The following is a 72,089-nucleotide window of genomic DNA, read 5'->3' as shown; positions in this document are numbered from 1 at the left end:
ACAAGCCTGTAGAGGAAGAAACTGTGATTTGTAGGCTGTGCCACAAGGAAGGCCACAAGTCTTTCCAATGCAAGGCGATGACCGGGGATAAACAAAGGCAAAAGCTCAAGCAAAAGCCATCAAGCGAAATCTCCAACACCTACATCAAAAAGGTGAACAAAAAGGATGCTACACCATATTTGATCAAGAAGAAAAAGAACGGAAAGGTGATAGCAATCAAGGCCAACAAGCAAGCCAACAAAGGAAAGGGGGCCAAACGCATCTGGGTGCCAAAGGAAATAATTTCAACCATGAAAAGCACCAAGAAGGTTTGGATCCCGAAAGGGAAGTAAGTAGACCGAAGGTCCTCGGGAAATTTGGAGACTTGGCAAAATTGGGATGTATATCATGGGATACATCATATTGGATCAAGTTTATTGCCAAGTGGGTTAGTGAAAAATTTGGACCCAAATTTCCCACCCATGACTAAGGTAACTAGTTTATTGTATTTCTTGTTTTTAGATATGCGTATCTATTTTATCTTGTATCTAGTTTACCTTTCTTGCCTAGTATTACATTTTGTTATGTACTTTTGTTTAAAATCATGCATACTAGGTAAATCATATGGTAGGATTGCTTGTTTTTAATTCATATACTTAAGCAAACCTACATGGCTTAAAATGATTATTTAAGCACGGCACATAGCTTTTATATCACTCCATAGTAAATGATGCATCAATTGAAAATTTTGATTTCTACAAGTGTATCATTTAACTTATATGTGCCAAAGTTTGGATTATGGATAATTTGCCCCTTTTTATATCAAATCAAAGTGCATGTCTCCTACAAGTATTCAAAACTTGTATGCACACCTTTAGGGGGAGGTTACTCTATAATCTAACACTTTGAGACTAACATCTTTTCAAGTCTATTTCATGTGATAGTCTCATTGTAAGGAAAATAAGGTCCCCGGAGAAAGACAACAATCTTCCACTGCAAAATCTCAAAGAACTCTCATGTCTCTCAAGCTCGCCATTGATCTTCAATTGGTATCTTTTGAGACTACATTCAGTATCATTTACATGTCTTCTCCAATATTTGATTAGACTATATTTCATATCATATACTTCCTTGTTGCTAAAAATGCATAAGTGGTTAACTCATATTCTGTTACCTATGCATAAGGGAAGTTAGTCTTTTCAAATCATGTCTTGCACCTCTAATTTTCACATGCTTTTTCCTAAGTAGAGGATCTCTGTCAGGGGGAGTATTTCTTCATCTCTAAAGGGGGAGAAAAACTCTTTCTAAAGGAGAATACTCATTTAGGGGGAGTAATCTTTTGAGGAACTCCTACACGTGGTATCTTTCATGATCTACAAGTGGTATCTTTCATGGCTTAATTTAATATCCTTCTAGTGATATCATTTGATACAATTCTTGTTGAGGGCAAGCTTTTATTTACTTCCTACATGCTTTTAATGTCTTCCTTTTCGGTGGTTGATGCCAAAGGGGGAGAAGTTTAGGGGCCAAAGCAATGAAAACTTTATCAAACACCAAACACCACCAATTTAAAATTTTTATATCTACAAATGACTTTTCAAGTGGTTTTGGTTATTTGGTCCAAAAATAGGAAGTAAGTGAATTATGGAGTTAGGGGGAGGCTTAAGTCCATAATATCACATTGTGGGGACAATCATGCATCTTAGCAAGTAAATTGCATATTTTCATTCAAATACTTGTATTATTTGCTTGCTTTGGTTGTGTTGTCATCAATCACCAAAAAGGGGGAGATTGTAAGGAAAATGGACCTCGGGCCATTTGGCTAATTGAGTTTTGGTGTTTGATGAACAACACAATCCGTGAACTAATAAGTTTTCTAGTGTTTGTGTTTGTAGTTCACAGGATGCGAAGAGAATTGGACCAAGGCAATGAGGATGCAACACCTCAAAAGAAGACATAAAAAGATGCATAGGAGTCCAATACTCAAGAACAAAGAAGCCCGAAGAAATCAGCGAAGAAATTCAAGACAAGGGCTGTCAGCCAGCACCAGGTGGCGCACCGGACATCGGTGTCCGGTGTGCACCGGACTGTCCGGTGAGGCACCGGACAGTCTGCGCAGAGAGGCCGCAGAAAGGCGCTCTCTGGCTGTAGCACCGGACTGTCCGGTGTGCACCGGACTGTCCGGTGTGCCAACGGGCAGAAGGCAACGGTCGGATCCAACGGTCGACTGCTACAGGCGCCAACGGTCGGCTGACGTGGCGTGCACCGGACATCTACTGTTCAGTGTCCGGTGGTGCACCGGACTGTCCGGTGCACCCGACGACAGAAAGCTGCTGCTTTCTGTTCAACGGCTAGTTGGGGGTGTGGAGGCTATAAATACCACCCCAACCGGCCATTCTCTAAGGTGAGAGCCCAAGCAACATTCCAATACACATAGTGCATATCTCCAAGTGCTCAAACACCCAAGTGCTTAATAGAATCACTCGGTGATTAGCGTAGGTGCTTTGCGAAGTGCTTAGGTTAGTTAGACCGCTTTAGCGCTTGCTCTAGGTGAATCCTAGTTAGTTGAGTGAGTTTAGATAAACCTCACAACCCCTCGGCTCTTGCGCGAGCCGTTGTAATTGTACCGAGTGGGGCGAGAGTCTTGCGAGACCGTGACAACCGCGTTTGTGTCACGGCCGCCACCGTGTACCGGAGGGAACGAGGCCCGCGGCGTTTCGGCCGGAAGCTCGATAGTGGAGACGGCGGGGAGCGTCCGAGAGGAGCCGGAAGCGGAGCACCACTTGCGCGTGGAGAAGGCCCGCGGCTCTCTACGGAGTTACTCGACCGTGGTGCTTGGCCCTCGCGTGGGCTTCCCTTTGCGTAGGGGCACCAACGAGGATTAGTCGGGACCTTGCGCGGTTCCGGATACCTCGGTAAAAATACCGTCGTCATCCACGAGAGTTTGCTTCTCTACTTAGCTCTTTACATTCCGCATTTATATTAAGTATTTAAGTTTCAATCTTGTAGTCATACTTATTTAGTGTAGATTGAAACTTAGCCTTTTGCGGTAGAGATAGCAACACTTAGACAAAACCTAGTTTGCACATTCTAGTTTTGATTACTTGCATAGGTTTTGCTCTAGGGATTTAATTTTGGCCAAGTTTAGTAAAAGTTTTAGAAGTCCTAATTCACCCCCCCCCCTCTTAGGCGTCACCCGTTTCCTACACCATGCATACTTTTTGATTGATTAAAAATGTGAATGCTTTCATCTAGAGGAAATTAGATTTTAGAAAAAAAAGAAAACCTTTTTCTCCTCCCCTCCCCCCTCCTTCCCCATTTCGGCCCAGCCGCCCCCTCCCCCTCCCCCGCCGTGGGCCGGCCTGGCGGCCCAGCCGTGCCCCCTCCCTCTTTGGGCCCAGTCGACCCAACCGTCCCCCCTCTCTTTTTTTTTCTTTTTCTCTTTTTCCAAAAATCCCCTCCCTCTCCCTGTCTCCCTCTCTCTCTCCCTCACCCTCACCCTAACCCTAGCCGCCGCCACCCCTCACCCGCGCCGCCGTCCCGCGCCCGCCCCCCTCCGGTGAGGCCCTCCCTCCTCTCTCCCTCCTCCCTCCCTCCTCCCTCTCCTCCCTCCGGCGCTCTTCCCCCCGCGCCCCGCGCCGCCCGCCTCGGCCCCCGGCTCGGCCGCTCCGGCGAGCTCGGCTCGGCCCCAGCCCCGGCCGCCCCGGCCGCCCGCGCCCCGACCCCGCCCGGCCCCGGCCGCCCGCGCCGCCTCTCCCCCGACCCCGGCCCCGCCCGCGCCCGGCCGCCTCTGCGCCCGGCCGCCCCTCGCCGCGGCCCGGCCGCCCGCCTTGGCCTAGCGCCGGCGTCCCCCGCCCCAGCCGTTCGGCTCGGCCGCCCCGGCGAGCCCCGTCCCGCGCCCGCCCCCTCCGGCGAGCTCGGCCCCCCCCCCGGTTCAACCCCCCCCGGTTCAACCGCCCCGACCCCGGTTCGGCCGCCCCGTGCCCCGGCTCAGCCGCTCCCGTCGCGCCCCGGCCCGGTCGCCCCGCCCCCGTGCCCGGCCTCGCCCGACCGTGTCCTCGCCCCGTCCGTGCCTCGCTCGAGTGGTCCGCGGCGTCCTTGCTCACCCGTGCTCGCTTGCCCTGGCATGTTTGCCCGCTCGCCCCGTCGTGCCTTGCTCGCGTCATGCCGGCCCTCGGCGCGGCCTCGAGCTCGGCCAGCGCACGGCCCCGACGCGTGCGCGACTCGTTCGCGGCACGTTAAGTGTGGCTTTGCGCGTGCGCGTGTTCGCGCAGCGTTCTGGCGTAGCTCGTCGTGCTCGCGACGCGACGCATAGCGCCCTGTCGCGCTCGCGACACGATCGTCTACCCCCTAGCCCCGTCTACCCCCCCCCCCCCCCCCGCGTATCCTATATGCGCTAATCACGTTGTTTATATTAATAAGATAGGAGTCTCAATTTGGAAATTGGTTACGTTAGTTAAATTGTATAGCTAATCGTCTATCTTATTCAATGTTAATCTACTAAAAATGGTCACGTTTACATTAGTGCATGTAGCTAATTCTTATCATTGAAGCTAAGTAGAGCTAGAGCACGTAACGTCTAGCTATTCATCAACCCGTAGTGCGTCTCGGGCATAAGCTTTAACTCTCGCGAGACCTTTCTCCGCCTCTTTCTAACCATGGTAAATTCATCATCGTATGTGATATTCTATGCATATTTACTTTATTTGTTCTCTTGTATGGTGTACTGTTTGTTTCCTAATTTGAATGGATGGATGTATGTATGCTTGCAATCGCATAGAGAACGATCCGGTTGAAGAGCCCGAGGAACTCGCAGGAGAAGCCCCTGAGCAGCAGTCGGTTGGTGGAGGCAAGTGTCCTTTGACCTATCTCTGTCCCAATCATTCTTTAATTCACCTCCTGTATTACACATTTATACTTAAGGATTGACTAGCTTTTGTTATCCATGTCCTTGTTTACCTATTTGGGTTGGATTATTATTGTTTAGCTTCATGCTATTGCTCAACTCTAATCAATGAACATGATGAGATTATATATGATACGATGTTTTCCCTTCTCTTATGATGATGTTGTACTTGTGGCCTTTAAGGGGGCTCGAGCAGTTTCTTGAGTGCCTCTCCGTAAGGACCTGTTCTATGGATGACCGCCCGAGAAAACAGTGCAACCATGAGGGTGGAGTGGGACGCCCTTAGCTGAATAATTAGAGGATCCGGGGTGTAGTTCGCTTCGCCGTCGTGCCGTCAATGGGGCTCGGTGTATGCGGCTCGCTCTGCCAAGGTTGATTTGTCCCTTGGGGAGGAGTGCGGTACATTTAGGAAACCTAACGGGCGGCTACAGCCCCGGGGAATCTTTGTAAAGGCTACGTAGTGAAACCCTGCCTATTCACCTTGGTAGTGTTTAAGGGTTTGAGCGGCCCGAGGCAAGAGGGAATCACGGCTTGTGGGTAAAGTGCACAACCTCTGCAGAGTGTTTGAAAACTGATATATCAGTCGTGCTCGTGGTTATGAGCGGCCAAGGGAGCTCCAATGATTAGTGGTACTTGATCAGAGACATTTTGGTTTACAGGTGGCAATGAGACTGATGGTTTTGGTTACGTCTATGGTGTTGGTAAGTGGTATTCTTTCCGTTTGGAAAGGGTACATCGGGCTAATAACTTGGGTTAATGTTAAAACCTGGCTTTCTACTGGTAAATAATAATCTGACCAACTAAAAGCAACTGCTTGACTTACCCCCACATAAAGCTAGTCTACTACAGCCAAACAGGATACTTGCTGAGTATGTTGATGTGTACTCACTCTTGCTCTACACACCAAACCCCCCCCCAGGTTGTCAGCATTGCAACCACTGCTCAGGCGAAGATGAAGCTGTGGAAGGAGACTTCCAGGAGTTTCAAGACTACGACGAGTTCTAGGTGTGGGTTAGCGGCAACCCCCAGTCGGCTGCCTGTGAAGGCCGCGGTTATCTACGTTTCGTTTTCGCACTTTGATTATTGTAAGGACTATGTGGACGTCTCAGACGTATGATGTAATCGACTATTTTCCCTTTTTAATGCTATTTTGAGCACTGTGTGATGATGTCCATGTTATGTAACTGCTGTGTACGTGAATAACTGATCCTGGCACGTACATGGTTCGCATTCGGTTTGCCTTCTGAAACCGGGTGTGACAATGCTTATGCTCAGGAAATAGAGAAAAATGAAAAGTTGACTAAGGAGCTTAGCATTTGCCATGACACTATCTCTAACCTTAGAACTGAGAATGCTAGTTTGTTTGCTAAGGTTGAAAAATTAAATGCTTGTGATGATTCAATTGCCAATCTTAGAAATGAAAATGCCAGTTTAGTTGCTAAGATTGATAAATTGAATGAATCTATTTCTAGCCTTAAGATTGAGAATGATAAATTAATTTCTAAGGCTAAAGATTTAACTGTTTGCAATGATGCCATTTCCAATCTTAGAAATGAGAATGTTATTTTACATGCTAAGATTGATGAATTAAATGCTTGCAAACCCTCTACATCTTCTGTTGATCATGTCACTATTTGTACTAGATGTAGAGATATTAATGTTGATGCTATCCATGATCACCTAGCTTTAATTAAACAACAAAATGATCACATAGCTCAACTTACTGCTAAAATGAATGAGCATGAGATAGAAAATGAAAAAATCAAATTTGCTAGGAGCATGCTCTATAGTGGGAGACACCCTGGCATTAAGGACGGCATTGGTTTCCAACAGGGAACCAATGTCAAGCTTAGTGCCCCTAAAAATTATCTAATTTTGTTAAGGGCAAGGCTCCCATGGCTCAAGATAACGAGGATTACATTTTATATCCTGCGGGTTACCCTGAGCACAAGATTAGGAGAATTCATGCTAAGAAATCTCATTCTAGTTCTCATCATGCTTTTATGTATAAGAATGAGACTTCTAGCTCTAGGCAATCAACACATGTTAAATTGCCTAAAAAGAAAACTCCTACTGCATCAAATGATCATAACATTTCATTTAAGACTCTTGATGCTTCATATGTTTTAACTAACAAATCAGGCAAAATAGTTGCCAAATATGTTGGGGGCAAACACAAGGGCTCCAAGACTTGTGTTTGGGTACCCAAGGTACTTGTTTCTAACGTGAAAGGACCCAAGACTGTTTGGGTACCTAAGAACAAGGTCTAAAACTGTTTTGCAGGTTTATGCATCCGGGGGCTCAAGTTGGATCATTGATAGCGGGTGCACAAACCACATGACTGGGGAGAAAAGGATGTTCTCCTCCTACGAGAAAAACCAAGATTCCCAAAGAGCTATCACATTCGGGGATGGAAATCAAGGTTTGGTCAAAGGACTTGGTAAAATTGCTATATCACCCGACCATTCTATTTCCAATGTTTTTCTTGTAGATTCTTTAGATTACAATTTGCTTTCTGTATCACAATTATGCAAAATGGGTTACAACTGTCTTTTTAGTGATACTGGTGTTACTGTCTTTAGAAGAAGTGATGATTCAGTAGCATTTAAGGGAGTGTTGGAGGGTCAGCTATACTTAGTTGATTTTAATAGAGCTGAACTTGACACTTGCTTAATTGCTAAGACTAATATGGGTTGGCTCTGGCATCGCCGACTAGCCCATGTTGGAATGAAGAATCTTCACAAGCTTCTAAAGGGAGAGCACATTTTAGGACTAACCAATGTTCATTTTGAGAAAGACAGGGTTTGTAGCGTATGCCAAGTAGGAAAGCAAGTTGGCGCTCATCATCCACACAAGAACATCATGACAACGGATAGGCCACTGGAGCTACTCCACATGGATTTATTTGGCTCGATCGCTTACATAAGCATCGGCGAGAGTAAGTACTGTCTAGTTATTGTGGATGACTATTCTCGCTTCACTTGGGTGTTCTTTTTGCAGGACAAATTACAAACCCAAGAGACCTTAAAGGGATTCTTGAGATGAGCTCAAAATGAGTTCGGCTTAAGGATCAAAAAGATAAGAAGCGATAATGGGACAGAGTTCAAGAATTCACAAATTGAAGGCTTCCTTGAGGAGGAAGGCATCAAGCATGAGTTCTCTTCTCCCTACACACCTCAACAAAATGGTGTAGTGGAGAGGAAGAATAGAACTCTACTTGACATGGCAAGGACCATGCTTGATGAGTACAAGACACCGGACCGGTTTTGGGCCGAGGCGATTAACACCGCCTGCTACTCCATCAACCGGTTATATCTTCACTGAATCCTCAAGAAGACATACTACAAACTCCTCACCGGTAAAAAGCCCAATATTTCATATTTTAGAGTCTTTGGTAGCAAATGTTTTATTCTTGTTAAAAGAGGTAGAAAATCTAAATTTGCTCCTAAGGCTGTAGAAGGCTTTTTACTAGGATATGACTCAAACACAAGGGCGTATAGAGTCTTCAACAAATCCACTGGATTAGTTGAGGTTTCTTGTGACATTGTGTTTGATGAGACTAACGGTTCTCAAGTAGAGCAAGTTGATCTTGATGAATTAGATGATGAAGAGGCTCCATGCGTCGCACTAAGGAACATGTCCATTGGAGATGTGTGTCCTAAGGAATCCAAAGAGCCTCCACAAGCACAAGATCAACCATCATCTTCTATACAAGCATCTCCACCAACCCAAGATGAGGATCAGGCTCAGGACAATGAAATTGAAGATCAAGAGGATGAGCCACCTCAAGAGGAGGACAATGATCAAGGGGGCACTACTATAGATCCTATTATATGAGACGGTTAATTTTCACTTATTAAGACGTTTCTCAAGTGTCCAAATTTGATGGAGTCGCAAAAGATGTCCCACATTTAAGATGGTTGCAAACCGTCTTAAAAAGATATTACATAAGACATTGTTAGTTTATAACCGTCCAGAAAAGGTATTTGTTTAAGTCATTTTGTCCAATAACCTGTCTTAAATTATGTTTATTTAAGACAGTTTTTCAAAACAACCGTCGAGTATATGAACATTTTAAGTCACAAGTTATTTAGTAAACTGTCTAAAATGTTCTATATTAATAAACGCTTGCAATATAAAAACCGTCTTATTTAGGTGACTGATATTGGACGTTTTGGAAATCGTCTTATTTAGAAGACCGATATTGGACATTTTTAGAACCGTCTTAATAAGATTTAAACAAATTGACTTAAATAACAATATATTCTTCAATTTATATTCATTTGAGATACCACATTATAATAATTTGAAAGAGAAATACACACACATATATTTAATAATAATATAATTAATATAATACAGATGAGTACCAATCAATATTTCATACATAAGTGTACTCTAAATCCAAAACAAAACACCGAGATAATCTTGTAATTAGCCAAATAATCTGTGCAAGTGCGGAATACAGTGTACAGCAGATTGATTTGCATCATGTCAAAACCAGATTGTCCAAGGGATACATCGGTTGCCGCTGCCGCACCCCTCCTGCCGATTTTCCATGACTCCATTCTTGCTGGCCACTTTGTCCCAAGCATGCATTTCACCAAATAGTTAGGCCTCATTTGGGAGCTAGGTAACAGCGCATCCCGGTCAGACACCACAGGTGGGGCATTACATGCAGTGTCTATCACCTGTGTGGTGCTGCCCGGCGGGGCTCCTTTACCCTGTGGCCGTTTGGGTACCCGGTAGTGGAACGAACTGCAACCTGGCCTCCCTGCTGAGAATTTGCTCAGATTAGACAGCAGGATGACAGCTTAACTTAAGGCAAGTCTGCGAAGATCAGTAGGGTCAACAGGATGAATACGCATGTTCTGCTCTTTTTGTTCATGTGCTCAAAATACATGAGCAAAGTTAGAATATGCAAATTTGGGCAATATTAGAACAATATTCAGCACAGGACAATATCAGAACAAATAAAACAATATTAATATGTTTTAGTTTGCTACACTGGATTAATTGAATAAAACATTAAGGACATTTTAACTACAGTATAAAACATATTGCCCGATTTTCTGCAAGGAATAAAACAAGAAACTTAGAACTTTTCTTAACATTAAGGACATTTTATCAATATGTTTTAGTTTGCTATACTAGATCAATTGAAGTCAAACTAGCTATCTTCTAGGAAAGAAAGATAGAATGTATAATGTAGTTATTCGATTGAATACCTTCAGATTTTGAGAGGGTTTCTTAGTTGTTATACCATGTTCCTTCAGCCTCTCAATTGATATATCCAGACTACACATAAATAAAAAAAACATTAGCAGCAAGGTACTTCCAAAATAAAAATCAAATAAAATAATATTAATTGTTTCTCTAAAAATATATGATGTGAAGTAGATATACCTCTCATGGGGAATGATTAACTTGTCTCCCTTATAGAAGGAAGAGTTGTTGATGACAAATAGTGGTTTCTAGCCCATCTAACGGCCTTATCCACTTCTGTAATAAACAGCAAACACATTGAACTTGCCGATTCACATCCGAGGAAAACTAAAACATCGAGACGTCATTGGCAAATGTGTTCCATTTGTACGTGTTTGGTATGTGCAAGCTTATCATTGCTAGTAAATCCTTCTAAATACAAACGAGTTGAATAAATATACTAGTCTCCAAATTAAATGGCGTTATCAAATTTTGCAGCTAGACAGAACTATTTTGGCTAAAACCAGTGCAAGAGCGTGGAGTTTTGGTTTGCTCTAATGCATTGAGTTCACAAAGCTAACCAGAATCGCAATCAAAGGAAGTGGTGCCATAAACGGTAGGAGCCAAGAATGGTTGACATATTCAGATCTAAATGACGATGATGACAGCAGCGGCGCGGTAAGACAGACCTTGCCATCTAATTACATCCTAGCTACTTAGACACAGGTGAAAAACAATTCTAGTTGCTCACCTAGCTGGGTGCTTCTAGCAGTACTATGTGAAGCTAGATAGGACGATGCTGCCACAGACTAAACCACTGGGTATACAGATTCTACCTTGAGATAAGCCAAAGTATCAACGAGTAATTCCAGTAGTACATTTATGTGGCACTTAGAGATAACACAAATGATACTGATGAACATGAAGAGACAATTTCAGTAAATGAGGGTAAGAAATAACATGTTACGGAGTACGAACATTATTCTATTACATAATTCTATTTTAGCTACCTTCTTTCTTACTATCATAGACCTAGGTTTTGTAGAAAACAGTAAGAATAAATGGAGGATGTTTTTTAACAAGTAATGTTATTCTAGCATAATTCCATTTTCAGGTTGTTTTCTTGTATTCATGAACTGATTACTTGGGAGAAAAAAGTGCATACCTCCATATCCTTTATTGTAGCTCCATTTCTCAGTATCACCTCCTCATCCTAGAGAGACATGTCCAGAGTATCCCCAGTCGACAACTTGCCAACCTGAAATTAAGTACTCGGTAAGAGAACAAAACCTATTTAGATTTGCCCATACATTTCTACAAGTTCAAAAGTTTGACCATAGAACTAAATATTTATCACAACTTCATCTCTTTTTCCTTAGTTGTTGTTAGTTTCTTTTCTTTTTTAACCCACGTGCCAAACCACTGCAAGGAAACGACACAGTTTCATCTCTTTTTAATCATTGTTTATGTACTCATAACAGGTATGTTTACCTAACATATTCATGTTGCATTCTTAACATCGAAGTTTAATAGTGCTATACTCGCATAGGTACTATGTACTAACCATATGAAGTCAGCTTCTGTTAGTGTTGTTTGTTGCAAAAGATACTATATTCAGTAATAACAACCAATGGTTATTTAGGTTGCCAGGTTAACCACTCACACTGATCTAATTTAGTAGCAAACTGGTTCCAAATGGTGCTGTTTAAAACTGATGGAGAAGAACTTTAAAGCAAATTGTTCTTGCGCGTGTGCCCATGTCTTCACTGTATTCATTTTTCCCATAATTTCTGACATAATTAGTGTCCACCTATTAATCTAATTCCTAACTGATTCTGGAAGCCAGACCATCGAGTTGAACGAGCTCAACTCCAATTTCTAGCAATTGCGACTCCGAGGACAACAGGTACATTGACTTATTTCCTTGCTGTCGACATGTGGTACATGATCTTGTCCACAAAACTGACCTTTGACCTAAAAGTTAATATCGAAAGACACCCATGTCTGTTGTCTATGAACTCAGAATAATGCATAGATAAACTGCTAATCAGTAATCTAAACATTTGGGTCATGATTACACAAGAAAGAAAATTGCCAAGATAGGACAAATATTTTGTAGTAACGCTCTTATTCAGTCTCATAAATAAACTAGCAATTGCAAATGTGAGAATCACAAAGTTATTATCATGTCTTCACATGATAGGTCATTAACAGCTATAAGGGATGACTTTGCAGATAATGAATGAAACTATTCTTGTGGAATGTCCTTGGACATTAAATAGACAATATCACAACACTACATGGATGGAGCATACCTTCTCACCACAAGATATATTGGAAATGTTTTTCCAACTTTTCTTTGTAGGCCTCACACTGAAAACAACACCTTCTGAAAATGGGTCCATGTAATCAACAAGTCCAGTTCAGAAGAACCTCCAAGAGTAATCATCTGAAACCATATCGTTTGTTAATACAAAAACCCATTTGAACAAGTGCAACCTGCCTCATGAAACAAGAATTTTACCAGCACATAGTTCTAATTCATTGAGGATCTAATTATATCAGTAGTGATTAATTTTTAGGGTCAGTGACACCACATCTCATTACTGATCCAATCCAACACCACCAGTCGCTCAGACAGACATCAGATAATACAGTTTTGAAGTAGAGCTCAGAGAAACACCTCCCTGACTTTGGTGCCTAGACTAGAGTTTCAGGCGCAAGTAGGTACCAATTACCAAAAAACACATGTCTCCTAATTCCTATGCATCTCAATTCGAAGCATGTAAAATGTACTGACAAGTACTAAGCCTGTCGCTAAAAACAACTACTGAAACTCCATTAAGACCAACAATGCTCAGCATCAATCAGTTGAGCACAAATCGGATCACGGAGACAGCACCTAACAAGTAGTAGGAACCCAAAAGCCTAGCCCAGCCCAGTAGTGACCAACTCACTACGACGGTTCTGGAGGAGGAGTCGCTGTTGCCGGGGTCGACAAGGTAGGTGACGGAGTCCCCTGCATCCCGACGACGCGCTTGACGAGCCACTTACGCGGGTCCTCGGGGGAGATCATCAGCACGATGTCCCTCGGCGTGACCTGGCCGAACCTCACGCTGACCCTGTCCACCACCACCACATCGCCCGCCAGGTTCAGGGCTGGCAGCATGCTGGCGCCCCGCACTAAGGCGACCGAGCAGAGGTGCTCGTTGACGACTTGGATCACGCAGTAGGCCTTCGCCACCAGGAACACGCGGGAGAGGCCTTGCCTCGCGATGCTCCGCCATGGGATGCCCGCGAGACGCTGAGCGAAGCCCAGCACGGTGGCGGCGGCGGATGACGAGGGAAGACACCAGATGCTTCGCTCAGTTACCTCTCTTGGTCGGTGGGCTTGGGCCTCTTCCTTTCTTTCGGCCCACAAATCACACATGCTGGGGCCGATTTTTTTACAATTTAACCCTTTCTAAAAAAATCACGTATAGACCTCTGAATAATTTAATATCGTTTTTAGACCTCTGAATAATTTTGAAGTCCTTGCTTGTTGAATGAAACAGGACAGACCTTACCGGAGTGCACATGAGACAATATGACCGTGAAATAGGATTAAGTCTCTTAGAAAGGTAAAATATTTTTCGCAATCGCTAGTATATTTTAGATCTAAAAGGGAGAACACATGCCCTCAAGAGCAAGGTGTGATTTGTTTACATTAATGACTGAATCGCATGTGAGTCCATTTTACCATCTATATCAAGTTGCAGAGATAAGTTACATTTTATATCATATATACCATCAAACTAAGTCAAATTCACTATTACTATGATTTTCACAGTACGCCTTATCAGAAATATCATACAAAGACAGTTTCATATTTAGAAGTGTCTAGTATACTCACTAACATCTAAGACAGTCTTTATAGTCTAGGCGACTCTAATAATATCTTTATTTGAGATGGTTTCATATACAGAAGTGTCTAATTTACTAACCAAAATCTAAGACAATTCTTAAGATCTTAATGACTCAAAAAGGTATATTTATTTGAGACAGTTTTCAATAATAATCCGTCTTAAATCAATATAAGACATTTCTTATGATGTAACTGCCTCAAAACATTGTTTTATTAAAGACGGATCCTCAACGAACCGTCTTACCTCACTCATCATTATATGATAAAAGACGCTTCTATAAAATGCACTGATATCTGTCTTAAATTGTGCGTCTTAAATAAGCATATCTCTAGTAGTGGGGAGATGACAATGATCAAGACAAGGAAGATGAACAGGGTCAAAGACCGCCTCACCCAAGAGTCCACCAAGCGATTCAAAGAGATCACCCCGTGAACACCATCCTCAGCGATATTCATAAGGGGGTAACCACTCGATCTCGAGTCACTCATTTCTGTGAACATTACTCTTTTGTCTCCTCTATTGAGCCATACAGGGTAGAGGATGCACTAAGAGATTCTGATTGGGTGTTGGCAATGCAAGAGGAGCTCAACAACTTCACAAGGAATGAGGTATGGCATTTGGTTCCACGTCCAAATCAAAATGTTGTAGGTACCAAGTGGGTATTCCGCAACAAGCAAGATGAGCATGGTGTGGTGATGAAGAACATGGCCAGACTTGTCGCCAAAGGTTATTCACAAGTCGAAGGTTTGGACTTTGGTGAAACTTATGCACCCGTAGCTAGGCTTGAGTCAATTCGCATATTACTTGCCTATGCTACTTACCATGGCTTCAAGCTCTATCAAATGGATGTGAAGAGTGCCTTCCTCAATGGACCTATCAAGAAAGAGGTCTATGTTGAGCAACCTCCTGGCTTTGAAGATAGTGAGTACCCTGACCTTGTTTATAAACTCTTAAAGGCGCTTTATGGGCTCAAGCAAGCCCCAAGAGCATGGTATGAATGCCTTCGAGATTTTCTAATCACTAATGGCTTCAAAGTCGGAAAGGCCGATCCTACTCTCTTTACTAAAACTATTGCAAATGATTTGTTTGTATGCCAAATATATGTTGATGATATCATATTTGGGTCTACTAACAAATCTACTTGTGAAGAGTTTAGTAGGATCATGGTTCAAAAATTCGAGATGTCTATGATGGGGGAGTTGAAGTATTTCTTAGGATTTCAAGTCAAGCAACTCCAAGAGGGCACCTTCATCATCCAAACAAAATACACCTAGACATTCTTAACAAGTTTGGAATGAAGGATGCCAAGCCCATCAAGACACCCATGGGAAACAATGGGCATCTCGACCTCGACACGGGAGGTAAATCCGTAGATCAAAAGGTATACCGGTCGATGATAGGATCTTTACTCTATTTATGTGCATCTCGACCGGATATTATGCTTTCCGTATGCATGTGTGCAAGGTTCCAAGCCGACCCTAAGGAAGTTCACCTTAGGGCCGTGAAGCGAATCATGAGATATTTAGTTTACACTCCTAAGTTTGGGCTTTGGTACCCTAGGGGATCAACCTTTGATTTGATAGGATATTCCGATGCCGATTGGGCAGGGTATAAAATTGATAGGAAAAGCACATCAGGGACTTGTCAGCTTCTAGGAAGATCCCTGGTGTCTTGGGCTTCAAACAAACAAAATTCAGTGGCCCTATCAACCGCCAAAGTCGAGTATATTACCGTAGGACATTGTTGTGCGCAATTACTTTGGATGAGGCAAACCCTCAGGGACTATGGCTACAAATTGAGCAAAGTCCCTCTCATATGTGACAATGAGAGTGCAATCCGTATAGCGGATAATCCCGTTGACCACAACTGCACTAAGCACATAGACATTCAGCATCACTTTCTGAGAGATCACCAACAAAGGGGGGATATCGAGATTGCTTATATAAACACCAAAGATCAATTAGCCGATATCTTTACCAAGCCATTAGATGAGAAAACCTTTTGCAAACTTAGGAATGAGCTAAATATACTTGATTCTCGGAATTTTGATTAAAACATTGCACATATTGCTCATTTATATACCTTTGATCATATCTCTTTCGTTTGCTACGACTAATGTGTTGTCAAGTATATTTCTATGATAAGTCGTAGATTGAAAGGGAAATGGAGTACTCGACGAAGAGAAGGCTTCCACTGCACTCTATCGGTATCATCGTTCGTCGCTACTCCACATCACTCTTCGATTGGTATAATCTTTTCACTCATATTTACTTGTACCAATGGGGGAGAAAGTAAAGGGCTCTCAAATGTCTCCGTTTTTGGCGATTAATGCCAAAGGGGGAGAGAGTATTAGCCCAAAGTAAAAGGATCACACCACCACCCTATTTTAAAAAGAAGTTTTCAAATTGATATCTTAATGTGTTTTCAAAAGGGGGAGTACTAGTATTTTCAAAAATTGGCAAAACCCTCTTGAACACTAAGGGGAGAACTTCATTCAGGGGGAGTTTTGTTTAGTCAAAGAAAAAGCATTTGAAACATGGGGAGAACTTTCAAAACTTGAAAATGCTTCTTACAATCTCATTCATATACCTTTGACTATTTGCAAAAGAATTTTGAAAAGAATTCTTAAAATAATTTGCAAAACAAAACAAGTGGTGCAAGCGTGGTCCGAGATGTTAAATAAAAAGAAAGCAACCATGCATATCTATTGAAATTATAAATTGGTTTAATTCTAAAGCAACCTATGCACTTAGATTGTGCAAACTAGTTCAATTCTGCACTTATATATTTGCTTTGGTTTGTGTTGGCATCAAACACCAAAAAGGGGGAGATTGAAAGGAAAATAGGGTCAAACCTTTTCCTAAATGATTTTGGTGGTTGAATTGTCCAACACAAATAATTGGACTAACTAGTTTGCTCCAGATTATATGTTCTATAGGTGCATAAAGGTTCAACACAAACCAATAAAAGATAAAAGATAGGGTTCAAAAAAGAAAGGAGCAAAAGAAACTGAAGGCTCCCCTAGTCTGGCACACCGGACTGTCCGGTGTGCCACCGGACTGTGTCCGGTGCACCAGGGGCGAGCGACCTCAAACTCTTCACCTTCGGGTTTTTGGGACCGTGCTCCGCTATAATTCACCGGACGGTGCACCAAGCAGAGCAATGGTCGACTGCACAGTGTCCTGACAAAGCTACAGTTCGCGGCAGAAGTTAGAGCAGGTGCTAGAGGCACACTGGACAGTGCACAGTACCTGTCCGGTGTGGCATCGGACTATCCGGTGCCCCAAGAAGTCAGAGCTCCAACGGTCGAAACCATCAGAACCCTAACGGTTGGGTGACGTGGCTGGCGCACCGGACTGTCCGGTGTGCCCATCGACAGACAGCCTCCCCAACGGTTGAATTGGTGGTTGGGGGCTATAAATACCCCACAACCACCTCCACACCAATCATCCAAGCATTCACTACTTCACATTCAATACAAGAGCAATAGACACCACTCCAAAGACACAATTCAAGTGATCGATCTACTCAAAGTCTCCAATTCAACTCTAGCGCATTTAGACTTGTGAGAGGATCATTTGTGTTTCTTAGTTTCTCTTGTTGCTTGGTTGGCTTTATTCTTCCTCTTTCTTGTTCTCAAGATACTTGTAATCAAAGCAAGAGACACCAAGTGTGTGGTGGTCCTTGTGAGGGTCTAAGTGACCCAATTGATTAAGGAGAAAGCTCACTCGGTCTAAGTGACCGTTTGAGAGAGGGAAAGGGTTGAAAGAGACCCGGTCTCTATGACCACCTCAACAGGGAGTAGATTTTCAAGAACCGAACCTCGTTAAAACAAAGCACCATGTCATCCACTTTATTTCTTGGTTGATTTGTTTTTGCCCTCTCTTTCGGACTCGAAGTTTAATTCTAACGCTAACCCCGGCTTGTAGTTATGCTTTAAGTTTATAATTTTCAGATTCCGCCTATTCACCCCCTCTAGGCGACTTCCAATAGGAATGGTCAATACAATCTGATATGCAATACAAATATTTGGACAAAAATCTACAACTATAATGAACCGAAGAATCTCAGTTACTAACATCAAAGCACCCGATAAAGTTACTTGCAAGACTTAAAACTCATTAATAAAATCATTAGTATCAACATTTTGAGAAAAAAATCTAAAAATGTTGTGTAACACTTCTGCAGATCATGATTATCCAAAAACTTGTGAGAAATATATATTTTTTGGTCCCCTTGGTGCTTGGGCCCTAGGCAGTCGCCCCTCCCACCTAGCCCTAGAACCGTCTTTGTATGAGTATAATCTTGTGAACTAAAATTTGCTTTCGACGGGACCTAGTGGGGTATTTTATATGGTGTTTATTAGTGATGACCTTCTAGTGAATCATAAGATGCCCAACAATTGCTATCGGGTCTTGGTATGAATATGAAAGGGGAGTGAGCTGGGTATTTTAGGTGACGTCTATTAAGTGATGTCCTTCTAGCGAATAATAAGATGCCCAACATGTGCCAGTAAGAAAATGTTTTTGGGTCTTGGTATCAATATGAAAAGATTTATATGTACCAGCATAATTGCATGCAAAAAAAGAAGTGCCAGAAACATGGACATTCCAAGTTTGTTAGAGGTTGTTAAGGCCCCCTTTGGCAGAGCCCCGGTTCCTCTGAAAACAGTTCTAGCTCTGACTTCTCTAGCTCTTTGGCTTCTCTGGAAGAGCTAGAGCCATTTTACAACTCATTTGGTAAAACAGTTTCTCTTGTGTTTATTTCGAACTATGTTTTGGGAAACGAAGGAGCTGGTAGAAGCCATGTTTTGGTGCTCTGGCTCCCAACATAAAAACGGCTCTAACTCCTCAAGAGCTTTCGATGAGAAGTCGTTTTTTGTGACAGTTTAATTGGTAGAACTTCACGATGAGCCAGAGGTAGAGCCGTACAAAGAGCTATACCAAAGGGGCCCTAACTAAGATGGCAAAAAGATAGCAGTGAAAATTGTATATAAGCAACTTTGTTACGTGCATCTTACACTACCGGAATCAAGCGCTTTACCGAGTGACTCGGCAAAGCCTGAAAAACACTTGGCAAAGTCTTTGCCGAGTGTGGCACTTGGCAAAGAGAGCTCGGCGAACAGTACATCGGCAACGGCTTCTTTGCTGAGTACTTTTTATCGGGCACTCGGCAAAGACTTTGTCGAGTGCCAATCAGTACTCAGCAAAGAAAAGTGGCAGTCACAGCGCCTGGTGACGGAGACGGCGCCTTTGCCAGGTGTCACCGTGTCACCTAAAACACTCGACAAAGAGATTACCTCTTTGCCGAGTGTTTACTAGCTTGCACTCAACAAAGGGTCTATCAGCGGGGCCCTTTGTCAGCTTCTTTGCCGAGTGCTCTAAGAGACACTTGGCAAAGCTTGCTTCTTTGCCGAGTGTCAGGGCCACAACACTCAGCAAAGAAGCTTTACTGGTGCCCAGGTGTTGCTTCTTTGCCGAGTGTTATGGCCCTGACACTCGGCAAAGAGGTCCTTTGCCGAGTGTTATACTCAGCAAAGTGACCAGTATACACCTTTTTATTTGTTTTTTCTATTCCATCCAAACAAACAAAAGATATCACATATACATCACATGTATCACATAATCATCACAGATATCACATATACATCACATATCTCACAAAGACCATAAATCAAACAAGTTCTCACAGCATTACCAACATGTTCGAACACAAATATAAGTATCCAACACTCAAGAACATAAGTCGCAAGTATCTCACAAAGCATTACCAACACTAAGAACATAAGTCTCAAGTCTCAAGTATCTCATAAGTCTCAACACTAAGAAAGATAATATCTCATCGAGGTGGGCGGCTGGATTGGTGCGGCGATGGGCTGGGCAATCCATGAGGGTTTTTGGATGCCGCCCTAGATTGTCCCTGTACAGAGAAGAGATTGCATGTATTATACCAGATGCATTACCAACATCTAACTAGAAATTTGATACTCACAGGACTATGGAACAGAGCAGGGTCAACTGTAGGGAACAATGGAGGTGGTGGAGCGAAACCCTTTGCGGCGCCAAGGCTCTGCATGTACTGGAACATCTTGAGTGCACGAAGGAGTTTATGTGCCTCGTACATGCTCTTTGGCAGAACGTGATCCTCCGGAAGCAGGCTGCCAATAACCGTCAACAAGCCATCGAATGCGTCTCGACTCATGTTGTACTGCAACTTGAACGCCATTACACGCCCAATGACATCTAGTTGAGAAACCATTGTTTGGCCGTGAAGGGGCTTCTGTGTCGCGTCAAACATGTCGTAGAACGCCTTTGCAGTCGGCTCTGGCTCGTCATCCGTATATCCTCTGGCGTACTGTGCCTCGTGATAGTCGTTCAACATATCCGCTACCCACGCATCAGCATCATAATGCTCGACGCGTTGTCTCAGCACCTCCCCTCTCGTACGATGCGCTTCACCATGAAAGATCCACCGAGTATAGCCCGACGTAAATCCATTCTTCCAAATATGTTCTACCATGGACTTCTTTGATTTTCTTTTCCGGTTGGCACATTTGCTGCACGGGTATGGGACTAGACTCGCTCCTTTAGCAGCTTCGTCATATGCCCGTTCCACGAAATCATCAGTCTTTCTAATCCATTAAGGGGTGACATCATTCCTTCCTACACGACCCGTGTACATCCACTCATGGTCCTCTATCCTCTAACAGAAGCCTAGCAATAGAAAATTTTGGTAGCACCTCCCCTACACGGGGAAGTTTCTAAAACCTACAAATAAAAGTATCAGCACGATGACCGACACAGATATACAAATGACACGATGGTCGTGAATCACATCTAATCGGCATTCAATCATCATTACCACTATATTTTACTAAACATATCCACCATCACATTATATGATTTTATTCACAGTAATGGTAATCATTTCAATCCAACAAATTCTTACCACTATATTTTACCACTATAACAAATTTAGAGAACATAACAAATTTTACCACTTTATTTACCCAGGTCGGGGCGACGGTGGTGGCGGCCGGGGCGCCGGTGGTGGGCGCGGTGGTGGGCGCAGTGGTGGGCTCGGGGAGGCAGGCCGCGACGGTGGCGGCTGGTGGTGGTGTTGCGGGGAGGCGAGGCGTGGGGAGACGGGCGCCGACGGCGGCGGCGGGCACGGTCGCGGGGAGGCGCCGAGCGGGGAGGCGACGGGTCGACGACGGCGGGGAGGTGGCGGGGAATGAAGCCGAGCGCGGGCATAAGTGAGAAGCCGAGCACGGGCATAAGTTAAGTTTAACGTCTTTACCGAGTGCCCGCGATATGTCACTCAGAAAAGGTTGTTTTTTAATTTAAAAATATACTTTTCAGAGTGCCCTAGATCCGGCACTCAGCAAAGTCCTCTTTGTCGAGTGTCCACTAACAAGCACTCGACAAAGACCTCTTTGCCGAGTACCCACTGACAAGCACTCGGTAAAGATTGCTTCAATATTTTAAAATGCACTTTGCCGAGTGCCCACTGACAAGCACTCGGTAGAGACCACTTTGCTGAGTGCCCCCCGTTGAACACTCGGCAGAGCAAGCTTTGCCGAGTGCCTTCCTTGGACACTCGGCAAACTATATTTTTATTTTTATTTATTTTGCCAACCAAACTTTTTGTGGTATGTTCTACACTGTGTAGACCTACATGTACCATTTTGGCACAACTATAAAAGTGTTTCTATATCTATTAGATTTAGTTTGTTTATTTGAATTTCTTTGGAGAATTCACATTTGAACTGCAAGTCACTCGAAACATAGAAAACCGTGCAAGCAAAAATGATATGCATATTATTTAGCATAAGTTATGACCGATTTCAGGAGCAGACTGGAATCTTCGAGCACCATGCTCACTAAACATGGCCGTGAACTTGCCATCCAGTTGTTTAAAAATTGTATAAAACACAAACAAAGTCGAAAATTCATGAAACTTGTCCACGTGTCAAGATATCATATGAAGAGGCTGTGATAAAAGTTTGAGAATGTTTCGAGAAAGTTGTGAGGCAGTATGTGTAGAAACCTAAGTGAACTACACTGAAACTCTATGATTTCATGTGTAGGTCACTTAAGTTTCTACACATAGTGTGTCACAACTTTCATGAAACATTCTCAAATTTTTATCACAGCCTCTACATATGATATCATGACATGTGGACAAGTTTCATTAACACCGATGGTCCCGCATTAGCTCCGAAAAGTACGATGAAGTCATCTCATTGTCGTCTCCCTACACGCTCCATGTCAAATCATTGACACCGATGTACATCCAAGCAACATGGACATGGTGGCGGAGTGGGAGCAGACGCCTGTTGAGGAAGTCAGCAAGCACCATCGTCATCTTCACCCCTACAGTCGCCAGCTCCCTGATGCTCGTTAATACTAGGGCGAACGTCGGGTCTAGCTTCGGCAGCACCTCCTAGGTCCTAGAGTTGGAGACTGGTGGATTAGTGGTGAGGACGAAGCGCTCTTGGTCGTCTGTCTGGGGATAGAACTAGGAGTTCTTCCACTTCTCCTTGTGTCCTGATGTACCTTTAGGGTCGCCGATGCGCCCCTAGAAGTAGCAGCCACCATAGATGGCTCCCCCTCCAGTCTATCGGAGGACGAAGAAGTGGTGCCACAGTGCCAAAGTCACGTGCAACTCGACAAACATCTAGTAGAGGTGGACGAAGGTCGACAGCATCATGATGGAGTTGGGGAGAGGTGAGTCAATTGGATGTTATAGAACTCCAGCAGCATGACCAGAAAGGGCGAGGCTAGAAACCCCTACCCCACCAGCATGTATGTGCCGAAGACAACAAACTTCCCCGACTCCATCGTCGTCTGCATTGGCCAGGTGGTTGGCGACACCTTGCCATGCTCCTTCGAGCTCGTCCACCTTAGCAGTGTCCGATACATCCTAGGGTGTTCTCGTTGGTCACCCTCGATCGCTAGAGTGTAAGCTTTTTTGTTGATGGCACCATCACCATCGCCGGAGAAGGTAGTCATCACATGGGGGTGAAGTGCTTGGATGAAGAAGAATTTTTGGAAGGCTGAAGGCTCGATTGCATGGAGAGTGCAAGTGCTCAGACGCTTGTTGGTACTCTCGTATGGTCACTTCGACGCCGCATTTATGCTCCACTCGCTGCACGGGACTCGAGGGCACCATATGTGCTAATACTATCTTCAACAGACTCCCTATCGCACTTCCTATTTCAAACTACACTTACAACCATTGCAATCTACAGTGTAAAATAGTATTTTACAACGACGTTTACATGGCCTGCTGGACATAGCCTAAAGATTGCGGAAAGATGAAGGGACTGTAAAGACGACGATTTTATTCATTATGAGAATTAAATGGGAGGACAAATGGATTTGAAGTACATCTTGTTGCCAAACTTTGAAACATCGAAATTTCGCAAATAAAAAGAGAAATGGAAACACACGTTACGTGGCTCACTGACAGCCACACTATTTATTCAGGAAACAACGGGGCATGAATGGAAGTCGCCCAGGGTGTGTGAAGTTGCCGCTAATGAGCCCCAACAGAACCGTTGGCGGCCACACTTCTAAAGACCGAACTTGCCATTGAGGACGATGTTTTGGCCATTGATGTTCTTGCCAGCGTCGGACGCCAGGTACACCGCCGCGTTGGCCACGTCGTCCTCGGTCACCGTGTAGGTGCCGTAGCTGCTGATCATAGTATCCAGCTGCTGGTCAGTCGCGTGAGGGAAGATGTGCCTCAGCACGCCCTTGTCAAACCTGGCGGCGACGCCGTACGGCGAGATGGCATTGACCCTGACGCCGTGTCCCCCCAGCTCGGCCGCGGCGGCGCGCACGACGCCCACGACCGCGGCCTTGGAGATGCTGTACGCCGAGGGCACCACGTCGCCGAGCGAGCCCACGGGACTGCCCGTGCACAGGATGCACCCGCCGCCGATCTTGTTGCTGCGCATCACGGCGCCGGCGTGGTTGATGCTGGCTATGACGGACTCGACGTTGACGGCCATGGTGTTCCTGAAGCTCATCATGTCGATGGAGGAGGCCGGGGAGGAGACGTTGCTGACCCCCGCGTTGTTGTAGAAGATGTCGACGTCTTGCTTGTAGACCTTCTTTGCCTCCTCGACGGTGGCGAGGATACTGTCGGGTTCGCTGACGTCGATGCGCATCGCGTGAGCCACCGCGGGGCCGTGGTTGGTCTTGTTGAGAGCCGCTACTATGTTCTCGCAGGAGTGGCGGTTGATGTCGGCGAGGATGACCTTGGCGCCGTTGTCGACGAACTTCCTGGCGATGGCCTCGCCCAGTTTGCTGGCGGCGCCCGTGACGATCGCCACCTTTCCGAAGAGCCTGCATTGCATCAAAACATCCCATATGCATGGAGAAGACTTGAAATAATATTCAGTTGTCCAAAATGCATGCATGCATATAGGTAGATATGAAGCTTACTTTGCCATGGAAAATATATGAAGCTTACTTTGCACTCCCCTTTCTGCATGCAATCACAACAAAAACACCAAGCATATCGTTAGCTTGCTATGGATACAATTTGATCAAGCTAGGAGCAGGCATGCATACCTTACGGCTGCTGCTGCTCCACACACTCGGAAAGGCTCCTGCTTGCGGCTGCTTCTCTGCAAAGCTGAGTTGATGGATCCTCTGCTCGTCCTAATAAATAGTTAGAAACCGCGATGAAGCGGCACAGGAAGTCAAATTAACTAACGAGGTCTCCATTTTTATTCTGAGATCCGTTCGATCGAGATCTCGAGAAATCTCAACTCGTCGTGATCGAGTTTGAATTAGGAGTACTTCTCGTGGTACACATGGAGCAGGAGCGAGCATTTCTTATCTGCATGAATTTTATATCTCTGACATGCATTCGGATGATGGCATCTCATGGCTGTGTCCAAGCTCACACTGGATGTGTGGATTGGATCTAAGATCTCTATTGATTGCTGATCGCGTTGCACAATAAGTCTCTCACTGCTCCGATCCATCAGTTTGCTATTCAACCGAACGTGCACCATGTATTATCAGCTGGATGCATGTTAGGATGTTCTACTACAGCATGTAATGAGCAATAATGACCTCAGCTAAGTATTCTCCGATGACGCACGCACTGCATATATCTCGTTGCTGACCTACCATCATGAAGAAAGTAGTTGTGAAAGCGATATAGCTGACTTGATTAATTAGTTGGTGCCGCTCAGTGCCTCGCGACGTTGTCGGTGGTTTAAATAATTTGCACAGGACCAGTAAATATAAGGATATAATATAAGGGTTGTTTGTTTCAGCTTATAGATTATATAATCTTATACATAAGATTAAATAATCTGGATTATATTATTTAGGTTAAATAATCTGAACGTAGCTGTTTGTCAACCCAGCTTATTGTAATATAATTTTGATTATTGATTTTTGTCATGTGTTACGTAACGGGAGCAAAGAAAAATATATGATTTTTTTGTAAAGAGTGGCAATTGTTGGTAATTTCTCGTGAAGTTGTCACGAATAGTGAGTCTTTTAACAAAACTAGTGTATAGTCCGTGCTAACGTCTATGATCTCTTTTAGAGATCGACGACGACAGCACGAGGAGAATGGTTGACAATAGCAGCGGTGATAGCGCGAGTGAGGGGGAGGACGCGGGGTAGGCTCGAGGCGGGGGGGGCGCGGGGGAGGGGGACGCTCGGGACGGTGGGGGAAGGAATGAGGAGTCATTGATGATCCAAATAATATTGTCCATTGGTTTTTAGTGAGTAAGGGAGAGGAGTTATCTAACGATCTGAACCATTGGTTTTACTGGTATGTTAAGTCTGAGTGCGATCTGTTTGATGGATTTAGTGGAGGTTATGCGTGTGAGAGTGTTTTTGTTAGGTGGGTTGTATAGAATAATCTCTAAATGCACCTCTTGAGTAGATTTCGCTATCATATTAAAACACCAATTCCACGGTTTCCGTCGTTATCGTGCTCCCTCACATTTAAATAGTAAAAATGCTAAAATTATGCATAAATAGAGATTCAAACCATGGTTGTTGGCTCTAAACCTACATTCACACTCACCTAGTCAACAAACCACCTATATTTTTATGTTTTATATTCTATACTTAAGTATAAATGGAAATTGTGGCAACGTACTGGCACTTTGCTAGTATGATATTATGATAATCTGACCCCCCCCCCTAAATTATATAAGCTGACATAATAATTTGTCTGTTTGTTTCTTATCTAGATTATTTAAGTTGGATTATATAATTTGGACATGTTATCATGTGAAATAAACAGGCTCTAAGTCAAGCTCAAAGCTAGACTTACACATAGTCAAGTACTCCCAGCATACTAAATTATAAGTTATGCTAGCCTTTTTAAGATACATCCTAAAAGCTATGTGAATATCTAACACCTTAGTTGCGTAAACTTGCGAATTAGTACCATAAGAGTAACTCCAAAAGCATGCTAAAAAGTTTCCCTAAAAAAGATTATTGGGACAGGCTAAAAATATTTAAGGGTGCTCTTAAACAAATGCTGAAAATTGAAAAAATAGCCCAATTAAAAAATAGCCCAAAACCTACGTTCGTATATGGGCCACAAGCCTGTAAGTCATGCACGCAAAAGCTCCAGCAACTCCAGGAACGCACGGCGGCAAAAACAATCGCGGGATACAAGCACACCCAAATTGGGGAAGCACCCCTCACACGAAAAAACGAGGAAAGGGAGGTCACACGACGTGGAGCTTTTGGGGGAAGAAAGAGGGAGTTGTTGAAACGATGGAAATGTGATTGCTCCCTAATATTGTTTTTCAGGTCAAATTAGGGCTTCTTTTGGGGTTATTCTAATAGCATAATTAACCCTCTTTCTTATTCCCTTAGAGTTGATTTGGTGATCCGGGATCCCGGGAGGATTGGAGGGGATTGAGGGGGAAATTAGTTTATTTCCCCCTCAATCCCCTCCAATCCTCCCGTGATCCCCTTGTCACCAAATCAACCCTTAGTGAGATATGGCCCCAGAGCTGACACCTATCACACACACCTAGAGGCTAACCAAAGCCTCTAGGTGAACAAAGTTGGTTTGGGACAGGTCTAGACCTAGGTAGGCCCTCATCGTCCGAGGAGGCAATCAGAAGTTGGTTTGGGACAGGTCTAGACCTAGGTAGGCCCTCATCGTCCGAGGAGGCAATCAGCCAAAGAAGGCTCGACGAGCTAGCTCGGCAAATGCCTTGGAGCTCTCGAAATGATCGAGCCTGTCCCAACAGTAGGAGCTTAACACTAGTATAAAGAAGCTCTATAGTGATGGTTCTAAGTCTATTAGCACTAGCGTTTTTTCAGTGCTAGGGGCTAGTGAAAATGCTATATCCACTGACGGTTTCTTAAGGCAACCGTCAGTGAAGCGGTTTGCTTAATAAAACCACCAATAGAAATGCACTTACAACTGATGGTTTTCTTTATTAAGCCGCTAGTGGTAGTTTTAATGCCTTTTTCAAATTTTCACTTGGTGCCAATGGCTCAAAGCCGAAGACGACGAGGCTAAAAATTCCCTAATCAAGGCCACCTAAGGTTGTTCATGGATCCCCTCCAATTCTCTGGTCATTAGATCAGCCCTTAGAGTTGCTTTGGTGATAAGAAAATTGGAGGGGATTTAATAGCAAAGGATTTTCTCTATCTTAAATCCCCTCTCATTTCCTTGCCATCAAACTAGCCCTTAGGGAAAACCTCAACCGCCCAACTTTGTTTACCCTTTGGCTAGGTTCGTTGGGTGCTCAGCGCAAATAGGCGACAACACAAAGCCCCAAATCCACTATCGGACTCGTCTTTTTTGTCTAGTGTCCCAGACACTCGGCAGATTAAAAATCGTATAAACAACAAAAAAATCATTAGGGGAACAACCCCTCATACAGTGCCATTGCCCAACCCATCGCCCTATCATTTTCACCATTTTTAGTGGAATTCATGTGTTTAGTGGCCGATGAGATTCAAGCTCGCAACCTCTCTCTCAGTTGTAGCCTCCTCTACCACACCATTCCTATCTCATTTGTGTATATATTACATTTCCTTCCCCACATATTATAACAAATCAAGATTAAATTGATTATTTGAGGCACTAAATGACTTCAAAAAAGTTGTTAACTACAAATTGCATAACTCTTTGAGACCTACAACTATTATTTTGGTGGTTTTCCCATTCGAGGTCGTTTCACAAATTCAAATTTAAAAATGTTTAAATTCAGACATAGTTTCCATTGACAAGATGATCTCAAATAAAAAGGTTGCAAACTACAAAACTCTATAACTTCTTAAGATCTACAGAACTTATTTTGATTGTTTGATTATTTATTCATCCAACATGGGGGTTCTAATATTGTTCACAAATCTTATACATCTCTCTCGTAGTTTCATAAACTACAAGAGAGAGATATATTTTGTAAATAAATTTACTTTAACTTTATCATATGAAGAAATAGACAAAATAAATTTTGTACATCTTGATGAGTTATAAAGCTTTGTAGTTCAAAACATTTTCGTTTGAATTAATTTACTGCTTTAAATTTTGATTGACAAATTGTTTTTGCCTAGTGTCGAAAAAACACTCGGTAGAGAAGCTATTTGTCTACTGTCGAAAAACAATACTTGGCAAAGAAACTCTTTGCCTAGTGTCAGACAAAAACACTCGGCAAAGAAGATCTTTGCCGAGTGTCGAAAAAAACACTCGACCACTCGACAAAGAAGCTTTTTGCCGAGTGTTTTTCTTCGAGCACTCGGCAAGCCGAGTGCTCGAAGAAAAACACTCGGCAAAAAGCTTCTTTGTCGAGTGCTCGAAGAAAAACACTCGGCAAATCACTTAACACTCGGTAAAGAGCCGGATTCCGGTAGTGATTACTGGGTTTTCTAGATATAAATAATGCAACATAACCATGCAGGAGGTCGTTTGAATATTATTTGTCACAAGGATAAATTTAGATGCATCTCATATGTACGTCATGTTTAATTTTACATATATACGATGACTCATTATATAGAAACCAGTGTCACAAAGTTTACTATATAAATAAAATGTCTTCACAAAAAATAACTAAATAAAAGAAACTAAACGACGACCACTATCCATAAAGACTACACAGGCTGGTTTACTAGGGCGATGAAGGCCTAGAACTCCTCAAATTTTTTATAATAGTCCTTCGTATGAACAACAAATTCATCAAAAATTAGTACGTTTATAGTTAGTGCTCAACAAGTGTGTAAGAAAAGGTGTAGTGTAAGGTTTACTAAGGATAAAACTGAGGCTTATATAGTTAACTAGATATGTACCCGTGCATTGGCACGGGAGTTAAAAATCCGTATAAAACATAGATATAGAACGACAACCATCACTATGATATGCAAAATCCATATAGCAAAATATCACCTTAACACTAATATTATACTCTAAGTATAGAATAAATGCTCTGGTATCTATTCAGAGTCGAAGATTTAACTGGGAAAACTTGATTAATCATTCACTGAACACAACAAGAACCTAATTTAGAAGGACAAGAAAGAACTAAATGCGCACGGTTCAACTCATCCTTTCGGATTGAATATTCATCAAAGCTAGCATAGCATAGCTACATGTATTGATAAGTAGGTTAAAATAGCTCAAGCAACTTGGGAGATAAATAATGTACTCCTGTGAGTAGCTAACACAACATTTGGTATAAGTTTCATATCCTTATTTTTCACATATGAGCATTCATATCTGCTAGTTATAAGCAGCATGTTGTAAAAGTGTTGTGGAAATGATTGAGTAGATTTGACGGTAATTGATAGTTAGTCATCATTTTCTATGTATTGTGCACAAAGAGAAGTATGCCTAAGAAACTGTGTATATCTATTAAAAAAACTTGACCAAGGTTTTTAATTAAGAACACGTGCAAAAAATTGCCTCGACAAGGACTTGGACTTGAGGGGTCTCCAAATTTCCATTTTCTAGGAGTATATATGCAAAAATGCGTGCGTTAATGTTTGGAGGAAGGGATTCCTAGAATCGCTTCATTAAATCAAATGACCTCCACACAATCCATGTTTCATAAATATTAATGTCAGCAAAAAATAGTTAAATTTCTAACATGTCTTGTGTTGCACAAGCTGAAGCACGTATTCAAGCCGAACAAGCAAATAGACGCAAAAGTGTGAAGGACGCAAGACGAGAGTCGACGGCGGGTGGTCAGAATTTGTCGGAAGGAGTTGGTAGATCAGATGTGACGGTACAATATTTACGCCACTCGATCAGGGATCGGTGGCACTGACTGATCCGGTCAGGTCTAGATCTCTCCCAAACCTAACAGCGGAGCGAGTCGCCTCACCGGCCCTCTCGCCAACCAACGTCCCGAGGGGATGGGGGCGTCAGGCGGGGACGATGGGGCGGGAACGGGGGCGAGCGTTATGCGGCGGCATGGTATCACGGTGTCCATTTGTTAGTGAAGCGCTTGGCGCGTTGCATGTCCTTCTAGAACGCGCGCGTGATGCGAGCCAGTTTGCTCACACGCCATGGAGAAGAGACGAGTCGTATGGCCTTATGACGCGTGGTCCCAGGATGTGACTGGGTTCACACGTCATTAGGCATAGCGTTCCTTAGTGCATAGTGGCTGATAGCAGTTGTTGGATAAGTCGGCTTTGATGCTTGCATGCAGCGTGAGTGGAGGGAGCCACGAGGATCGACTTCGGCGGCTTGCATGTAGCATGAGTGGATGAGGGGGCACGTCGTTAGTTGGCTAAGATAAGTGTCTTGCGCTGTAGCCAGTGATGTGTGGCTAAACAACCGAGAGAGAGGAGGAGGAGGAGACGCTCTGGATCGAGTTTAGTTTGTATTGCTTGTTTGGTACTCTAATGCCAAAACATTAGTGTTGTTTCATCTCGACATCATCTGACTTTGTCGAGTGTGAACAAATCACTTGAAAACAACGTATACGTGGTATGGTTTAATATATAAGAGCCGTGGGCTGAGGTTGCCTGCTCTGCATGCGGATTACGATGTCTAATTATATATACCCGCCTTCATCTCTTACCGATGTGTCGTCAGAGAGAGGATGGCGTGTATTGGCGTAGCACACTCCCTTAGCTAGTCAGACCAAGACTAATCAAACCTCCAACTAGCTATGGACAAATGGACAAATAAATTTCTCGCCCGGGAAGCCGGGAGTAGGAGGCCGGGAGTAGGAGGGCCTAGGGGCTGGGGCTGGCTGCTGCTGATACTCTCGTATCAGACAAGTTGACGTCGTGCGCATTCTCACATGCGTCGGCTACGCCAATACCAACATCTACATACGCAGTCTACAGTCGTGCTCATGCGTTATGAAGGATGACAATATGGCTTGCATGTAGCGTGAGTGGGAGGGCAGCTGCATGCCTGCATGCAGGGCGCCATAAGGGGAGGCGGGGACACTTTGTGGTCTACATTAGCTTTTTAATAGTTAGTAGAGATTTTCGATGGATCGAGTTGATGACCACAAATAAGATACTTTTTCGACAATTGACATGTGGCCATTGAAAATAACTTATTTACTTTCGACGATCATAAGTCAGCCAAAAAAATAAGTTACTTTCCAATGGTCAAAAGTTCATTGATTACTTATAATATAATCATGACTAGTAAACTTCACTTCTATAACCATAGCAACTGAATGTGCTCAGGAAAATGAAACGATCTTAATTAGATGAAGGAATGCCGACAAGGACAGGGCGCTGTTATCTCCCGCTCTCTCACTGCTTAATCGCGGATTTTGGAGTGGGCTTAAAATGCCAGTTATGGGCCTGGGACTGCTCGATTCTTTCTTTGGGCTTTCTAGTGAGCTTCTGGCTTTATGTTTAGTCTTTTTTGTTTCTCTCTCAACATGCATATATTCTACAAGGGCATGGTTCAGTATACATCTTCATACTTATATTTAAATTCTAAAACAGTATAATCTATAGTGCAAAATAGTATTTTGGGTGACCATATAGATAAATTGTTGAATATGGTCTTAACGCGTACTCCTCTCTCTATCTAGCACATGCAGAGTCGGACGATGTATGCAATCATAAACTTTTACACGCTGCAACTTTTACACACTGTTTCTCTCTCCAGATGACGGGTCCTACCATTAGTAAAAAAGCTCTATATCGGTGATGAGTTCTAAGGCTGTCTCCAGCAGCGTCCCCTAAATTTCATCCTCTAAAAGAATATTCTCTGTCCTTTACAGAACACTCTAAAAGATTCTGTCCTCTATATATTCTCAGTTTCCAGCAGCGTCCCCTAAATTCGGTCCCCTAAAGCTACAGTGTTAACAGATTCCCTTTTTCCATTTCTTTTTTTGTTTTCTATGTTTTCTTCCCAATTCACGCTATACAAATGATGTGCAAAATTGTGTACTTATTAATTTTTTGAATTAATAAATTCGAATTGTCAACATTAATTACCATTGCCTGTTATGTTGTGTGTAATTGTTGTCCATAAAAAATCGCATAAAGATTCACCCTCCTCCAATTCCACACGGCAAATTACGCATCTATCAACAATAATGATACATCAGAACTTTATATACAGAACCTAGATCATTACAAAACTATAAAACTTCAATTATTTGCACATACTGCTCCGTGTTGCCATCCTGAACATGTTGCAGCTTGTATGTTACTGAAGGTAAAGAAGCAAGTGTATCGGCAGAGAGACCTCTGTTTTCTGTGCCAACTACTTCACCCAATGCGACTAGCTCCTGATATCAACATAAGAACCATTAAAACATGGCATATTGGCATATTGATGTATGAAGCTTCAAATGAGGGGCTTGGAGAAGTAAGGATAAGACAACAAGCAATGTAACTTGCCTCATAAGAGTATTCATCTGGATCAACCTCTTGCCATGCCTCCTGGGTTTTCATAAAAGCATATAGAAGTTTAGGTTGTTCATCATTCGTTATAGTTTGACTGATTATAAACAAGTACGAAAGAAACTATGCCCAATATGTGAACAATGACATAAACTTCGCCAACATAGAAACAGTAGGAATAATTGGGAAATATGTCAATCATCCCTAGAGGACTGAGAACAGTAGTAGTATGTGACTAGTAATCTCAAAATTATAGGTGCTATATGTTGCTTCAGGATTTTATTGCTAGAAGAGAAGATAATTAGTGCACATATAGACAGCACTTGAAATGGCCGACATATAAAGACTACACATGTCCCCAGGACCACTTCCAAAGAGGCATTAGTCTAGTGTGGTTTTATTTACAATCAACATTTAAGCCAACACTCACACTGCAACGTCATTTCATTTTAAGTCAAATACAGGTAAAAAAGACAATGCAGAGCCATAGAGTCTATACAATCAAAATACATCAGTTTAGAAAGAAAAAAGGTAGATGTGTTCCAGGTAGGAAATAACGTCAAGAATCTATCAAAGGAAAGTATTGTGGTATCAATAACCAACAAGTCAAAATTATTTTAGCTGAACCAATAAACCATGGCACAAACCATACTGACTGTTATGAAACATCATGCATATTCCCTTGATCAAAGAACAACTCCACTAGTTTGCGTGCACAGAAATTAACAAAGAGCATACCAGGGCATTTTGTTTCTTATGAGGTCATTAATTGCAAACTCGAGTGATCTTCCCTAGCAACAAAGGTAAAATTCATCAACTAGATGCAATAAATCACAACCTATGGATCATTCGCATGATCCTCCTCGTGCTCCACCTCCACTGTTCGCCCTGCAGGAGAAAACCAAAATTACAAACCAACAACCAACTAAATTGTGAATTGAGCTGGGGTTGGGGGCAATGAATCGTAGGTGCTCACAATCGCTGAGACCAGTGAGAGCTCCAGTTCGTCTTCGTAGTCCTCCTCTCCCTGCTGAGACCACCGCCCCCGTTCATCCGAAGCAACATGTACGCCCGCTCCTGCACCGATCCGCATCACGGATTAATCGCGGGAGCAAGGAACCCTAGGAGTGGCCCCGAGGCTGCGAGATCTCGTCGTCGCTTACCTGCTCCTGCAGGACGCGGGCGAGGGCGAGGTCAGCTTCCTCTTGGCTGAGGGCCGTGAAGGGCCGCCTGGCCGCCTCGGCCGCAGCCGCGGCCGCACCGTCATCTGTGGCTTCGACAGCCACCGCGGTAGGTTGGGGCGGGTCAAGGCTAGGGTTCGAATCGAGGGCTCGACCGGCGGCGAAGCACGCCGGATCGAGGGCTCGGCCCCGGGAGATGCAGTCGCTAGCGCGCGGTAGGAGGAGGCGGAAGTTTCCTCGCGACGGCTGGTGGATCCGTCGAGCGGATAGCGCACGCTGTAATGCCTCCACGTTTAGGGTATCTGGCACATCCTCTATAATTTAGGGGACGCTTTAGAGGACCTTGTTGGAGGTATAGAGGACCTGACCGTCCCCTACGTTTAGCGGACAGGAGCCTTTAGCGGCTCTTGTTGGAGAGAGCCTAATTTCTATAGACGATTTCAGTTATCGAATCGTTGAAAACAAAATGGTCGGCCCGACCCAAAAACTGCCAATAGAAATAGCTTTACACCGGCGGATTTTTGAAAAAAAGTCAGTGAAAATCGTACATTTCTCTTGACGATTTTTCTTGAGTAACCGCCAGTAGAATTCAATTTTATCTTGGATGTTCAAATGACCTCATATAAAAAATCACTAAAATAAAAGTTATAGATGTTATGAAACTTTGTGGTTGACAAAGTTTTCATTTGAAATCATTTGGTCTCTCAAAATTGCATCTGAATTTATCAAAATTAAAATGCAAATTTTGCAAATGATCCCAGATGAAAAGGTACCAAAATAAAAGTTATAAAACTTAGAAAGTTATTCAACTTTGTAGTTCACAATTTTTTTGTTTGAACTTGTTTACGACCTTAGACAATTAATTTACACTTAGATTGTTATAATATATGAGCAACAAAACTACAATTTAGACACAAATTAAGTGATAAGTAGGGTAATAGTGGAGGCTATGAGCAAGGGTGAGGTTCAATTCAAGGCTCAATTGCCAATAATTGCTTAGCACGTGAATTTTGTGCCACAAAATGTTTATATTTTATTTTGCTGTTTTTAAAATCTAGTTTATATTTTTTTAAAAAATGTTTTACTAGTGGTTCTAAAAAAACACTAATAAAAATAGGTTAAGAACCGTGTCCACTATACGAGACCGTATCTAAGTATCTAAGGGGGTGTTTGGTTCTAGGGACTAATGTTTAGTCCCTTCATTTTGTTCCATTTTAGTATATAAATTGACAAATATAGAAACTAAAATAGAGTTTTAGTTTCTATATTTGATAATTTTGTAACTAAAGTGGAATAAAATGTAGGGACTAAAAATTAGTCCCTAGAAACCAAACACCTCATAACGCAGGATTTCCAGAAGGGAAGAGAGAGAAAATTCATATGGCTAGTCTACCTATTTCTGTACGGGTTCACATGGAGATAGTGGCAACTATTCTATTACACTAGAAGGAGACACTTCTCCCGAAGAAGCCCTAAAGTTATTTTAGTTCTTTCACCACGCATCTCTCTATGCATACAAAGGGGTCTTCTAATTGATACGTATAATATACTACGTGCATAAATACACATTTTATAGTGTCCATCATGCCAAAGCATGTTTTATGATGTGATGTTCATAAAACCAAGTTTTCTTGACGCGCTCGATACAAAAAAAAAAAATCCCATACTCAATATACGTTTCGACCCACTAGAGGGTGGTTGTGCTACTATTACGTGTCTATGGAGGGCTGATGTGCAAAAAAGACACTACTGTCCAAGTGTCCAGAAGCTGAAGCACAAGTGCAATCCAGAGGGTCGTTGACCTTTCAATATTCAGGTACTGCCGCGACCGCGAGGGGTGAAAAGTGAAAAGACGTCTCCAGGTGTTTGTACATCCACAAGATGGATATTTATTGCATCCCACCTATCAGTTGTCATCATCTCTTCATCGGGGGTACCCATGTGAGTGAGTGCAACGGATTAGAACATGGGTTATATCCTAAAATGTACTTTACCCATGAGGGTGAGTAGATGTTCCTCGAAATTTCAAGCATAGAATTGTAATAGACCATTAATAAGATTGTAGATTATCTACGCACTGCATGGATTATCCACATTCTATGGATATTCAAGCATATTTTCCTCACTTTTATGGACATTCAGACTGTCCTCGCTTTGGCATATACTCAAGCAGTTTAACCACACTTTTATGGATACTAGTACAATGGATACTAGTACAATGATCGGACGCTGCGACGACACACAATCATACTTAATATTCATAAAAATAAATATAATGTCAAAGTGAATATATAATCCATATATCAAATATTAAACCGATAAGAACAAATATTACACTTGTCTTATTTGTCATTTGTATTTGCTTGCATTGTCATTTCTTCAGTTATGCACTATTTATTCGTCATTCAATATTGACCAATACCAATAAAATTTAACCTTTTTAATTCATGCAAACAAGTCACCATTGAGACTAATTAAAATCTGTTGTAACCTTGCCCCTTTTGCCATTTTATTTTGCTCACTTCAATTTGAGAAATGGCAGGGGTTTGATACGATTATTCTCAATGAAACATATCCAAGGCGTATCAAACTCATTAGTCATTTAACCACTGTGTCATTCAACCACCAAAACCTACTAGAAAATTATAAGCACTCTCACTATCTTCGGATCAAAAGTAGAGATCATCCCATTGGAAAATGACTCATGTAGAGTTTGTTCTATTTGCATATATGGTTGAAAGAACGTTCCATCAATATAATGTGTAACATGAATCTATGTTGTCTATAGAGAAAGTGTAACACGAACACAATTCCGTTCTTTCACTACGTTATGCAGGTAGACGCATTGATGTTCATCCATTAGTATGTCATGTGAGCATCTAATGTTAAAAGGGAATATGGAGTTTGTTCATTTCAAAAGTCTCCCGCGAAGACTCTTCCATTGCTATCTCCTATATGTATAAGTTTTAAAACAACGAGTGTCATATGTAGATGTTGTATTCCATTTCACAAACCAAACAAAAAAAGGAGTGAGAAGATGATAGTCTAGCTTATCCCTCAAACCAAACACTCTAAGGGCTTGTTCGGTTATTCCCAAAACACATGGATTGGATGGGATTGGAAAAAAATGAGAAGAGGTTTGACTTGTTTGGGTTTCAAACCCATCCAATCCCACTCAATCCACATGGATTGAGAGCTAACCGAACAAGCCCTAATAGTGATTTGGTCGGTCGTAGGTGAGGCGTGAACATTCCATTGTTGCATCCATTGGTGTGTGCATTATGTAGAGTTTTTTTTCAATATGCGCCATGCAATGTGGAAATTATTCTGATTCGCATTCACTCCCTTAGTAACATGAGCACATGGATATACTATGTGAGAGTCATGGTGATCAATCCACTATTATGTGTCTTATGGAGTTAGGGGTGAAAACGGGTAGGGTACCCGAAACGGGTACCGGATACGGATACTGATTCGGGACCATTTTTCGGATTAGGATACGGGTATTTTTTAGATTCGGGACGGATACGGGTAATACCCGAATAGTATGGCTTCGGATTCGGGTCGGATACGGAGCGAGTACTACCCGGTAAATACCCGGATATTCGGGTCGGATACGGGTACCCGGAATTCGGGTACCCGTTTTTCTTTTTCTGCAAAATAATATAGTTATAAAATCATAACTTTTACATATGAAATCGGATGAAGATAAAGTTTATATGAAAATTTTAGAGCTCGAAGAGATCTATAACTTTGTAGTACATCACATTTTTGTTTAAACATATCTTTAGGCCAAAATCATTAAAATAATGTCTAAATTTATATCAAAATAATAGACTTTATCATTTTCATGTGGGGACTTAAGATTATATCCATGTGGGAACTTAGGATTATCTTTTTATAAACTATTTATTAATATTGGTAACTTATTTGCAATTTTCGGTCGACGCTACAATATTTTTATGAATTTAATTGTATTTTGATGATTTTCTACAACAAGAAATTAATAATACACCAAATAGCCTAAAAAATTTATGAATTTTTACGGGGACACAACATATATCCACATATAGTTCTCAAAAACATTTGGACTATAAAATCCACAAGATGTTGGTGTTTCTTCCATTCTACTCCCACTTATTGCGTGAGTTACATGTGAAATCATTTTATATATCGAAGTTTCAACATAATTAATATTTCACTTATCATTTTCATGTGGCAACTTGAGGTTTTATTTGAATAGAATGTTTATTTGTTTTGGTAAGCTTTTTGCAATTTTGGATCAAAGCTAGTGTATTTATGAATTTTAATTATACTTTGATGATTTATGTAGAAAGAAATTAATAATGTATAAATAGCCTCAGAAATCTATGAAATTATACGAAGGTACAACATATGGCCACATATAGTCATAAAAAATAATGGGACCATAAAATCCACAGGATGTCAACGTTTCTTCTATTTTATTTCCACTTATTGCGTGAGTTACACGTGAAATCACTCTAAGTATCCAAGTTTCAACATAATCAATACTTCACTTTACCATTTTTACGTGGGAACTTGAGATTATCTTCTATTAAATGCTTATTAGTATTAATTTACTTGCAATTTCGTGGTCGAACAAGAATATTTTTTGATAACCAATTAATGCATTATCCGACAAGTATCCGATATCCGATCAAATAATATCCGTATCCGTCACTTATCCGCCCGGATAAATATCTGGTCCCTGTATCCGTATCCGTCCCGTTTCTAACTATCCGTATCCGATCCCGAATCCGTTTTAAATACATTAGGGTAGGATACAGGATGAGCTAATATCCGTCCGTATCCGCCCGTTTTCACCCCTATATGGAGTTGATCAATCTACGCAACGTTTCTTTGTCAGTAGATTGTATACAATTTGTTCTATCATCATTTCTCGCATGAGGATCATTTTGTCTTTAAACGTTGTACATATTGACTTATTCAATAAACGTGCATGGTTAGAGATCTTATCGGTATGTACAATACGGCACTTAAGAATTGGTTCATCCGATAAACGTGCATGATTAGAGATCTTATCGGTATGTACAATACCACACTTAAGAATTGGTTCGTCCGATAAACGTGCATGGTTAGAGATCCATTAGTTATCAATATATACAATATAACACTTAACAACTGGTTCATTGTATATATTCTTTTACAGTTGTATCCAATTAAAAATTGAAATTAAGGGTTAAGCGTTCTCGAAAGCACAGAGCTAAATTTGTGATAGTTAGATCGAATAAAAAATTGAAACGTAACGAAAGACGCTTGTAAAACCCCAAAGATACAATCATATCTTAACTACGAGTCTTAGGGCCTGTTTGTTTATCCCCAGATTATATAATCTGAATTAAATAATCCTAAGAGGCAAACAAACAGTCCAGCTTATTTGCCCAGATTATATAATCTAACCCTTGGATTATGATAATCCATAAGCAAGTGAGGAGGTGCTTATTTCAGATTATTTTTTCCCACTTCCCCACTACCCTTTCAAGTTTCATAGAAATTACTCACCATTGCCATTATAATCTACCGAATCCCGCTACTCTATATTTGCCAATGTCAATTGAATTATTTTTTTTCAAATTATCTATGTAATAAATTATGAATACTCAGAAACGTTTGTTACATTGTTCATCTCATATATGAGTTTCAACCTAGTACAAATATAGAGGGCATTCTTGTCTTCCTCGTACAAAAGAATCCTACTAACAACTCAAATAATCTGGGTAAACAAACATGACTACTCAGATTATATAATCCAAATTATATAATCCAGATTATATAATCCTCTAAAAATAATCCAGATTATATAATCCATGGGGGTAAACAAACATGCCCTTAATCACAGAGATATTCAAATTTATGCACAATCTTATGTACACTCTCCCTCATAAATTACAAAATGTTTTACTTTTTCTAGATATATTATTTATATTATAAACCTAGATATATTGTCTATCTAAATATACAGTAATGCAGAAAAGTTAAAAAATACATCATAGTTATTCCACATTAACAAATTTCCGAAAAAGCCAAACAAAAGTACAAACCATTTCCGGACGACGACCCGCCCCCTCCCCCCTCCCCACCCCAACCCAAACCAACCAAGCCGAAAGAACTCTCGCTCGAGGGGTGGAAAAGAAGCGGAAGGAGAGACGAGACGAGAGGAAACCCTCGCCTCCGCCACACGCCATGGTGGAGACTCGCCGGAGCTCGGCCGCTGCGAAGCGCCCGTCCCCGTCGCCGTCCTCTTCGTCCGTACCTCCCCCGAAGCGGCCCAAGGCGAGACCCCCCTCCCCCGGCGGATCGAAGAATATCGCGTCGCGGCCTGCCGATTTGACCTGTCGGCTAACCGATCTGAACTGTGGCCATGACCAGGCGGAGTCTCCGGGGTCACCGACGGCCTCCGCGCCCGCGAGAGCGGAGGAGGATTCCGTGGCGGGAGCGGCACCCGCGAGGAGCGACGGCTCGGCCGACGACGCGGCGGCGGCGGTTGCACAGAAAGGTGGGTGCGTTTTGGGATTCTAAGGTTTGGTGGGGGCGGGTTTGGAATCGTGTTCATGGGGTTTTGATGCTTTGATGCAGATCAAGGAGCGGATAAGCCTTCTTCCGCCGCGGCCGAGAGTTCAAAGAGGAGAAAGGAGCCGGAGCAACAGCAACCCGCAGCGCCATGGGCAAAGCTGCTCTCGCAGTGCTCACAGGTACGGTGAACTGACGGCTACCTGGTAGCAGCCGATTACTGGATAATCTTGGTGTATATGCTGTAGGAATCGAAGTTAAGGTTGGCAATTTTTATGCTGGACACCATAAAGATTCAACTTTTAGGATGTTAGGGGTGAATTTCTGGTCTTCCGATAGCATCTTGCTGTTTGGCTAGATTATTTAGCATGGAATATAATTAGTAATGCTGTTTAGTGCTTGGTTCAGACTACAGCTAGACATTGTTCTAAAACTTTGGGAGGAATGGAACAGGATAACAGTCGGCTGACTAGGTTGGCATATTAACTACTGTACATACTGTTTGTTTGTGCTCTTTCAGCCAGCATATTCTCATTAGAAACAGGGGCCAAGCAATACTAGTTCCTGGTAGTATTTGTTATGCCTAGGTTTTTGATTTATGGAATTTGCAATTCATGGTTCTAGATTGCCTGGTTTGATGCTTAGCTCCATCCAGGGCTTACTTTTAGCTGTTAAATGGACATCTGATTTGGGCTACATTGGTATTTTTTTTTCTGTTCTCTAGCTTGTAGGGAACTTGTCCAACATATGTTCAAGGTTTTGTCATCAGTTAATAAATAGTCACATGCATTGTAGACATGTATGTTTAAGGTTACATTACATAGTATGTTAAATCCGATCTGTTTGATATCATCATTGTTTGTCTTTGTTGACATTGTGTCTGGATGAAATACTCTTAGGGTGATAAGTCACTCGGCTCGGCTCCTTCAAATTTTGTAGCGAGCCGGGCCAACATTCTAGCTCGGTTCTCTAATGAGCTAGCTCGCGAGCTACGCGAGCCAAGCCAAGCCACAACACAATTTTCTTTGATCGTCGGCATTAGAGATGGCAATGGGTGAAGACCCGTCGGGTTTTACGATCTCAGACCTGGCCCCGTTAGACTAAAAACTCCCGCTTCAATACCTGTACCCGTGCGCGGGTACAATTCCACACCCATACCCAAACCCGTCTAGAGTGGTTGAGTTGCGCTTGTCTGTCCAACTTAGTTTAGGTAGTGTTTGGTTCTAGAGCCTATTTGGACGAAATGGCTCTGTTCCAGATTCTAAGTATGGAATGGCTCCATTTTGTGTTTGGCAGTCAGAACAAAGCCGTTCTGTTTTTCTGTTTCGTTCTAGAGTGAAGCAGAACGAATCTACTCTATCCTACGTTTGGCATATTCATACAACCATATTATATATATATATATAGATCAAATATAATTATATTAAATATAACCATATATATATATTACGTTTAGCACCATGCGTCCTTATCAAATATTAAATATACTATCTCACACACACGCGCACACACACAAATATAACACGGGAGGCACAGGAAGCGCGACATATAACACGGGAGGTACATGAAGTCGCGTCGGGCGATCGCGGAGCTCTCGGGTCCGGTTGATTTTTCGGAGCCCAGGAATCCAACATCTTGAGAGAATATTCCTATATTAGAGCGGCTCCGTTCCACTTTGATTCGAACCAAACAGTCTCAGTACTAGAACAGAGTGGTTCCATTCTATTATACTCTGGAACCAAACACTACCTTAGGGAGAATGGTGAGCGCCGAGGCACCGAGCGGCTCTGTCTTCTAGGTGCGGGCATGCCGCGTGCCTGTGTGCAGCTTGGTCGCTTGGATTGCACATTAACGAAGAGTCGCATCTCAGAAGCTTAAAGCCTTGGACATGGTTTACTGTTTTGTCTGGTTGTTTGTCTACTGTTGCCATGTGTCCCAAGACCTATGTAGCGTGTACCGTGTAGTTGTACTCAGGAGCCAGGAGCACAAGCCCAAGACAAATCATTGAGCTAGGCCAAAATTTTATAGAATTGTTGGCTATATTCCATGTATTTTATACCCATGAGTACATGGGTACGGGTTTAACGAGTACGTACCCGTACCCGTTGTACCCGTTGGGTCCTCCTTTTCTCCCTTTAATAGACCCGCGGGTATATAATTGCGACCAAACCCGCCCCCTAATGGAAGAATTACCCACCGGGTAGTAGGTAACGGGTCCCTGTTGCCATCTTTAGTCGGCATTGTCTCGTCTCTCGTAGTCTTGCTCTCTTGTAGTCTCGCTTGACTCCTCATCTCCTCCCCTAGCGATGGTGTTGCCCCTGTCCACACACCCACGTGGCCACGCCCCCACCCCATCCACCTTTGATTTCTTCAACCGGTTGGCTGCCACTACCCATCCCAGCACACCTCTTCTGGTCTCCCTTGCTGCGAGTGGTGCATGTGCGCAACATGCCAGTGGAGCAGCGCGGGAGCTAGGGCATGGAGGACGAAGTCCGCGATAAACAACTCCAAGCCCCAACAAGTCATAGATCAAGGATCAATCATGTTGGTTGTGGTTGCTAGCAGCATACGACATTAGTGTTGTGCAATGAAATGTTTCATATTTGTGGAATGGATGATGGATTGATCTACAGTGATGTTGGTTGCTATCTTGTTATGATAAGGATTTGTAAATCTGTAAGTCTAATTCATATTTGGTTGTTTGATTTAATATTGAAACTTAGAACCTAGGATAATAGTTTGACAGTAATGCTATAATGGTTTTGGATTTGTAGTGTTAAACACTTAAACTATGAATATGTTTTTTGTTATATATATATATATATATATATTTCTTTACATGAATCTTTTTGTTTAGTTCGTGTGGCTTGCGAGTCTATCGAGCTGGCTCGATGTGGTATCCTAGTCCAGTGGATGGTGATATCCTGGTCCAAGGCTTAATAGAATTAATAGAGTACTCATACCAACAAGGTGAATCTTCTTTTTCGGAAGCCTACCTCGAAAGAACCTCCAGGTTAAGCGTTCTTGGCCTAGAGAAATCTTGGGATGGGTCAAATGGCAACGGGGAATTCTCCGTCGGGGAATAGCTCCCCAACCCCATCCTTGCGAAGAAAAAATTTCCCCACGGGAATCCCCACGAACGCTCGCAGGGGACATTTCTTCCCCATCTCCGTTCCCCTCGGGGATAAATCCCCGACGGGGATCCCCGTCCCCGCTTAAATTATAATTAGAACATATGTCCTTTGTTATTAATATAAAACATTATCACTTATACATATTGTCATATATATAAAAAATCATTATGTGTACATCAAAATGAACACATTTGTAACAATGTGTGATCTCTTGACAAGATAATTATTTATTTTATCATTAACTAGTACACTAAAACAATATCACGTCAAAAGTCTAACGGGTCCCCGCGCATGTTTACCCGTCGGGGGAAGAATTTTCCCCGTTTACATCCTCGTGGGGAAAGAAACTTTCCCATCCCCGTCCCCTAATAGAGGAATTCTCTGCGGGGAATCGGGGATCGGGGCCACATTGCCATCTCTAGATGGGTGATCGACCCGGAAGTCTTTGCGGATGCACACGAGTGAGGACAAAGTGCGCACAAAAGACTTGTGTTGGTTTATGGGGATGGTCTATGGTCCTAGAGGGCTGCTAGGAGTAAGTATTGCCGGTCCGGGAGTGGACAAGGTGTTACACTCGAGCTCTCTAACAAGCTGAGCCAGATGTTTAACTCGTTAGTATAACGAGTCGAGCCGAGTTGGCTCTTTACAGTAATGAGCCGAGCTATATTGAGCCACGCTGGCTCGATATCCACCCCTAGTCGACATGTCTTTCTGTAGTGTTGATATCCCGAGCTTTTGGAAATCAATATCTACTTGATGGGATGCACCTTTTGATTCAATATAAAAGATGGATCGCAAACAAGATATTAGGAAGACACTTGGATTGGCTACCGGCCGCTAAAAATCGATACTCCAGTTTATATAATATAGCGTGTCATCGTCACATAACAGTAAAAAAGGTTATGATAGCATCTCCTCCCCATATCTCTTTCAGACATGCCATAGCACAAGATAATTTAGAAAGATGGTATGGGCTTTTAGCTAAGATTAGCTTTGTTAGTCTTTCTCAAGAGAGAGATATGTTCATATGAAGCCTTTCTAACAATGGACAATTTTACCGTCCGTTCTTTCTATCGTCATATGATGAATCAAAATATTCCATTCACCAATAGATTAATATGGAGATTGAGAATCCCACTAAAAATTAATATTTTCCTTTGGTATCTTTAGCTAGGGTAACCCCTACAAAGGATAATTTAGCAAAGCAAAACTGGAAGGACAGTAAAAAATGTTGCTTTTGCAATGGCAACGAAACACTTAAGCACCTCTTTTTTGATTGTCATCATGCTAAATCGATTTGGAGAGTTGTTTTTACAACTATTGGGTTAAGACAACCAACTTCAATTTCCCATATGTTAGGAAATTGGCCTTTTAGGATGAATCTTAAACTAAGGAAAGTTATTCTCGTAGGCACAGCTGCCATATGTTGGGCTATCTGGCTCTCTCGGAATGATATTCAGTTTGACAAAGCAAAATATGTATATTTTATGCAGCCTGTTTTCAGATGAACGTACTGGTTGCGGTTCTAGGCTATGTTGCAGCCTGATGAGACAAAAAGAGCTATTTGGAGAACATGTTTGTTCATGGAGATAGTAGTCATGATGGTTTACGCAGGATACAGATGGAAATTAAATTATAGACTTTGTCTTTAATGATTTATTTTGCTTTGTTTTATATATGATCAGCTACGAGGTTGATAATCTGTAATGATTGAATGTTGTATGCGGAAATGTAGAGGCAGGAATTATATTCCTTTATCTAAAAGATTTTGGGTGCTACTTTAACTATTTAGTAGTTGGTCAAGGCCTCACATTTAAAGCAGCTAGTAGGTTATCTTTGTTGGTTGTTTTTGTTAGCATATATGTTTTTTCTGTAGATGTTTGTGATTCCAATTTATAATGATGTAGAATAATGCATGAAAACATTCTATTTGTAAATACTGATAGAAAACATATCTATACTACAGACTCCTCACTATCCCATCATTGCCGCTCAGTTTTCTGTTGGTCAAAGCAAAAACTGTAATTTGTGGCTGAAAGACCAGCCTGTTAGCAAGGTGCTTTGCAAGCTGCGGCGCCTTGAGGTATGTTCTTGTTTTTATGGTTCATATTCATTATCTGAGGAGTGCATGAACATCCTCAAGTGTTAGTCTGCAACCATTTCATTGGTTTTGATGTTTAATTTTCAGCATGGAGGTCCATGTGAGTTAGAAGTTCTTGGAAAGAAGGGTATGGTCCAATTAAATGGAAGGTCCATAAGTTCAGGCACAAAAGTTCCCCTTACAGGAGGGGATGAAGTCATATTCAATTCATGCGGCAAGCATGCTTATGTATCCTATTATCATCTCTGGTTCATTCAGTCATACAATTTCTCTGAAGTTACATCTCTTTCTTCATGACTGTAGTGATAATGGAGAACTGTATGATATGTGTTACCTGTTTTTCCTTTACCGACTCACAGATTTTTCAGCATCCTTTGAGTGACAAAGCTCCTAAAACGGTGCCATCATCTGCTGTTAGTCTTATAGAACCTCCGGTTGCTAGCGTAAAGCGCATCCGTACAGATAAGAGAACAGGAGACACTTCTGCTATTGCTGGTACAGAGATGTTGCCATCTACATCTAATCAGGCAAAGGATGTAGCAGCAGCACCTCCCGCGTTCGCCGGAGAGAACAGCCAAAGAGTAATGCTGCCAATGGCATCATCTGCGTCTGATAAATCAAAAGGGCACACTGTGAGCCCTGATAAGGAATTTGAGAATGGGGAAAATGCTAATGAGGTTAATTCTAACATTGAAGACTCTCCAATGGATGCTGCTGCAGCCCCCATATCTCCTGATGCTGCTGCGAACGATGCATGTCAACAAAATGGCTTTTTGCCTGATGCTCATCTTGGTGCGGAAATCGGTAAGATTGCAACCTATAAGATAAGGCCAGTTCTGAGGATGATTACAGGATCAACTATATCCGAGTTCGATTTGACTGGTGATCTTTTTAAAGCTCTTGAAGATCAGAGGGATCTCATCAGGGATCTTAACGCTTCAGCCAGTGTGCCTCCGAGTAGATGTCAAGCCTTTAAGGATGGGATGAAACAAGGAATTATTAATCCAAGTGATATTGATGTTACCTTTGAGGATTTTCCTTATTATGTCAGGTGATATGCTTTGGATTCATGTTCCCTCGCTGCTTTGAAATTATTCTGTTTTTGCAAGATTCTTATCATGCTATCTATTTGAAGTTTTGCATATGCATCTGTTATTTATACACTACATAAAAATCTAATGCAACTTGTCTATTCTTCTTCGGTTAGTTTTGAGGTTGCCAACAATGGTGTATGCTTAGTTCTTAGATTATAGAAATTGGTTGGTTAAGTTTTTCTTAATTCTATGTAAGGGGCTGTCTGCAGTCCAACCTTGGAATGCAACTTGATATTTCTTTTTAGTTTCATGTCCATATCTTTGTATTTTATCAGTTCTCATCTGATGCAGTGAGAACACAAAGAATGTGCTCTTGTCATGTGCATTCATACACTTGGAAAAGAAGGAGTTCATCAAGCAGTTTGCTGAGATTTCATCAATAAACCAACGAATTTTGTTATCCGGTCCCGCAGGTACTTACTTTGTCTCTGTTTGGAGACATGTACTTCCTTTGTTATTTACCTTTTCCCGTTGATTTGTAATGCCAGTGGCCATACCTGTTTGATAATTATCCAACTTCATGTGCTTCTGTATTTCTCTAATTTTTTGCGGCAATGCATTTAGGTTCTGAGATTTATCAGGAAACATTGGTAAAGGCACTTGCGAAACATTTTGGTGCTAGACTTCTTGTCGTGGATTCACTTTTGCTACCTGGGGTAAGCTCATCATGTATATTTATTTATCTGTTCATGAATATTCAGAAGCTAAGAAACTTTGAATTATTGCACGTTCTATTACAATTTTTCTATACTGAACAAGAAATTCATGTAGGCACCTTTGAAGGATGCAGAGTCCCAGAAAGATGTTGGGAAGGGTGATAAATCAGGGGATAAGGGAACTGCTGAGAAGTTTGCAATATATCAGAAGCATCGTTCTTCGTTGGCAGACACTGTTCAGTTCAGGAGGCCAGCTGCTCCAACTTCCAGTGTGAATGCTGATATTGTGGGAACATCCACTCTGCAGTCTGCATCTCTACCGAAACAAGAATCCTCAACAGCTACATCCAAGAGCTATACTTTCAGAGAAGGTTTTGTTAGCTTTTCTTTATTACTCAATCTATTGAGTTATGTTTTTCTAAACACGATTTCGCTTCCACATCTTCTGTAGGTGATAGGGTGCGTTACGTTGGTCCAGCTCAGCTATCCTCATTGTCACAAAGGTACTTTAATTGCAAATATTATTCTTGTCTTCAGATTTATCCAATGCTTGTTCCTTAGGTATCAACATTGTTATCATCAGAATTTAGGTATCATGTTTTATAGTAAGAGGAATAACCAGTTTATGAGACTTCTCATAGGCAACCCAGTTATGAGCTTGCTTTTGTATCGACTATCCTGTGAAATCAGATATTCTTTCCCCATATCACATTTTTTCTAGCACCATATTATATTAGTCCAATACATATATTTGTTTATATAAATTGCTTGCTTGATCTCCAGGGGACCAAGTTATGGTTATCGAGGCAGAGTGATGCTTGCTTTTGAAGATAATGGATCCTCAAAAATTGGAGTCCGATTTGACAAGCAGATCCCTGATGGTAATGATCTTGGTGGTTTGTGCGAGGAAGATCATGGCTTCTTCTGCTCTGGTTAGCTCAAACTTCCGAATTCTCAACTTCTTTGGCAGTTATTTTAACTTTTTTATTTGTTGCTGAGGCTGCTATATTTCCACAGCTGAATCACTTCGCCCAGACTTTTCTGCTGGTGAAGAAGTTGAGAGGCTAGCTATGACCGAGTTAATAGAGGTACTGCTGCTTTTTAGGACAAGGAATCCTGTTGAATATGAAGTTATCACTCTGTATGATAGTATGATTTTCATTTTCTGTCAGGTCATTTCAGAAGAGAACAAATCTGGACCTCTGATTGTGTTACTTAAGGATGTAGAGAAATCATTCACTGGAGTTACCGAGTCACTTTCATCTTTGCGGAGCAAATTTGAATCGCTTCCATCTGGTGTTCTTATTATAGGATCCCACACTCAGATGGACAGCCGCAAAGAAAAGGTACATGCATTATTACTGAGAATCTAGACAAATTTGGACTGTGCGAGTTTCAAGTCCTGATGGTATTGTGGCATATTGGTTCCTGCATGCATTTTGCAAATGAACAAGGCTAAGAGTTATTTTATACCTTGCATTGCTGTAATTTTTTACTTCTCCCCACCAGGGACAGGGGTTCTTGTTGAGATATCCTGTTAACCCTTTATTTTTGATCAGTTATCTCTCTTCAAGTTTATCTGTTGGGGCCTAACCTTCTTAGCGACGCGTCATATTAGAACCCGGGTGTTGTGTTAAATAGGTAATAACCCCTTGGTGACACACCGTATTGTGATTTGGACACGATATTAAGTGAACAAGGATTGGGTCACCGCTAATTTAGTGGTACCACGGTGACCTTGAGAGGCACTAGCACACAATGGGATTCTAAGGCACGACACTAATGGGAAGAGAGGCGAGGGAAGGCCAAAGTTGACATGGTAAGAGACAATAAAAGGAGACTTAATATCGGATTCTAGTCGCCAGAATCGGCTTTTGGTCGCCAAATGGGCCTATTTGGTTCGGCTTCTGATCAGATTCTGGTCGCCAGAATCGGCTTTTGGTCGCCAAATGCTTTGCTTCTTAGGCCGCTTCTGTGAGAATCGCTTCTGTGAAAATTGCCCAAATCAACATGGATGTACAATTGACTGAGTTGTCGTGACGAGTGGAATCTGCCGCTTCCGCTTCCCAAAACATTATGGACCTCTCCATCTTCCTCCGCATGCAAGCCCCACGATATCCAGGTTCTCGTGACAGCTAGATTATGCAGGAATCCAGATTCTCAGAAAAGCTTTTCAGAAAAAAGTTGTACCAAACTTGCCATTAAAAAGACGGAATATACCCGAAGATTTAGCCTTGAATAGGAGCTAATGGAAAACAGCTACCCACATGCATGAACCTTGATTTGTGGCTTTTGTTGGGTTTTAACTTTAGGCTACCCCAACTGGCTTGGGACTAAAAGGCTTTGTTGATGTTGTACCTCTCTTCAAGTTCTAGCAAAAGTTTGCTAAGATGGTGAAGTGATTTTTTTGCAGGCGCATCCTGGAGGTTTTCTTTTCACAAAGTTTGCCAGTAGCAGCCAGACACTTTTTGACCTTTTCCCGGTAACTTTTCTTTATCTTACTTTTTTATTCTTCTTGAAATTTTTATATGTACATACATGATTAAATTTGGTAATCTCGTGAACCATGATATTGATGTTATGTTCCTGATTTGCATTATTTTAATTTAATATGATTTTAAAAATGCAGGATAGCTTTGGTAGCAGGTGGTTGCATGAAAGAAGCAAAGAAAGTCCAAAGGCAATGAAACATCTGAATAAGCTTTTCCCAAACAAGATTTCGATTCAGCTTCCGCAGGTGATTACATCTCTTGTCATACTCATTTAGTTGTTATTAAATATGTTTTTTGATCTAAATAATTAAATTTACAGGATGAAGCTCTACTTACAGATTGGAAGCAGCAGTTGGATCGTGATGTTGAAACCCTTAAAGCCAAATCAAACATTGGTAGCATTCGCACGGTAAGCTGCAGAATTGAAGACAGAGTTATATGGGTTTCTTGGAACTTAATATATCCCACTGTCAACTGTGCATCTTTCTTTAAACTGGTGGGCCTGTGATGCCTGATCTAATATGGCCTGGGTGTATTATTAACAAATGACCATTTGCATGTGTTTGATAGTATTTCTTCTGTTTGATACTTTGTTGCCTTTTTCTGTATGAATGTATATTTTGACCATTTGTATGATTATGCAATTATTTTATGTCTATGTATGCTTTTGGTGTTAATGTGGTTGTTGAAAGCATCAAATATCCTCATAGAAGTAACTTTTTGATGTAGCTATTTAACCAAAATGTCTGCGTTGAGCCTTTCATGTTTACTTGAAGCATTTAATTTTTGTGGTTAGTTTTGATTAGTGAATCGGACATTATATGGTTCTTCAATTTCACTGTAATGCAGTTTCTGAGTCGCAATGGAATTGAATGCAATGATATTGAAGAATTATTCATCAAAGACCAATCACTGAGTAATGAAAGTAAGTAATTTTGTTTTGGTTTGTTTATATTTCATCTAAAAATTTCAATTTAAACTTTTTTACTCCAACCTTTCTTAGATGTGGACAAGATTGTTGGATACGCAGTGAGTTATCACCTTAAGCACAATAAAATTGAAACCTCCAACTCGAAGGATAATAAACTTGTACTCACAAGTGAAAGGTATTTTTTTTTGTTGACAACTATTTTTCCTATGTTTCTTTTCAAATCAATTCTCAGTGGAATTTTGAATTATTTACTTGACAGCCTTAAGCATGGGCTCAACATGCTGCAAAGCATGCAAAGTGATAACAAGAGCTCGAAAAAATCACTGAAGGTACAATCCCCTACATATTGCCGTGCTTTTTGGTGATTCCTCGAGTTATTTACTGAACACTCTACTTACAAGTCCTTTTTCTCAGGATGTTGTCACAGAGAATGAATTTGAGAAAAGGCTTTTGGTGGATGTTATACCACCTAATGACATTGGAGTTACCTTTGATGATATTGGAGCCTTGGAGAATGTAAAGGACACATTAAAGGAGCTGGTGATGCTCCCTTTACAAAGACCTGAATTGTTCTGCAAAGGGCAGCTAACAAAGGTAGCATCATAATGCCTAATTATGTTTGAAATCGGTTCATTACATGAGGTGTCAGAGTTTTCTTTCAACCGTAGGTTGACCATATGGTTGATATTTTTCTCAAGCGTTGATTCCACGGTCTAAGAACCATTTAATATATTTTGTTTTGAGCTGAGCTAAGATACACACATGACTTTTTTCCATTTCATAGTATTGCTTGAATATTTGCTAAAGAATTTGCATGAATGCCAAAATAAAATATCCAGGAGCATCAGTTTTATTCGGTCTTCCAGAGTTATCTGAATACACCAGTCCTCTTGTTAATTTGGCAGCATTGTTTCTGTAAGGTTTTTCAATTTTCTAAAGAGTGGGAAAATACTATCGGATACTAAGATTTAGAGCATGTTTGGTTGACCGCCGCCCACACGCGCCACAGATTTTGTGCCGCAGTTGTGGCGGCCAAATCGAGCGCCGCGGCTTAGGCGCGGTGCGGCGGTTTCAGCGTCACACCAAACAGGCCTTTAGCCTTATGGATTAGTTGGTCTGGCCTGAATTTACATGAATTCTTGGCTTCCGGTGATCCCTTACCCACAAGGACAGAGGCAGTGAAGAGGGACCTGAAGGAGTGGAATATTGATAAAGAGCTCGCCGTGGATAGGAAGGGGTGGAAGTGTGCAATTCACGTGCCAGAACCTTGATTTATAGTTCCGCTTTTCCTCCTTAATCGTTTGACCTTTTCTTGTGCCCATTTAGACCTTGCTGGTTCTTGTGGGTTTTATCTCTTTTATGTGTTCCCCCGTTTCGTCGTTTTCGGTTCTCCTTTGCCTTTGTTTCCCCTTTTTTCTTTGGGGGTTGAGCTCTGAGGTTTTCATACGGGGTTTCATCTCTAGCCTACCCCAACGTGCTTGGGACAAAAGGCTTTGTTGTTGTTGTTGTTGTTGTTGTTGTTGATTTTATAATGTGTTAGTACTTTGTATATTAGTAGTGTTAGATATGTTGGGCGTTTGAAAACTTCAATTGTAGATTATTTTGATGTACTATGGTCATGATCCCCAATTTATTCTTTGCAGCCTTGCAAGGGAATATTGCTTTTCGGACCTCCTGGCACTGGGAAAACTATGCTTGCCAAAGCAGTAGCAACTGAAGCAGGTGCTAATTTCATCAATATATCAATGTCGAGCATTACGTCGAAGGTATTATTTGACCTAGCGGGCAACTGATGAGATTCACTTGTGTCTCAAGCCTAACCAGTGGTTCGTTTACTTTCAGTGGTTTGGTGAAGGGGAGAAGTATGTAAAGGCTGTTTTCTCACTAGCAAGTAAAATAGCCCCCAGTGTTATATTTATCGATGAGGTATGCAAGCAGACAGGTTACATTAGTAAACACTGTTGGTACAGTGTACACCAACTGTCTTTGACTTTCTGCAGGTCGATAGTATGCTAGGAAGGAGAGAAAATCCAGGGGAGCATGAAGCGATGCGCAAGATGAAGAATGAATTTATGGTAAATTGGGATGGACTGCGCACTAAAGATAAGGAGCGTGTGCTTGTTCTTGGTGCTACAAATAGACCTTTTGACCTGGACGAGGCTGTGATTAGGAGGTTCCCCCGCAGGTGAATATAATTTTATTCAATGGTGTGGGATGACCCGGTTGGGTATCTGTTCAGTGGCCCATGGTTCTCTAATTGTTGCTGTTGGGTAGCAATAGTTTTGTTTGGTGGGGTGGAATTATCAAATTGCTGCTGCTGGTTTCTGTGTCGCCATTTTTATTTACAATAATAATAAAGCCTTTTAGTTCTAAGTAAGTTGTGGTAGGCTAGATTTGAAACCCAATCGAAACCACAAGTCAAAGCTGATGCACATGCATAGCTGTTTTTCATGCACTCCTATTCAATACTAAACCTTTGTTATATTCCATCCTTTGAAGTCTCTTTTTACTGTTCCCATGTTAACTTCGGCCTTCCCTTGCCTATGTTCCCATTGCTATTTTGCCTTAGGATCCCATTATGCACTGGTACCTCTAGAGATCTTTGTTGGACATGTCCAAACCATCTCAATCAGTACTGGATAAGTTTTTCTTTAATTGGTGCTATCCCTAGCCTATCACATATATCATCGTTTCAGACTCGATCTCTTCTTGTATGGCCACAAATCCAACACAACATATGCATTTTCACTACACTTATTTGTTGAGCATGTTGTCTTTTTGTAGGCCAACATTTTGCACCATACAAGTATACAACATAACCGGTCTAATTGTCATTCTATAAAACTTATCTTTTAGCTTATGTGCTACCCCCTCTTTCATATAGAACATCAGATGCTTGACGTCACTTTTTTTTTTCTCGAAAACACGCAGGAGAACTGCGCCCCTTTATAAATTAAGAAGATAGAATAAAGAGGTCTAAAATAGACCATACATCAGCAGGCCTCCTTACGGGGGCCATAAGATAGCATACAAAAAAGTATTCATCATGTGAAAGAAAAAAATCAACACACCACCCTAGGGAGCAGCTGCATAGGCAGCCAGAGAACATAGGCCCTTCTCCCCAACTGCTTCCCAATGACTTATCTCCTCATCTGCCAAAGCAAGGATATAGGTGAAATGTATCCACCATGCTTTGATTCTATGGCTAACATCATCAATATCTCCGTATCTTTGCAATGTTGTTCCTAAATAGTGAAATGTATCCTTTCTGGGTACTACTTGACCTTTCAAACTAACATCTACTTCCTCATGTGTAGTATTCATATATTTGGTTGTAGTTCTACTGAGCTTAGATCCTTTGTACTCTAGAGTCTCTCGCCACAACTCTAGCTTCTTATCTACTCTTGCCCAACTTTCATCAACTAGCACTATATTATCCGCAAAAGCATGCACCAAGGGATTTCCCCTTGTATGTCCCTTGTGACATTATCCATCACCAATGCAAAAAGGTAAGCAAAAAGGTAAGGGCCCAGCTGATCCTTGATGTAGTCCTATTCTAATCGGGAAGTCATTTGTATCTTCATTACCTGTTCGAACACTAGTCACAACATCATTGTAGATATCCTTAATGAGTCCAACATACTTCGTTGGTCTTCGTTGCTACCTTGTACTTTTCTTTTTTGTTCACACCCTGTCATGCTACGAACGTCTAGAACTTCTTTCTTCTCTTTAATAACTTTCTTGTTCCACTACCAAGTGTCTTTATCTTCACCTCCTTTTGTTGCTCCACGCACCACCTTCTGGATGCAGTTTGATATCATCTCCAGTAACGACTGCTGTCCAAGCAAGCCTTAGGTGCAAGCGAGCCTTCTGGGCCTTTAGATCTCCTTTACTAGGGCTTAGGACCTACCTGATGTGGTGAGGCAACATAGGCGGATTTAATCACCATTTTTTACTTACTATTATTTCAGGTTAATGGTAAACTTGCCTGATGCATCAAATAGAGAGAAAATTCTGAAAGTAATTTTGGCAAAAGAAGAGCTGGGATCGGATGTTGATCTCGACTCACTTGCCAATATGACTGATGGTTATTCAGGAAGCGACCTGAAGGTACGCTTGCTTTTACGCATGCAATTGCTAGAAACGCTTTGCATTGTTTTCACTGACTTTGTGCCTTCAGAATCTGTGTGTGACCGCAGCGCATTACCCCATTCGAGAAATCCTAGAGAAGGAAAAGAAGGTACACAATGTTGTCTCTGCTTTTGATTATCCTTCGCAGCAGGGAGCAGTGATATGTTTTTCTGTGAAATGATGCCTACATTGGGTCGCTGAATTCCATTGTGTGCAGGAGAAGAGTTTGGCTAAAACAGAAGGTAGGCCAGAGCCCGCATTGTATGGAAGCGAGCACATCCGTCCTCTTAGCATAGACGACTTCAAATCCGCCCATGAGCAGGTGAGAACACCACCAAGTTTGCCGAGTCTACAAACATCAACCTGCATATCGTATCTACTCCCGACCTTCTCTACGATCTACATTCTTGTTTCTAGAGCATCAACCTACTACAAGTCTACAAACATACATTCTTGTTTAAGTCTACAAACATACATTCTTGTTTCTGGAGCAGCATCTTGATCTCTTCCTTTACCCGCTGCAGGTTTGCGCGAGCGTTTCATCCGACTCGGCAAACATGAACGAGCTTCTCCAATGGAACGACCTGTACGGTGAAGGCGGGTCGAGGAAGAGGAAAGCGCTGAGCTACTTCATGTGACGGCGAGAGACATAAAACCAGAAGGATCACAACCGCGCCATAAAGCCAGAAGGTATCGCAGTTGCGCCATATTGTACAGCCGCCATAGTACTTCCCCCCTCCCTGGCCCTAAATCCAGCCAGGGTTTTCCTCCTCCCTCCTGGGTAGCCGTGGCCGCCTGTAGTCCCTCCCTCGTGTAATTAGAACCGTGTACCGAGTCGAGTTCATTTACCCACTGTTTGAGGTTCCAGAGAGTTGAGATTTAAATTTTAAGTGGCGCCATTGCCCTTCCTTTCTTCCTCCCCTCCTAAGTATTAACTTTGTTGCGGCCATTGTTGTCGTGACTCTGGCCATAGATCCTTTTATGTACATGCGAAATGTAACCAAGGGATATGGAATAAGAACATGTTCATCCTGTTGTAGACAGCATGGTGGTACAGGAATTCTTTTTATTTTTCATAGTTGATTGGTGATGAACTGGATCGGTGCCAGCATAAGAATTATGATAAGGTACCTTTTCTGCCGCTGAATTTTTTGGTGTATGTCGATTTGTCGAGTGGATTTAGTATTGAGATGAATGATATGACATCACATGGATTTTTATGCGTCTCATGTTGTTAATTGTCTTCTAATTGCGAAATGCGCATGATGCAGAGCTGAATTTTGTCTATTTACTTTTTACAACAAAATACGAGGCAGAGCTGAATTTCCAGTGAACTGGTCACTGGTGGTTCTCTTGAATGGTGCGCCTCTTTTTTCTTCTTCTTTGCACTTGTAGGCCTGGTCGGCAGGCCTTGGCCTTCCAAAATAGATCTGGCTTAGACTCATGTAATTTCTAATGGAGGTAGAGGTGTTTTATGATAAAACAGCTGGTGCTAGTTTTACAATAATTTGTATTAGCTGGTGTTAGTTTTATAATAATTTGTATTAGCTGGTGTTTTATAATAATTTGTATCAGAAAAAGTTATAGGAAATGCTTGGCTCCCAAATAAATGAATAATTGAGCTGACCAAGACACGGTCATCAGAAAGTTACAGGACTTGAGTAGCTAACACGCCTACGCCGCGACAATACATACGACTACTAGTCATACGATGCAATAAATGAAACGCGTATCCAATTTTTCTTTTGTCGTCGATCTAGTTTTTTTTTACAGGAAAACAAGTCAGCCACAAGATACAAGAACTCTATACAATACACTATTTGGTGATCAGGGATCTCGAGAGGATCTATGAGAGAAAAATTAACTTGTTATTCAAATTTGAATAATAAGGGGATTATCCTCATGGATCCTGATCACCAAATCAGCCCTAGAAGTTCTACAATTCCACTCATGTGATAACCTACAAGTTTTGCTTGGTTCATATACTTATAAGATCCACGTGCATCTCTACCCTTTAAACCAACAAGTTCAAACTAATTTAACTCCACCTCGTAAATCTTTCCACGCACTCATGCCTCTACTAAACCCACCCGTAACCTGGGATTTCAATCTTTCCACGCACTCATGCCTCTACTAAACCCACCCGTAACCCGAGACAAATCACACTATAAAAAAGAAACGTTTATTTTTTTTGCCTACTTTCTCTTACTTAAACACATCTGACAATCATTATTTATTGGATCATACTCAACGCTACTCGTGCGTCTCTGCCTCGTCCGATTTTTTCCCCGACTGTGTCGCCCCGCGTGCGCTCGCTCGAATTTTTGCAGCAATTGCTCGTCGCATCCTTGGCTCTCATATGTGGAACCAACCGCGACCGCATCCTCCGATCCCCATGCATTTGTTGTCCATCTCCCGTCTGCCGCAAGATAGTCGTGCCCTGATCCCGATTTGTTGTCGACAGCATGGTGGTACAGCTTTTTCTTCCGGCCATGAATTGGATCGGTGCCAACATAAGAATTATGGAAGGTGTCTTTCCGGCTGCCGCTGAAGTTTTTTTTTGGGTGTTGTTTTGTGAGATGAATGACATGACAGCACATGGATTTTTATGTGATTGCGAAAATGCACATGAAGAATGTACCGTCATTTTGTCTATTTTACGATTTTGATTTGTTGCGACAAAATAGGAGGCAGAGTCATATGGATGGTAGCTTAGCTATGACAATCAGCATTAGCACTAGAGGAGTGACTCATAAGTCGATTGACACCAGCTGAAACAGCAAAATTACAACAAGCTCCCACCCACGTATAGAGCAGTTGAGCACGTTTATTATGTTGTATCCAAATATATATAGTTCGAAGCTGCATCATCATCATCAAACATTACTGGAACTGAGTCTGAAAATACACCAAGCACACGGCTGCCCTCCCTGGACAACCCAGTAGCAGTAGGTAGCTAATCAAGTCGAACCGCATCACTAGGAATCGTCGGCGACCTTAAGGAAGTCGAGCTGGAAGTGGCACGCCTCGGTGAGACGCGCGGAGCCGACGAGGACGCCTGCCCTGGTGATGCGGCAGCCGCCGGGGCCGAGGGTGACGGCGCAGCCCTGCCTGGCGAGCTGGCCGGTGGACACCAGGTTGGAGTCCAGCCCGGGGACGTACCACACGTCGTCGAGGGCGATGCTCTCCGTGCGCACCGACCCGCTGCGCAGCAGCCTCTGGTTGCCCGTCATATGATGCATGGCGCCGCTAGCGAGGCGCCAGGTCGCCTCATGCCCACTGCCGCGTCTGATCCATCTGTTTGCAAGTCGGTAGTATAATATGCTGGTTATGAATTTGGTGCACACTTGCCTGCATCGTCTTCCAGTAGTACTAGCATTCCCAAGACTGTCCAGGATCGTCCTCGAGATCATCACGAGGAGACGCTTGCTTCTCGCTCCTAATTTGTGTGCAGTTAAACAAGTCTTGGCAAGAAACACTGAACCGACCCTGACGCTGACCGGAACCTGGAGCGCCATGCAGACTTGAGCTGCCAAGAGCAAGATGAAGACGTTCCAGGGGCCGACGGCAGCGAATTCCTCAAGCGCAAATAACTGGGAAGACATGTATGGATGTTCATGCGCTTGCCGCAAGCTGTCTGCTGCTGCCTTATCCTCCTTTTCCCAGAAAATGATCGCCAGAGATGAGCCCAAGGCAGTTCCGTTGTAGTACTGGAAATCCATGATGAACAGCAGAGATGAGCCAAATGCAGTTCCGTTGTAGATCTGGAAATCCATGCGGCGACCTCGGTGCTGTACTGATGACGCTGATAACCGGGAAGACATGTACGGATGTTCATACGCTTGCCACAAGCTGTCTGCTGCTGCCTTATCCTCCTTGTCCCAGAAGCCTGCCTGGTAGGTTAGGCTGGCTACAAGAATTGCAAGGAGCAGCAGAAGCTTGCGCCCCTTCTCCTGCTTGCATAAGACGGAGGAAGTTGCATTGAAGAAAAACAAATCCTTGCACAAGAGAGACTTCATTGCGTCTCCTTCATCCTCCTCCTGCTCATTGGTGCTGCTCATTCAAGCAAATGGATTCGTCTAGCGTTAGAAAACCAACGCGCGCGTTAAAACGCTGAAATTTCTTTGAGCTGAGCTGTCCCATGCGTATATTCACCTGTTCCGTTGGGCGATAATAATATATATAGACTGCAGAAACTCCATGGAGTAGCTCATACTCCTGCAACAAGGGAAAACGTTTTGGATTGGATGACCAGGCATTATTCCAGCCCGGCCGGTGATCAAGAAAAAAAAAGTTTCTCTAGCCTATATGCAATGCAACTACTAGTTTGGATGTTTTATGTTCTATTTTTTTTAGTATGCACCAAAAAAATTGCTATGTAGGACAGGAAGGCACCGATTTCTAGTACTCTACTTATATGCACACAATCATCATTCTTCTAATTTGGAGACACCTGCATATTATTAATCAATACACCCAAAAAGCGCAATCTCTCTCTCTCTCTCTCTCTCTCTCTTGTCAGTTTGGTTTTGCTTGCATGCCTATGTCTTCAACCATCCATCCGTACCAAAAAGCAGCGAAAAACACCGCTAACCGTAAAGAAGATCAACAAAGAACATTAGGTTACGATATGCATGCTTACATAGCCTAATTAATCGAAGATCAATGGTGCGCACGCATGAAGGTTACGAGATGCCTTTGTTAATGTGGCGAAGATTAAGGATTCGTGTTCTAACCTCAAAAAAAACTTCCAAAGAAGACAGTGAATAGCAGCTTCGTCCATGGGCGCAACGAGCGTGGGACAGAGGAGGCAGATGATGGGCTGAAATGAAGAGGATGACAGGGCAGCTAGGCTACGGTGGACAAGTCCTACCACGGGACGAGATTGTAGCAGTAGTTTCACATTAGCCGCTAATAATTTCCTTAATCACGTTCATGTCCTTGCCCACAATCATATTGTCTCTGTCTGTTTGCTTTACTTCGGGATGCACGCCGTTTCGATTAAACATCTCATCAGATTGTCGTAATGGAACTACTTTAACTTGGGAGTTTTGTAGCGTAGCAGGTGAGTTGAGAATCTTTATTATTGTTGTTATTATTGTCATTATTACTACTATGAAGGCCGGCCGGCCGGTACAAACAAAGACATTAACATAGACTTACCCATACAAGGGATGAAGGGAACATATTGTAAGGAAAATGTACCCCGGTCCATTTGGCTAATTGAGTTTTAGTGTTTGATAATTAACATAATAATCTGTGAACTAATAAGTTTCCTAGTGTTTGTGTTTGTAGTTCACAGGATGTCAAAGTTACTTGGACTAAGGAATTGAGAAAAGCAACACCTCAGAAGAAGACATTAAGAAGATCCAAGAAAAGCCTAAGAATGAAGATGTGTGTTGCCTGCGGACTGTCTGTGTGTGGAGCACCGGACTGTCTGGTGCCCACACGCCGGACTATTCGGTGCACCAGGAACTGCAGCCCCAACGGCTAGTTCCAGGTGGCACTCGGAGGGAATACCACCGGACTGTCCGGTGTGAAGTCCGGACTGTCCGATGTGAAAAGCCTGCGGCGTCAACGGTCATCTGCTCTGACAAGGCAACAGCTAGGCGCAACGGACAAGAAACAGTGCGCTGTCCGGTGTGACCGCAAAAAGCAGCAGCTTTCCTCCAATGGCTACAATTGTGTTAGGGGCTATAAATACACCCCAACTGGCCATTCTCAAGTGTGGGAGCCCAAGAGACATACCAAGGCATATAGTAGACATTAAGTGCTCTTACACCCAAGTGCTTAATAGAATCACTCGGTGATTAGCGTAGGTGTTTTGCGAAGTGCTTAGGTTAGTTAGACCACTTTAGCGCTTGCTCTAAGTGAACCCTAGTTAGTTGAGTGAGTTTTATAAAACCACACAACCCCTCGGCTCTTGCGCGAGCCGTTGTAATTGTACCGAGTGGGACGAGAGTCTTGCGAGACCGTGACAAACGCGTTTGTGTCATGGCCGCCACCGTGTACCGGAGGGAACGAGGCCCGCGGCGTTTTCGGCAGGAAGCTCGATAGTGGAGACGGCGGGGAGCGTCCGAGAGGAGCCGGAAGCGGAGCACCACTTGCGCGTGGAGAAGGCCCGCGACTCTCTGAAAGGGAAATGTGCCCTTGGGCCATTTCTAAGTATTTTGGTGATTGAGTGTCAACACAAGGGCTTAAATGTGAATCAATGCCCATGGATGAACAAAGTGAAAATCTACAAACAAAGGTATGTTTCTAAGTCTTAGTACATTGGTTTTGTGTACTAATATATTTGTCTAAGTGTAAGAAACAGGAAGAAGAAGAGAAGAGAAGACTTGGCTGTGTACAACCAAGGGGCTGTTTCGGTCTGGGGCACCGGACTGTCCGGTGGTGCACCGGACAGTGTCCGGTGCGCCAGGCTGCCTCGGCCGAAGAGGCCGCTCTCGGGTTTTTCTCCGGCGACTTCGGCTAAAATTCACCGGACTGTCCGGTGTGCACCGGACTGTCCGGTGAGCCAACGGTCGACCGGGCCAACGGTCGGGCGCGCGATCGGCGCGCGACACGTGGCTGAGCCAACGGTCGGAAGGAAGCACCGGACTGTCCGGTGTGCACCGGACTGTCCGGTGTGCCAGATCTGCAACGGTCGGCAACGGTCGGCTGCGCCTATTAAGGAAAGAAATCGGGCACCGGACAGTGTCCGGTGTGCACCGGACTGTCCGGTGCGCCCGACGACAGAAGGCAAGAATGGCCTTCCAGATTTGTTCTCAACGGCTCCTAGCTGCCTTGGGGCTATAAAAGGGACCCCTAGGCGCATGGAGGAGAAAACCAAGCATTCCTTGAGCACTCTTGATCACTCACACATCAATCTTGCGCACTTGTTCTTCATTCTAGTGATTTGAGCTCCGTTCTAGTGTGCTAGTCTCTTGAGCTCAAGTCTGGGTCTTGTGTGCGCGTATTCGCTGTGATCTTTGTGTTGTGTGAGTTGCTAATCCCTTCCTTACTCCATGATTCCCTGTGAACATCTTTTGTAAGGGCGAGAGGCTCCAAGTTGTGGAGATTCCTCGCAAACGGGATTGAAGAAAGAAAAGCAAGAACACCGTGGTATTCAAGTTGATCATTGGATCACTTGAGAGGAGTTGAGTGCAACTCTCGTCCGTTGGGACGCCACAACGTGGAGTAGGCAAGTTTTGTACTTGGCCGAACCACGGGATAACCACCGTGTCATCTCTGTGATTGATTTCTTGTGGTTATTGTGTTTTGACTCCTCTCTAGCCACTTGGCCATAATTGTGCTAACACTTAACAAGTTTTTGTGGCTTAAGTTTTGAGGTTTTACAGGATCACCTATTCACCCCCCCTCTAGGTGCTCTCAATTGGTATCGGAGCCGTTCTCTTCACAAAGGGACTTACCGCCCGAAGAGATGGATCCTAAGGGGAAGGGAATCGTGATCAACGACAAAGAGAAGGAATCCTTCGTCAACGAGCCGAAGGACGACAAGCCTACCGACTCCGGCTCGGGGCAAAGGCAGAAGGAAGGGAAGAAGAAGAAGACAAGGCGCATCAAGGAGATCATCTACTACGACGATAGTGATGAATCTACTTCTTCCCAAAAGGATGATGACAACGACTACAAAAAGACGGTCAATTCGAACTTTTCATTTGATTATTCTCGTATTCAACAAAGTTCGAATTCGCATTTGCTTTCCATTCCTCTTGGCAAACCCCCACACTTTGATGGGGAGGACTACGGATTTTGGAGTCACAAAATGCGTAGTCACTTATTCTCTCTCCATCCAAGCATATGGGAGATTGTGGAGAATGGAATGAAATTTGATAGCTCGGATAGTCCTATGCTTATAAATGAACAAATTCATAGAAATGCACAAGCTACTACTGTTCTCTTAGCATCTTTGTGCAGGGAAGAGTACAATAAGGTGAGCGGCTTGGACAATGCCAAGCAGATATGGGACACCCTCAAGATCTCTCACGAGGGGAACGACATCACCATGCTCACCAAGATGGAGTTGGTGGAGGGCGAGCTTGGACGATTCGCCATGATAAGGGGAGAGGAGCCAACTCAAACTTACAACCGGCTCAAGACACTTATCAACAAAATAAGGAGCTACGGAAGCACGCGTTGGACGGACCACGACGTCGTCCGCCTACTACTCAGGTCCTTTACCGTTCTTGATCCTCATCTCGTGAACAATATTCGTGAGAATCCCAGGTACACGATGATGACGCCCGAGGAAGTACTTGGAAAATTCGTGAGCGGGCGAATGATGATCAAGGAGGCAAGGTACGTCGATGACGCGTTGAACGGTCCAATCCACGAGCCTCAACCCATTGCTCTCAAGGCATCGAGAAGCAAGGAGGCACTACCAAGCAAGGTGGCGCAAATTGAGGCGGCCGGGCTTAATGATGAAGAAATGGCTCTCATCATTAAGCGCTTCAAGACGGCGTTAAGGGGTCGCAAGGAGCATCCCAACAAGACCAAGACGAAGGGGAAGCGCTCATGTTTCAAGTGTGGTAAGATTGGTCACTTTATCGCTAATTGTCCCGATAATGATAGTGACCAGGAAAAGAAGAGTGGAAAATGGGAAAAGAAGAAGAATTACAAGAAGGCAAAGGGCGAGGCTCATATTGGAAAGGAGTGGGATTCGGATTGCTCCTCGTCCGACTCCGACAACGAAGGACTCGCCGCCACCGCCTTCAACAAGTCATCCCTCTTCCCCAACGAGCATCACACGTGCCTCATGGCTAAGGAGAAGAAAGTAAGTACTCGAAACTCTACTTATGCTTCTTCTAGTGAGGATGAGTCTAGTGATGATGAAATAGACTATTCATGTTTATTTAAAGGCTTAGATAGATCTAAGATTGACAAAATTAATGAATTGATTGATGCCTTGAATGATAAGAACATACTTGTAGAAAAGCAAGAGGATTTGTTGTATGAAGAACATGATAAATTTGTTAGTGCACAAAATTCTCTTGCTCTAGAAATTAAAAGAAATGAAATGCTTTCTTGTGAATTATCTTCTTGCCATGAGACAATTTCTAAATTAAGAAGCATTAATGATGAATTGACTGCTAAACTAGAAGTAGCAAGTAACTCTTGTGTTGAAAATATTACAATTTGCACTATGTGTAAGGATTCTGATGTTAATGCTTGTAGTGAACACTTAGTTTCAATTTCAAAACTAAATGATGAAGTGGCTAGTCTTAATGCTCAACTTAAGACTAGCAAAAGTGATTTTGAAAAGCTAAAATTTGCTAGGGATGCCTACACGGTTGGTAGACACCCCTCAATTAAGGATGGACTTGGCTTCAAGAAGGAAGCCAAGAACTTAACAAGCCATAAGGCTCCCATTCCCGCCAAGGAGAAAGGGAAGGCCCCTATGGCTACTAGTGCTAAAAGGAACCATGCCTTTTTGTATCATGATAAAAGACAAACTAGAAATAGAAGTTATGATGCTTTTGATTCATATGTTTATGATTCTCATGCCATGTTTGCTCCTAGTTCTTCTTATGTGTATGATAGAAATGTTACTAGGAAAAATGTTGTTCCTAAAAAGAATGTTATTCATGCTCCTAGGAAAGTAGCAAATGAACCTTCTACCATTTATTATACTTGCAATGCTCCCTTTGCTATTTGTAGAAAGGGCAAGAAGGTAATTGCTAGGAAGTTAGGGACAAGATGCAAGGGAGATAAAACTTGCATTTGGGTCCCTAAGAATATATGTGCTAACCTTGTAGGACCCAACATGAGTTGGGTACCTAAGACCCAAGCCTAAATTTGCCTTGCAGGTTTATGCATCCGGGGGTTCAAGCTGGATTATCGACAGTGGATGCACAAACCATATGACGGGGGAGAAGAAGATGTTCACCTCCTACGTCAAGAATAAAGATTCCCAAGATTCAATTGTATTCGGTGATGGGAATCAAGGCAAGGTAAAAGGGTTAGGTAAAATTGCAATTTCAAATGAGCACTCAATTTCTAATGTGTTTTTAGTAGAGTCTCTTGGTTATAATCTGCTATCTGTTAGTCAATTATGCAACATGGGGTATAACTGTCTATTTACAAATGTAGATGTGTCTGTTTTTAGAAGAAGTGATGGTTCACTAGCTTTTAAGGGTGTGTTAGATGGCAAACTTTATTTAGTTGATTTTGCAAAAGAAGAGGCCGGTCTAGATGCATGCTTAATAGCTAAGACTAGCATGGGCTGGCTGTGGCATCGCCGCTTAGCACATGTAGGGATGAAGAACCTTCACAAGCTTCTAAAGGGAGAACACGTGATAGGTCTAACTAATGTTCAATTCGAAAAAGACAGACCTTGTGCAGCTTGTCAAGCAGGGAAACAGGTGGGAGGCTCTCATCACACCAAAAATGTGATGACGACATCAAGACCCTTGGAGATGCTGCATATGGACCTCTTCGGACCCGTCGCCTATCTGAGCATAGGAGGGAGTAAGTATGGTTTAGTTATTGTTGATGACTTTTCCCGCTTCACTTGGGTGTTCTTTTTGCAGGATAAGTCTGAAACCCAAGGGACCCTCAAGCGCTTCCTCAGGAGAGCTCAAAATGAGTTTGAGCTCAAGGTGAAGAAGATAAGGAGCGACAACGGGTCCGAGTTCAAGAACCTTCAAGTGGAGGAGTTCCTTGAGGAGGAAGGGATCAAGCACGAGTTCTCCGCTCCCTACACACCACAGCAAAATGGTGTGGTAGAGAGGAAGAACAGGACGCTAATCGATATGGCGAGGACAATGCTTGGAGAATTCAAGACCCCCGAGTGTTTTTGGTCGGAAGCCGTGAACACGGCTTGCCACGCCATCAACAGGGTCTATCTTCATCGCCTCCTCAAGAAGACTTCGTATGAGCTACTAACCGGTAACAAACCCAATGTATCTTACTTTCGTGTATTTGGGAGCAAGTGCTACATTCTAGTGAAGAAAGGTAGAAATTCTAAGTTTGCTCCCAAAGCTGTAGAAGGGTTTTTGTTAGGTTATGACTCAAATACAAAGGCATACAGAGTCTTCAACAAATCATCGGGTTTGGTTGAAGTCTCTAGCGACGTTGTATTTGATGAGACTAATGGCTCTCCAAGAGAGCAAGTTGTTGATTATGATGATGTAGATGAAGAAGATGTTCCAACGGCCGCTATACGAACCATGGCGATTGGAGAAGTGCGGCCACAGGAAAAAGATGAACAACCTTCTTCCTCAACTATGGTGCATCCCCCAACCGAAGATGACGAACAGGTACCTCAAGTGGAGGCGCTTGATCAAGGGGGAGCACAAGATGATCAAGTGATGGAGGAAGAAGCGCAACCGGCACCTCCAACCCAAGTTCGAACGATGATTCAAAGGGATCATCCCGTCGATCAAATTCTGGGTGACATTAGCAAGGGAGTAACTACTCGATCTCGATTAGTTAATTTTTGTGAGCATTACTCCTTTGTCTCTTCTATTGAGCCTTTCAGGGTAGAGGAGGCCTTGCTAGATCCGGACTGGGTGTTGGCCATGCAGGAGGAGCTCAACAACTTCAAGCGCAATGAAGTTTGGACACTGGTGCCTCGTCCGAAGCAAAATGTTGTGGGAACCAAGTGGGTGTTTCGCAACAAACAAGACGAGCACGGGGTGGTGACGAGGAACAAGGCTCGACTTGTGGCAAAAGGTTATGCCCAAGTCGCAGGTTTGGACTTTGAGGAGACTTTCGCTCCTGTGGCTAGGCTAGAGTCCATTCGTATCTTGCTAGCATATGCCGCTCACCATTCTTTCAGGTTGTACCAAATGGATGTGAAGAGCGCCTTCCTCAACGGGCCAATCAAGGAGGAGGTGTACGTGGAGCAACCCCCTGGCTTCGAGGATGAACGGTACCCCGACCACGTGTGTAAGCTCTCTAAGGCGCTCTATGGACTTAAGCAAGCCCCAAGAGCATGGTATGAATGCCTTAGAGACTTTTTAATTGCTAATGCTTTCAAGGTTGGGAAAGCCGATCCAACTCTCTTTACAAAGACATGTGATGGTGATTTGTTTGTGTGCCAAATTTATGTCGATGACATAATATTTGGTTCTACTAACCAAAAGTCATGTGAAGAGTTTAGCAGGGTGATGACGCAGAAGTTCGAGATGTCGATGATGGGCGAGTTGAACTACTTCCTTGGGTTCCAAGTGAAGCAACTCAAGGACGGCACCTTCATCTCCCAAACGAAGTACACGCAAGATCTGCTAAAGCGGTTTGGGATGAAGGACGCCAAGCCCGCAAAGACTCCGATGGGGACCGACGGACACACCGACCTCAACAAAGGAGGTAAGTCCGTTGATCAAAAAGCATACCGGTCAATGATAGGTTCTTTGCTTTACTTATGTGCGAGTAGACCGGATATTATGCTTAGCGTATGCATGTGTGCTAGATTTCAATCCGATCCTAAGGAGTGTCACTTAGTGGCGGTGAAGCGGATTCTTAGATATTTGGTTGCTACGCCTTGCTTCGGGCTCTGGTATCCAAAGGGGTCTACCTTTGACTTGGTTGGATACTCAGACTCCGACTATGCTGGATGTAAGGTCGATAGGAAGAGTACATCGGGGACGTGCCAATTCTTAGGAAGGTCCCTGGTGTCATGGAACTCTAAGAAACAAACATCCGTTGCCCTATCCACCGCTGAGGCCGAGTATGTTGCCGCAGGTCAGTGTTGCGCGCAACTACTTTGGATGAGGCAAACCCTTCGGGACTTTGGCTACAATCTGAGCAAAGTCCCACTCCTATGTGATAATGAGAGTGCTATCCGCATGGCGGAGAATCCTGTTGAGCACAGCCGCACAAAGCACATAGACATCCGGCATCACTTTTTGAGAGACCACCAGCAAAAGGGAGATATCGAAGTGTTTCATGTTAGCACCGAGAACCAGCTAGCCGATATCTTCACTAAGCCTCTAGATGAGAAGACCTTTTGCAGGTTGCGTAGTGAGCTAAATGTCTTAGATTCGCGGAACCTGGATTGAATTGTAGCATACATGTATTTATGCTTTTGATCATGTTCCTTTTTGCATTTTGTTGCTTATTATGGTGCTCAAGTTGTACAAACACTCCCTGGACCTCACAAGTCCGTTGCAAAGTGTTGCACATGTTTAGGGGGAGATGTGTTACAACTTGACCCTTTGAGACTAACCATGTGTTTGAGTTTGATGATTTAGTCTCAAAGGAGGATTGAACGGGAAAAGGTGGACTTGGACCATGAAAGACTTCCACTGCACTCCGATGAGAGGGTAACTTATTCCAAGTCCATCTCATGAACTCTTATTGCCATTTGCTCTTAATTGAAGATTTTGGTGAGGCAATGGGGTTAAAAGGCCAAGATTGATCCCGTTTTGGTGCTTGATGCCAAAGGGGGAGAAAATAAAGGCCAAAGTGATAAATGGATCAGCTACCACTTGAGAGATTTTGAAAATAGTAGAATAGAGTTTTTGTTTTGTCAAAAGCTTTTGTCTCTTATTGTCTCTATTGTCAAAAGTTGGTTTCTTGTGGGGAGTTTTTGAAATCTTTGATCAATCTCGTTTGGAATGACTCTCTTTATGCCTCAACATGTGTGGTTGACATAGAAATAGAGATTTGAGTTTGATTTGCAAAAACAAACCAAGTGGTGGCAAAGGATGATCCATATATGCCAAAATTGAATCAAAACCAATTTGAGTTTTATTTGAAGTGATTTTGCACTTGTCCTAGTTGCTTTATGTTGTGTTGGCATAAATCACCAAAAAGGGGGAGATTGAAAGGGAAATGTGCCCTTGGGCCATTTCTAAGTATTTTGGTGATTGAGTGTCAACACAAGGGCTTAAATGTGAATCAATGCCCATGGATGAACAAAGTGAAAATCTACAAACAAAGGTATGTTTCTAAGTCTTAGTACATTGGTTTTGTGTACTAATATATTTGTCTAAGTGTAAGAAACAGGAAGAAGAAGAGAAGAGAAGACTTGGCTGTGTACAGCCAAGGGGCTGTTTCGGTCTGGGGCACCGGACTGTCCGGTGGTGCACCGGACAGTGTCCGGTGCGCCAGGCTGCCTCGGCCGAAGAGGCCGCTCTCGGGTTTTTCTCCGGCGACTTCGGCTAAAATTCACCGGACTGTCCGGTGTGCACCGGACTGTCCGGTGAGCCAACGGTCGGCCGGGCCAACGGTCGGGCGCGCGATCGGCGCGCGACACGTGGCTGAGCCAACGGTCGGAAGGAAGCACCGGACTGTCCGGTGTGCACCGGACTGTCCGGTGTGCCAGATCTGCAACGGTCGGCAACGGTCGGCTGCGCCTATTAAGGAAAGAAATCGGGCACCGGACAGTGTCCGGTGTGCACCGGACTGTCCGGTGCGCCCGACGACAGAAGGCAAGAATGGCCTTCCAGATTTGTTCTCAACGGCTCCTAGCTGCCTTGGGGCTATAAAAGGGACCCCTAGGCGCATGGAGGAGAAAACCAAGCATTCCTTGAGCACTCTTGATCACTCACACATCAATCTTGCGCACTTGTTCTTCATTCTAGTGATTTGAGCTCCGTTCTAGTGTGCTAGTCTCTTGAGCTCAAGTCTGGGTCTTGTGTGTGCGTATTCGCTGTGATCTTTGTGTTGTGTGAGTTGCTAATCCCTTCCTTACTCCGTGATTCTCTGTGAACATCTTTTGTAAGGGCGAGAGGCTCCAAGTTGTGGAGATTCCTCGCAAACGGGATTGAAGAAAGAAAAGCAAGAACACCGTGGTATTCAAGTTGATCATTGGATCACTTGAGAGGAGTTGAGTGCAACTCTCGTCCGTTGGGACGCCACAACGTGGAGTAGGCAAGTTTTGTACTTGGCCGAACCACGGGATAACCACCGTGTCATCTCTGTGATTGATTTCTTGTGGTTATTGTGTTTTGACTCCTCTCTAGCCACTTGGCCATAATTGTGCTAACACTTAACAAGTTTTTGTGGCTTAAGTTTTGAGGTTTTACAGGATCACCTATTCACCCCCCCCTCTAGGTGCTCTCACTCTCTACGGAGTTACTCGACTGAGGTGCTTGGCCCTCGCGTGGGCTTCCCTTTGCGTAGGGGCACCAATGAGGATTATTCGGGACCTTGCGTGGTTCCGGATATCTCGGTAAAAATATCGGCGTCATTCACGAGAGTTTGCATCTCTACCCTGCTCATTAAGTTTCCGCATTTATCTTAAGCTTTTAAGTTTCAATCTTGTCTTTCATACTTATATAGTATAGATTGAAACTTAGCCATTGCGGTAGAGATAGCAACACTTAGACAAAACCTAGTTTGCACATTCTAGTTTGATTATTTGCATAGGTTTTGCTCTAGGGATTTATTTGTGGCCTAGTTTAGCGAAAGTTTTTAGAAGTCCTAATTCACCCCCTCTTAGGCGTCACACGTTCCCTACAAGTGGTATCGGAGCCTGGTTTGGCTTATTTGAAACGCTTTAGCTTCACCGCTAAAAGAGCCGACACTTTTTAGAGAAAGGGATGGATACCCATAGGCCACCACACTTCGACGACACTAACTTCCCATATTATAGTGCTAGAATGGCTTGTTACCTAGAGGCCGTTGATCTAGGTGTTTGGGGAGTCACTCGTGACGAGATGAACCCCCCAAGAATCCCGAAAAAGCCACCACGAGTGAGGAAAAAGAAATCCATTTAAATGCTAGAGCCAAAAATTGCTTGTATGAATCTCTTAGCATAGATATTTTTAATCAAGTATTCACCTTGAAAACTGCTAATGAGATTTGGCTAAAATTGCATGAGCTCCATGATGGCACATCAAATGTCCGTGAGCAAAAACATTGCCTAGTATTAAATGAGTATAATTCTTTTGCTATGAAAGATGATGAGCTTGTTAGAGACATGTATTCTCGTTTGAATCTAATCATCAATGAGCTCAATTCTATTGGCATTAATAAGCTAGGTGATGCGGACATTGTGAGGAAGATTATCTCCCTGCTACCACAACGAAGATATGGGAGCATCATCACCATCCTTCATAACATGGAGGACTTGAGTACCATGACCCTGACCATTGTGATTGGGAAAATCGCGGCTTTTGACATGTCGCGAAAAATGTGTCGGGGAGAGGAACCAACTTTTTCAAGGCCATATGCTTTTGCATGTGATGAAAGGAAGGGTAAAAAGAAGGCTCCCACTCCAAGTTCCTCAAGTGAAGAAGAGGAAGAAGAAGAAAGTGATGATGATGAAGATAATCAACTATGCACATCATCCTCCAAGGACGAATAAATAATCCGACGCGTCGGAAAGGTAATGTGGATGATCCACAAGATTAATCTAATGGGTGTGCCCTTGCAGGTAGAGGATCTTCTCTTTAACATTGACAGGAAAAAGCAAAGGAAGAGAGGATGCTTCGCATGCGGGGAGAAGGGCCACTTCAGAGACAACTGTCCAACTATGGCCGAACCCAAAAAGGGGAGGAGCAAAGGCAAGGCGCTAATAAGTGTCAAAACTTGGGACGATTCTTCAAGCGAAGATGAACCTCCAAGGACGCGCAGCCACATATCCTCATCACGTTTATCACGACCATCACACAAGTGCCTTATAGCAAGAGGTAAAACAAGTATTCCATCATCTAGTGATGATAGCAGTAGTGATGATGAAGGTGAGGGAAAGCCCTCCATAGATGAGCTTGCAGAAGCAGTTAAAATTTTTCAGGATGTTTGCACTAAGCAAAAGGCTCAACTTAAAACCTTGAAAAGTAAGTTGATTAGCTTCCAAAATGATTATAAAAGTTTGACAGAAAAATTTGAAACTTTTGCAAACTTAAATAGTGAGCTGTCAACTAAAATTGAGCAATTAGAATCTAGTGCTCCATCCACAGCTACCAATGATAGCCTTATTAAAAAGAATGAAAAACTTAAGGCTAAGTTAGCTAGATCCCAAGAAGCTATTGAAAATTTGCTAAAGAAAATGGAAATTCTTAGCATACACAATAATGAGCTAACTAC

General features: G+C 42.8%; 3 protein-coding genes and 1 pseudogene across 4 annotated transcripts; 1 reads left to right on the top strand and 3 right to left on the bottom strand.

Annotated features, from left to right (window-relative positions):
- Nucleotides 1-12,957: 12,957 nt before the first annotated feature.
- LOC103649468 (uncharacterized) lies at nt 12,958-13,520 on the bottom strand (annotated as a pseudogene).
- Nucleotides 13,521-23,315: 9,795 nt separating this feature from the next.
- Nucleotides 23,316-24,979, bottom strand: LOC103648195 (short-chain dehydrogenase reductase ATA1). The gene is made up of 3 exons (XM_008672681.3): nt 24,579-24,979; nt 24,450-24,492; nt 23,316-24,350 (listed from the first exon to the last, which is right to left on the bottom strand). Exons 2-3 carry the CDS (start codon nt 24,455-24,457, stop codon nt 23,573-23,575), a joined length of 786 nt encoding a protein of 261 aa, XP_008670903.1. The 5' UTR covers nt 24,458-24,492; nt 24,579-24,979; the 3' UTR covers nt 23,316-23,572.
- Nucleotides 24,980-40,103: 15,124 nt separating this feature from the next.
- Nucleotides 40,104-56,335, top strand: LOC100383700 (uncharacterized). 2 transcript variants are annotated; one of them, XM_020547921.2, is made up of 28 exons: nt 40,104-40,333; nt 40,430-40,556; nt 40,637-40,752; nt 45,671-45,787; nt 45,893-46,033; nt 46,165-46,609; nt 46,703-46,856; nt 47,191-47,312; nt 47,464-47,555; nt 47,671-47,926; nt 48,007-48,058; nt 48,339-48,487; nt 48,573-48,643; nt 48,728-48,901; nt 49,969-50,037; nt 50,185-50,292; nt 50,367-50,456; nt 50,897-50,972; nt 51,051-51,153; nt 51,238-51,307; nt 51,393-51,572; nt 52,622-52,744; nt 52,821-52,904; nt 52,979-53,163; nt 54,950-55,088; nt 55,159-55,218; nt 55,327-55,431; nt 55,634-56,329. In XM_020547921.2, exons 1-28 carry the CDS (start codon nt 40,244-40,246, stop codon nt 55,745-55,747), a joined length of 3,612 nt encoding a protein of 1,203 aa, XP_020403510.1. In that variant the 5' UTR covers nt 40,104-40,243; the 3' UTR covers nt 55,748-56,329. The 2 variants fall into 2 exon arrangements, with proteins under 2 accessions (XP_020403510.1, NP_001349053.1); NM_001362124.1 differs by having other exon boundaries at nt 40,161-40,333; nt 46,165-46,856; nt 55,634-56,335.
- A 1,559-nt stretch (nt 56,336-57,894) lies between these two features.
- Nucleotides 57,895-59,964, bottom strand: LOC103648193 (uncharacterized). Its single transcript, XM_008672680.2, has 3 exons — nt 59,846-59,964; nt 59,265-59,327; nt 57,895-59,162 (listed from the first exon to the last, which is right to left on the bottom strand). The coding sequence occupies exons 1-3, from the start codon at nt 59,890-59,892 to the stop codon at nt 58,088-58,090; spliced, it is 1,185 nt and encodes a 394-aa protein (XP_008670902.1). The 5' UTR covers nt 59,893-59,964; the 3' UTR covers nt 57,895-58,087.
- Between the last annotated feature and the right edge of the window lie 12,125 nt (nt 59,965-72,089).

The sequence above is a fragment of the Zea mays genome, chromosome 2, assembly GCF_902167145.1.
Source record: "Zea mays cultivar B73 chromosome 2, Zm-B73-REFERENCE-NAM-5.0, whole genome shotgun sequence".
Lineage (NCBI taxonomy): Eukaryota > Viridiplantae > Streptophyta > Magnoliopsida > Poales > Poaceae > Zea > Zea mays.
This window is presented reverse-complemented; position numbering and strand designations above follow the sequence as displayed.

Bases quoted from the DNA above. Each gene is read 5' to 3' on its own strand.
- LOC100383700 (NM_001362124.1), top strand. From the start codon at position 40,244: ATGGTGGAGACTCGCCGGAGCTCGGCCGCTGCGAAGCGCCCGTCCCCG. The intron at 46,034-46,164 runs GTATCCTATTAT...ACCGACTCACAG, and splicing joins CATGCGGCAAGCATGCTTAT to ATTTTTCAGCATCCTTTGAG. The intron at 50,457-50,896 runs GTAAGCTGCAGA...ACTGTAATGCAG, and splicing joins ACATTGGTAGCATTCGCACG to TTTCTGAGTCGCAATGGAAT.
- LOC103648193 (XM_008672680.2), bottom strand. From the start codon at position 59,892: ATGGACGAAGCTGCTATTCACTGTCTTCTTTGGAAGTTTTTTTTGAG. The intron at 59,328-59,845 runs GTTAGAACACGA...CCCTTGTTGCAG, and splicing joins CTTTGGAAGTTTTTTTTGAG to GAGTATGAGCTACTCCATGG. The intron at 59,163-59,264 runs GTGAATATACGC...TTGAATGAGCAG, and splicing joins ATTATCGCCCAACGGAACAG to CACCAATGAGCAGGAGGAGG.